The sequence below is a fragment of the Castor canadensis genome, chromosome 9 (genome assembly GCF_047511655.1).
Source record: "Castor canadensis chromosome 9, mCasCan1.hap1v2, whole genome shotgun sequence".
Classification (NCBI taxonomy): Eukaryota; Metazoa; Chordata; class Mammalia; order Rodentia; family Castoridae; genus Castor; species Castor canadensis.
In genome coordinates, this window is record NC_133394.1 from 53862567 (window position 1) to 53934655 (window position 72089).

Here is a 72089-nt window from a genome sequence, read left to right on the forward strand (position 1 = left end):
AGAAACTGGTTGCAGGCAGAGGTTTTTGAAATAGCCACATACACTACTAAAAGACTATCTAAAGCAATCATCAACACTTAAAAAAAAAACTTTAAAAAACAATAAAACAAAGTGTGAAATGGCCCACAAAGCTTCACGCTTTGGGTCAGACGGGCTGTCATCAGCTGCAATGGCTCTGTCTCGCCTCGGAAAAGACACCCGCGCACTGCTGGGTCGGAGCAGTGGAATTCGGCCCCGGCTCCCGCGCCCACCGGGATGGAGACAGGAGACCCCAAGTCGCGAGTCTTCCACAGCTTCCCACTCCCTTCCGGTTGAGTGAGGATCCCGCGCTCCCTGAGGCCCTCGGGGCAGCAACGCCGGCTCCAGGTCCAACGCAGCTGCCCCGAGCTCCACCCAGGCCAGTGGGACCCGCGGGGCCTCTGCGCAGCGGCGAGGCGGCCGTGGAGGGGCCACGCCCACGCAGGCGCACCGAGACCGGGACCCGGGCGGCGGCGCTCAGCGGGGACAGGGGCCGGGCGGGGACGGGGGCTGGGCGGGGACAGGGGCCGGGGCGGGGCCGCGGGCATTTCCGTTGCTTGGAAAGCAGCTGCCAGGTCCTCGCGTCCGTGTCTCGGCTCGCTCTTCCCGCCGCCGCCCCGCGCCGCACTTGGGTCCCCCCGTCTGGGTGAGTGGCCAACTGGCCTGGGAGAGGGCCGCGGCCTGGGCTCGTGCGACGCTCGGCCAGGAGCTGCCCCCGAGCGGCGGAAAGGGCGGGGGTCGATGGGGGCGCCGCGGTGCGACGGCGAGGGGCTCTCCTGACCGGCCCTGTCTCTCCTCTCTCGTAGTCCTGCATCACCTGCGCCTGACCCGACACGGCGCCATGGCCCAGGTAAGGCAGTGCGTGCCGGCGCGGCGCTCAGATTTAGCCGCCACTTTGGAAGCTGGGACAGAGGAGTTCTAGCATTGATCTGAACGCCGAAAGACTTCAGGAGTAAACTCAGTGTGCCTTCAGGAATTACCTCTCACCCCTCATTCCTCCGCTGTGCACCCCCCCTCTCCGCTTCTTCCCGGGGAGCGGACCCCGGAACCTGCCCCGCCGCTCCCGGGCCCGGACCGCGCGCACCCGGTGACGTGGCTCCAGTTTGATGTGCTCGGTTTCCTGGAGTGAATGAATAAAACCCGCCTTCCCCAAATCCAAAGAGTCGCTAAAATTAACCAGACCCGGAGCGGCTCTTCGTGGTCATGTGAGGCACACGCCATTTTTTTTTCTTGGCTCTTTCTTTTTTTTTGCGAAGTTTTCTGTATTTTAATACTGTGGATGGGCATTGACTTTTTCCACTAGAGCTTCGGCTTTTCTAGTTGCCCAGACCAGTTTCACTAAAAGGAACCAACTGTTCGTTGTCAGCATTGATTTTTTTTGTTTGTTTTTCATGTTGAAGATTAAGCAGAAGAACTATTTTTCTAACGTAGTGAACTCGTGGAACGAGTTCTGATTTGAATTTGCCTTGGGACTGTTTCAGAAGTTGATTACTTCATGCAGGCATTTTTTTTTCCGTCTTTTACTAATAATTTTTCAAAACGTAGGGAAGAAGAAATAGTTAATTTGTATAGTAGTCTTTAAAGTCATAAGATATTTACAATCTGTTACAGATTTCTCTTTTGGGAAAAAGAGCAGTTCTTGCAGATTGCACCCCAAACTAATTTTACACACGTCTTGTCAATCTAACAGGCTTGTCAGAGTCCAGATAACTTTTTAAACAAGCGCTTCAACTGCTCAAACAATGGTCTCTCTCATTTGTCGCTCACTTTTTTTTTTTTTAAATCAGATTGACTTATCAAACTAGAATAAGATTTCATGGTCCTTTTCAAGAAAAAACAGGAGGATTAAGATGAACCAGTAAATTTATTAAATTTATACAGTTCTCCCATTCTTCCTTCCTCTTTTGCACTTAAATATTATAATAAACTAATTCTCCAGTTATTTTAAATGGAAAGTTTGGTTTTCTTCCCCTTAGAAAGGATGCTTTTGAGTGGGTTAACTTTCCATTTCTATCTTGATATGCTAGTGTGGTAATGTGTATCATGATTTAGTATGCATCAAAGATTAATTCCCTTTATCCTTGTTCATTTGACTGTTTCTTGAATCTCTTCAGTGACCGCTGAAGTTTTTCAGTCAGCTCATTTTCATTATTTAGACTCTTTATCCAAGATAGAAAAATTGAACACATTTTCCAGTTGTGGACATTACTCTTAATACCTTCAAAGAATAATAATGCAGTGATCCTATCTATGTATGCAAAACCAGGGAGAATGGTACATGATCTCTATCACAGTTTACCACCAGAATTGTTTTCTATCAAAACCAGTTTTTAGTTATAAAAGTTACAGGTAGTGTTTTTAAAAGATACAGTGTTGAATTTTGCTCTTGCTTCCTTACTGTTTATCCTTTGAAAACATGGACATAGAACATTTTCAATAAAATATTTAAAATTAAGATGGAGTTTTACTGTCCTTATAGTCCCCCATTATGTAATTGTGTTTTTACTGTCTAAAATTTGCTTTGGACTCCAGGGTAATTGTAGGACAGTTGGAGCGTCAGTTTTAGGTTTCAAACCGTTTCTATGGCAGTATGATTGGTTGACATGTAGGGATAAGATTCCGAGGCTTCTACTCCATGGAAATCTGGAGAATAATGGAATGGGAACCTGAGTCTTAGAGGTGCATGTTGAAAATGTGTTATTTAAATATTAATGTCTCTAATTTATTGAAAAATTTAAAATGCATTTTTCCACCACACAAGTTCTTTATGTTTATGGACTATATTTTCCATATCAACAATTTCTTCCTTTTACTTATTTTGGGACCATCCTGCTTATAACAGTGGACAAAAGTCCAGAAACCAGCTGGATATGGTGGTACAAGCCTGTAATCCCAGCACTCTGGAGGTGGAGGAAGGAGGTTAATGAGTTTGAGGCCAGCCTGGGCTACATAGGGGGACCCTATCTGAAAATACGAAACAGATAAACAAAAGTACAGAAACAAGTTGCATAGTCAGACCATGGAAATGACCCTATTGCTAAGAATTTAAGAGGAAAGGCTTGATCTCTGATAGATACCTTGGTGTTTCTTCTCTCTTTCCTCCTCCTCCTCCTCTTCCTTCTCTTCCTCCTCCTCTCTTTCCTTTTCCTTTTTTTTTTTGTGAGACATGATCTTAACTCTGTATCCAGGATGACTTCAAACTCAGTCCTCCCACGTCTGCCTCTTGAGTGCTGGAGTTAGAGGCATGCACCATCACACCCTTCTTCTTCTTATAGATAAATAATAAAAAGTATTACATGAAATGTTTTATAGTCCATGAATATTTATATTAATATTTGTTAGTGTTTGAAAAGTACGTTCTTATTGATGTAATTTTTTTCAGTTAAATTTTATCTTAGTCATAACATAGGGGAATAAAGTAGTGGCAAAAAAACATTCCTGGAAACTACATAATTTATATTATGTTATGTGAATACATTCAGATCTGGAAGCATTAATGGGTTAACAACCATGCGACCTATTCCTTTTTCTGTACTGAATCCTAGTACGTCAGCATTAAAATATATAGGGTACCAATAGACTATTATAATAGAACGTAGTCTAATGATAGGTTTTTCAGTCTTTCTCAAAGAAAACACGCAAATTAACTTTTCTATGATATGCAAGAAAAATTTAAGTTACAAATGTAGTTGCATATAAACAATTCCTGATAAGTTTTTTTTTTCTTTTTGTCTTGTCTTTTTCTTTTCATGTTGGGATCAAACCAAGCTAGACTACCACTGAGCTACAGTCCACCCATAGTACCTGGTTTTTAAAAATATATTTGAGAGCATTCATCTGAATAACTTTATATAGCTTGAAACCATGATGTCGATGTTATTTTAGCATAAACTCTGCTAAATGAGTGACAAATTATTACGATTTTTAGATCATTTTCTACTGAAAATGTTACAGGAGATATACCAAGATACCGATCAAAGATCAATTAATCCTTTTTAGTTAAATTCTTAGCAAGACTCTTATACCCATGACCTGCCTATACAATGGAATTTGTACCCAAATTGGAGACAAGCTACTTCAAGTTATTTACTAAGAATAGACAGCTGTTAAAAGTTCCCTGGATTATCTATGTACAGTAAAATATTTTTGAATCCTTTTATTTTTTGCTTTCTACACTCAGCTTCTTATTATATAAATGTGAAAATTTCCTTGGGTCTTAGAAATATTTCCTGTCAAACTTAGCCATATTTTGGGATGGATTTTTAAAACTGAATTCTGGACTTTTTTTTTTTCATTTTTCTTTTATTATTCATATGTGCATACAAGGCTTGGTTCATTTCTCCCCCCTGCCCCCACCCCCTCCCTTACCACCCACTCCGCCCCCTCCCTCTCCCCCCCCAATACCCAGCAGAAACTATTTTGCCCTTATTTCTAATTTTGTTGTAGAGAGAGTATAAGCAATAATAGGAAGGAACAAGGGTTTTTGCTGGTTGAGATAAGGATAGCTATACAGGGCATTGACTCACATTGATTTCCTGTGCGTGGGTGTTACCTTCTAGGTTAATTCTTTTTTTTTTTTTTTAATCTAAATTTTAAAAAAATTTCTTACCTTATGTTAGTTTTTCACTTCTAAGTTTAAATCTCTGTAGCTAATTTTGGGATATTAGGTCAAGGTTACCTTCTTAGATTAAAGTTACCTGTTTATCCATGGCCTGTGCTGCTCTGGGTTAGTTTCTATCAGCTCCTGATCCCTTTTACTCTTGTCTTCATTTCGGATTCTGAGAAAGAAATAGATCCCAATGGCTTGGCTGCTTTGCAAGCCACTGAACAATTCATTGGCATTCAGCAAACCCTGGTTCACTTACTTAGTATCCAGTGCTGCATGGAAGATTTACACAGGTGATTGAGTTAGAGATGGGAAGGCTGTAGGTTTCTTCTTTTAATGACTTCAGTGTTCAAAACAGTAGAAATATATTTTTATATCATAGATCCGTTTCTGAAAAATGTTTTATTCATGTAGCTGTTATACTCTTTTCTAAAACCTCACAGATTCATCAGTTGATTCTTTTTACAATTAGAGCTCTAAAGGCCTTTGATTTAAATGTGCTTTCCAACTAGCCTTTTAGTTTAGTAGTTTACATAATATGTAAACATATAATCAGTTGATTAATTGGAGTGAAGGTATATTCTAGATGGTTTCATTTCTTCAGACACTAGTTCTTAACTGTTTTCTTTACTTTGCATTCCTGAACGTATAAAGCTTTTGCATTTCCACTGTATGCCAGGTTTTGCTAGACATGGAAAGTAAAATAAGAGATGGAGCTAAGATTTATTGATATAATAGATGCCTTACCAAATTCTTTGTATGCATTATTTAGTGCCCATAATACATTTTGGAGGTACGTATTTCTATGCCTGTTTTGTAGAAGAGGAAATTGAGGTTGCTTAGCTGGCATTAGTTGTATGGAACAAAGGAGGGAAGGCATGTGTAGAGACAACAACGAATGAGAATCCTTAGGGAGTACAGAAGAGTGTCATGACAGGGAACTGCAGGTAGTGTAACCCTGCAGAAGTGAGACTGTATTAAGCTGGGTAAGTGGAACCTTGTCTTGGAAAGGAAGGCCATATAATAGCTTGACAGAGAGAACTAAATAATATGAAGTATTTTGTAGGTCATGGAGAGCTATCAGAATTGTTAGTTTGAGTGCGCCATGGTCAGATTTGTATTTAACCAAGATCATACTGGTGTCAGTGTGATGGTTGCATTTCTAACAGCTGCTGGGAGTTATAATGGTATTGGGATTGGGAGAGGAAAAAGAGGGGAGCTGGGTTTTGGAAGACCACTTATAAGTTGGTTGTGGAAATCTCATGATGCTTAAACTAGGTAGTGGCTGGGACATTAGATAGGAGCGGCCTGCACATTCCGTGCATGCATGAGTGGAGTGGGGGTTACTGGTAAAGGGTCGGATGAAGTTCAAGATGACTGACTTGCTTAAAAAGGATGCAGTTTTGAGGCAGAGACAGAAGTAGATTTGTTGAATTTTAATTCCTTATAAAACATTTAGGTGGCACTCCCTAGTATACAACAGGGTGTATATGATCTCTAAATTCTCTTTTATTTCTACAGATCCATTTGTTTATGTATTACTTATCTCTTCCTACAGCCACAAAAGATTTGATGCTCATTTCCAACCTTAGCATAGGATCAGTTACATTTATTAGATTTGTGCTTCTTGTTAGACACATAAGGAAATAAAGTTGCAAATCAGTATATTTTTCTCTATAAACTTGTTTTCTGAAGACTGGTACAAATGAATTGGTTAGTGACAAAGCTTTTTAAGTGCTGTTTACAGAATGCCCAACTGAACAATTAGGTAAAATAGATTCTCCTTGGACTTCAAATGTGAGTCAAGGGAGGCTAATGCCACTTGCTCATGTCAACAGACTCTAGGGCAACTTCTAACCGCACATAATTTAACTTCCATTTTACTGGTATTTGCCAAGGGAAGACATTATTACACTGGGCAGGGAAGTTTAAAAAAATTAAAGAAATACGCAGCAAATATGTAAATCATATTCATTAATCTTTATTTTGTTTTCTACCACTGTACAAATAACTTAAATAACTTACCTGACAGTAATGCTTTTTTCTCCTAATCTCAAGAAGGAGGGCAAAGGCAGTAGGACAGACTAAATGGAAAGAAGCAAAATCAAGTATGAAGGAACATGAAGGGGAAGGAAGTCATGTGAAAGCAAGCCATAGGCCAAGTCAAGTTTAAGGATTTGAACCCAGTGTTCACCTTTTTTGATAGAAAAAGGTATTTATTTCACTTTATAGCTAATACAAAGTCAAGTCAGACTGTTTTCTCTCTTTTTTTGCTCATATAGTTTCTTTCTTAATATAATGATCAAAATTTTTATTTCTCATTAATGGGACCTATTGTCATAGGAAATACTAGTGGGCCATGTTGAAGGGAAGCACAACCCTGCTGCCCCTTTAGTCTTTGCATCTTTCTGTTCTTGCAGTGGCTGTGGAAACCTGAGTCTCTGAAGAACCTTACTTAAAAATCACCAGACAGCTGCTTAGCAGTTGCTTGACTATGATGTTTTGTTTCATGATTCCTGGCTCCTTGTTAGTGTCATGTGGAATGTTGGGTGGTGTTGGATTAAGGGTGATTATATAGACCAGGAAGACAAGCTTGAAGGGAGTTTAGTCCTCTTCTGTGCTGTAGGAAAGCGTTACTTAAAATGTTACAGGCAGGCAAGCATTTTCTTATATTTAGATTTGGAATATTATTTGTGTATTATTTTCCTTTGTCTTTAAATTCTGTGTCTAGAAAAACAGCCCTTCACTAGTTTTATGGTTATTCATTTTATTTCGGCATACCTGGTCTTTGAGGGTAAAAGAAGTTTTTAATTAAGAGGAGGAAAAAAGCCAGCGTAATTACAGAGATGAAGAATGGATACTTTTGCAGATGAGAGTTAAAAAGTGAATTACATGTTCTGGCCATGTGTTGTCTAAGCATATATAATAATTCTCTTGGTATGACATTGGTAGGGGATAAAGGGAGTTGAGGAAAAATTGAGGATTGGTGGAAGGAACAGAACCTAGAGATGGAGTTAACTCCAGGAAAAAGGGGAAACCTTGAATGAGTCATTGAAGGTCACTTGGAGACAGTTTTGTTTGGGCAGTGATGGGGGTTAGGGAGGACATTCAAACAGGGTTCTGACTTTATGACTCATGTCTGTGATTCACATGTGTCCCCTTAGTACAGCTGTGTGGCCTTGCTAGCTTTGGCGGTGATGCTGATTCTGTGGAATGTAACAAAAGTGTTTCACAATTTCTAGAAAGCTCTTAAATATATGGCCAGTAGTAGTTACTCCTTCTTCATAGCTAGTAGCTGGGATTTTAGGACCTTTTTCTTCTTTTCATCTTTCACTGAAGTTTCTTTGGTCTCTAGAATAAGATGTCTTTTTCTTTGAGACAAATATGTCTGGTCTCTTCTCTTTTTAACCCCCCTCCTTCTTATTTTTAACTTCCTATCTATTAGTCTCTTCAGAGCCTACAAACCAGATCAAGTTTTCTTTCTTATTTTTAAAGTGTATTTTAAAAAGCTTGTTTTATCTTGTTTGTGAGATGATGTTTCACTGAGATAATTTGCCTCTCAATCCACTCTTGACTGTCCTGTAGCCAGGCTTTTACTACTTTTAAGAGTCCTGCTTACCAAACCCAGTGGACCCTTTGGTCTTCCTCCCACTGGACTTCCCTGCAGTATCGGCCACCCCCTCTTCTTCCTTTCCTCTGGCTGCCATGCCATCAGCCTCTGGCTTTTCTTCCTGAATTGGGAAGCAATTCAGCCTCATGGTCAAGAGCCCAGGAGTAACAGCTCCATCACTTGCCTCCAGTGCTAGCTCTGCTACTTGCTTGCTTAATGGTGGCTTGGATGACTTATCAACCCATTCTAAGCTGCTAGGTCTCTCATCATTTGTAATGTGAGGTTTCACTGAAATAATCCACGTGAAGCTCTCAGCAGTGTCTGTTTTATTGCCACATGTAGCAGACATTAGCTGCCATTCTGATCATAGCTCACCTTCCCTTCCCTTCTCATTTGGCTCTTCAACCTCATTAATATTGCCTTGTGTGGCAGCCCCCTCACAAAGCCTGGCTACTACCTATCTGGGCCCATCACCCACAAGCCTTTCTTTCTTCCCACATTCCTGCCAGGGACAAACTTGAAATCAGCCACACTAGTCTTCATCTCAAACCAGTATAATCTTAAATAGTTCCCTTCTGCTCTGGCTCCTGTTCCACTTTGTCTCTTCCTTTCTATTCTCACTGCTGCTGCCTTTGGTCAGCTCTTTCATACCTTCTTTGTGTTGGTTTTTGGGTGATCTTACTGGTTCCATTCTTGCACAGTCCCTTCCATTGTTCTCAGGGTTGCCAGTGCCATATCACTGTGAGGAGCTGATATTGTTCTTCTCACCTGAATATCTTCTGGTGGCTTCCTGTTGCTACAGGATGAAGTTTACATACTTTGTATGGCTTTTGTATCCTCCTTCTCCCCTCACCATGACTTTCCCCTGTTGGTTTTCTATTTAACCTGACTGCTTGTTTCAGTCTATTGAAATACTTAACCCTTTACCCAAGTACCAGATCATTTTGTTCTTCCATACTTTTATACATGCTAAAAAATTACTCCCACACTTGTCTACGTTTCTGATCTTTGCTGGCAAATTTACAGGTAACTTTCAGGACATTTTTGGGAAGTTTTTTCCCGTTTTTCTTCTTGCCATCCTTGCAGTTTTTATCCCCCAATCCAATCTCTGTTGTATATACTCTATTGCAGTTGATTTTTTTTTAATTTTAATTTTTTGGAGGTGTTGGGGCTTGAATTTAGAGCCTTACATTTGATAGGTAAACACTGTACCACTTGAGCCACAGACCTAGCCCTCTCTTTTTGCTTGTTATTTCTCAGGTTGGGGTCTTAAATGTTTGCCTGAGACTGGTGCCAGGCTGTGATCCTTCTACCTTCAACTTTGTGTGGCTGGATCCACAAGCATGCACCATTATGCCCAGCTTGTTGGTCGAGATGGGGTCTTGTGAAGGTTTTGCCCAGGCTGGCCTCTAACTATACACAGGCCTCCTGATTCTACCTTCTGAGTAGCTAGGATTACAGGCATGAGCCACTGTGCCCTGCTTTTCATTTGATATTGTTCCAATTGTCATTTTGTAGTTGACTTTAGAGATCATGTCTTTTTCCTAGTAATTATTAAAAGGTATATAGGGCTGGTGGAGTGGCTCAAGTAGTAAGAGTGCCTGCCTAGCAAGTGTGAGGCCCTGAGTTCAAATCTCAGTGCTGCCAAAAGATATATGTGTGTGTGAAAGTCTGTATATGTACAGACACATACATATGTATATATACACATATATATACTTAAATAATGTGTAACAGGAGCCTTACAAAGAATGTCTTCCAATATATTCTTATGGCACACGAGCTACCAAATATTTTTTCAGGACTTGCTGAGTTATTTTAAAATTCCTAAGCATGTATATAGAAATAGGACTCAGGATGCAAAGCATATGGAAAAAGAACCTTATTTAGAATTGAGTGCTCAGGGTAGGGTAAGTCATCCTAAGTGGGATGACTTAACAGGAAAGAAGCCTGCAGGGAGGTGCCCTCCGTGGACTAGGTGTTGGTGGGGGATGATCAAGGGGTGGGGCCCAAAGGAAGAGGAAGCCAGCCTTTCTACTAACGGTGTCATTTGCTGAACTGGTTCTGCTAATCTTATTTCAAGAGAAGTCATAAATCTTATCAAATGATGAATTTATTTAGAGGCTGAAAGTGATAAACAGCAAGCAGTGATTTATGTTATTTGCTTTGCCACATTAATTATGATATGAGTAACACCTCTGTGCTCCTATCTTAGGTTCTCAGAGGCACCGTGACTGACTTCCCTGGATTTGATGATCGGGGTGATGCAGAAACTCTCCGGAATGCCATGAAAGGCCTGGGTAAATTCAATGTCTTTTAATTCTTGTTTTAAAAATTGATATTTGTTTTTCCAAACAAAAAGTCATTAACTGCAGTAAGATTAATTTTAGAATATTTTGATCTGAAATTTATAGGAGAAAAGATACCTATGATAACAAAACAATACTACAGACCATCCCTAATATTCAGTCTCTAGCACTGACCAGGGAAATAAATCAGCCTTTGTGCTTTGGCAGCTGTCGGCGTCCCCTGTACAGTAGCCGACTCAGCCATCCCTGAGACTGAGTGGCTGGGCAGCTCTGTGCCCTTGCCCGGTCAGCTATCCAGTCCTCATGCTGTGGGGCTCTTAGAGTCTCTCTTCTCTTTCTCCAGCCACTTTCCTGGCCATGTAGGAACCTATTCTCTCTAGGGTTTCTATGTGTAATTGGTCTCTGAGCTGAGGCTCTTTCTGTACAGGTGTTCTTCGCTTTTTGTTTTGCAGGGTCTCCTGTAGACTACCCAGCCTACCTTTCACACTCATTTTCCATTACTGTTTGCCGTGGTCACTGATCCAGTGCAACCCTTGCATTTCCTATCACTGAACTTTTCCCTTATACTAAGAGCCTGTCCTTCTTTCTTAAATCATTGTCTTTCACAATCCTTTCATTTTTCAGGACAGTTTTGAGTGTTACCTTCCCCATGAAGCTTCTCCAAAACTTCTTTATGCCTCTCTTCAGCCAGGAAACTGTCCTTTGCACCCCAGTTTAACCCCTGGACCTTTGCTGAGGCACTTGCCATTCTGTTTTAGCTCATGGTTACATATTTTCCACCTAAATTGTCTATAAATTTGAAGTCAGTCTGTCTTTCTTTTTTCTATTCCCTATAACACCCAGCACACTGTGCCTTGTAGCTGTTATTTGAGTAACTATCTGTTGCATGAGAAACCATGCGCATTCAGTTTTTAAAAAGTTAGAAGTATTTTTTCCATTTATTTCAAAATATGTTGGGAATGGGGGGTAGTATGTATTAGAAATACAGCAGTTTGCATATTGTCAATTTATGTTTTTAATAAATTAGTTAATAAAACATAACTGCACTTTATATTCTCATAAACAGATGTGAGGAAATAAAGTGATGGGGGAACTAGTTAAAAAGGTTGTTGAGAGCCTGGGCATGTGGGAGCCAAGTTGTGATTGTTATCCACCATTTGCAGGCACCGATGAGGAGAGCATACTGACTCTGTTGACATCGCGAAGCAATGCTCAGCGCCAGGAAATTGCTGAGGCTTTTAAAACTCTATTTGGCAGGGTAAGACCATATTTCATCCCGAGGTAGAATGTGAGAGCAGCTGTGAGTTTTAAGAAAATTTGATATATACAATAATCTCCTGATATCTCTGGAAGGGTAGTTCCAGGATCCCTGAGGATCTGCAAATTCTCAGATGGCTCAAGTCCCTTATATTCTATGTAACATAGACATAGTGTTTTTATATAACCTATTCCCATCTTCCCATATACTTTAGATCATTTTAGATGACTTATAGTACCTGAAAATTTATATTTATCATTTCATTGAGAAACAAATGCAGAACAAAACAGTGAAAAAGTAAGCTTTTTTTTTTTTTTTTTTCTTTTCTAAAAATCAAACCCATGGCTTTGTGTATGGTAGACAATGCTCTACCAAATATCACATCTTGAAGCTTGGTTTGCTGAAACTGAAAAGATAGGAAATAACTGTTTTTCTTTTCACAATTATGTTCCCAATTTCCCCCATTAATGTGTATTTCAGTAGTCAGAAGCATAATAATGAGAGAAAAGAAAAAATTATTTAGGATGATAGGCTAAATTTTATTCTTTTAAGATAATGCACTTATGATTTTGGGGGGAATTTTTTATTTTTTGGCAGTACTAGGGTTTGAACTCAGGGTCTCACATTTGCTAGGCAGGTGCTCTACCACGTGAGCCACTCTGCCTACCCATTGGGCGAATTTTTAAAGATAAATATGTATCTCAGAATAATATTTTAAAAATAAATTACTTTTAGCCTACTTTTATAAGATATTTATTTTATTTTAACTCTTGAAGTTAAGAAAAGGGTATTTTAATTTTTTTTCTTCCTTATATTGAGGTTTGAACTCAGGGCCTCATACTTGCTAGGCAGGCACTCTACCATTTGAATTACACCCCCAGCCCATCTTTTAAAAAATAAATACCTTGATGCATGAGTGGCTTTGCTTAAGGTTTAGGCCAGCTTGTCAAAAGTACATTCATTAGCTCATGCCAGATTCTACTTGGAGATAACAATATAGAGAATTCATTAGAGCAAGGGGCTGCCTTTCATGTTTGAGAAGACTGTCCTTAACATATTCTGGTTAGTAAGTGTGTTTTCTGTGAGTTAGGACCTTCTGGATGACCTGAAATCAGAACTGACTGGAAAGTTTGAAAAATTAATCGTGGCTCTGATGAAACCCTCTCGACTTTATGATGCCTATGAACTGAAGCATGCTCTTAAGGTAAAAGGCTGTGTGAAAAGAGTTATATATAGTGTTATTTTATTGTGGTAATTACTCCATCTTACCTGGCACATCTTAAACATTTTATTTGGCTTATTTCAGTGAGGGCTGCTTGGAAGACAAAACTGTGGGAAGCAATATGAAGTAGTGTGTTATTTAGTCAGTAATATTGTCTGGCTTTTAAAATTTTATTTCATACCTGTCTTCCAGAAGACTGACTTGTTTTTAAAATGTTACAGATTAAGTATTTTGACTTTCTACATAGAAAGTTACCTGATGAACTTGTTATAATTTCAGTTGTAGCAAAAGCTAAGTTTGATGTTTGAAATATCATATAAGAATGACGTATGGGATAGGAAATAGTCCAATGATTAGCAGGTTAATTTTGAGTGGGCAAATTGAAAATCAACCACAAAGACATAAAAATGTAGCTTAGGATTCTTTTCTTTTAGGAGGGAGGTAAAGATTTATCCAGTTGGGAGCGTGTTGGTGCTGATTCTCTTCATTTTTTTACAGTGATTCTTTCAGAGTAAACAAAATCTTATGTTTTTGAGGAAAGGGCTTTTTTATAGAGTGATTTTTAGAATGTCAGCATTAGTTGAAATTCTGTCAGAGGATGAACTTAGGCTTTGTAGTGCTTGATTTTTGGTAAAGAAACCAAATTAGCAGAGTAATAAGTCTTGAATATGCTATTTTAATCTTTAAAAAAAAATTTGTGGTGCTGGGGATTGAACCCAGGGCCTTGTTCATGTTAAGTAGGCACTCTACCACTGAGCTACATCCCCAGCCCAAATATGCTGTCTTTAAAATAATTAAGCTTATAGCTTCTAATTTAGCAGTATAGGTATGACTTACAAGCAAGAAAAGGAAAGTCAACTAAAATTATTTTTCAGAAACCCAGAAAGCAAATTCTAGTTAAGTTTATACTGATACAGCTTCTAAAAACTAAGCAATGCTATATTCATTGCTCTCTGTGTTAGTTATCTTTCTATTACTATAACAGATACTGAGATAGTCATCTTGTAAGGAGTGAAGGTGAATTTGGTTTATGGGTTTAGAGGCTCCAGTCCATGATTGGTTGGCCCTGTTGCTTTGGGCCAATGGCCAGGCAGCAAATCGTGATGGAAGTATGTGTCACAACAAAACTCACCTTGTGGTCAGGAAGTAAAAGAGAGGAAGGAGGACTGTGGTTCCACAATCTCCTTCAAGGGCATATTGTCATCGACCTAAAGATCTCCCACTAGTCCCCACCTCTTAAAACTTGCATCATCTCTCAAAAGCACCACTTGGGACCAAACCTTTAATACGTGAGCTTTTGGAGGGACATGAATCCAAACTATAGCTGGGTGCTGGTGGCTCACACCTGTAATCTTAGCAACTCAGGAGGCAGAGATCAGGAGAATCGAGGTTCAGAGCCAGCCTGGGCAAATAGTTTGAGAAACCCTATCTCAAAAAACCCAACAAAAAAAGGGCTGGTGGAGTGGCTCAAGGTATAGGGCCTGAGTTCAAACCCCAGTACTTCAAAAAAAAAAAAAAAAAAAGATCCAAACTATACCATTACTGTTGATACAGAATTTTCCTGCAGCTCTATAGGAAACTTAAGATCAAGGGTTTGTTTTTTGGGGTAGATTGCTTATGTACCAGTAATCTTCCATGTAAATTTATGCGAAGTTTTCATTTTTACTATTCTTGCCTTTTGTTATTTAATTAAAATGACTTACTTATAAAAAATTAATTGATCAAATTATAAATGGCAAATTAGTTTAACCTGTTATATATATATATGTACACATATATACATGCATACACACAGAACAATAAACACATTTTCATTAGACAAAACAGAATTGTCCTTGGAGAGAAAATTAGTTTGAAATTTCTTATCTCTGTAACAGTAGAACTTGTCTACAAAGTTGTTTATGGTATATTGGATAATATTCATGTAATTATGCAATTTGGGTAACGTCTAGAGAAACTGTTTTTCTAACCTTATTTACATGTTTTTTCTTGATTATAAACAAATCTTCAAGCAGGGAGCTGGGACAAATGAAAAAGTATTGACAGAAATTATTGCTTCAAGGACGCCTGAACAGCTAAGAGCCATAAAACAAGTATATGAAGAAGGTAAATGGTTTCACCTATCTCCACTTCTTTCTTTTCTCTAATGTGAATGCAGTCCTTCATAGATTTAGGTTTCAGGCAATACATGATTGTTGAGTGAATGAATTAAAGAATTCAAGCTATTTTTCTCCTTCAATTTAAAAAAAAACTCAAAAAACAAAATCGCTGCCTGCTTACGTATAACTATATTAGTAGTTTGTAAGAAGCCACTGCAGAGGATGAAGTTTACTTATATAGGATTTACAACTTTATAGGGATATATAGTTTGTTTGTTTTTTTACGTTAATTTAAGGTATAAGTGGTTTTTCTTCAAATAAATTCAGGTTTTTTTGTTAGTAGAAAAGAGTTATCTAGAGGGAATTTTAGGAACCTGGGAAAAGAAACCTAAACCCTTTTTCAGATCAGAGTTGATAAAAACGTTTTAGTAAATGAATGTGGTTTTAGCTAATAGCAATGCTTGAATAAAATACCCCACAATTTAACTTTTCTTCTTAGTGGGCCTTACTTTTTTGTGAAAAAGGTCTATGTTTCAATGTAGAGAGTATCCTGTGAATAGAATATCAAGCACATGAAATAAAGTGAAGCTAGAGAGTTCTTTTCTTGTCAGATTTCTTATGACAGACTCCTTCCTTTCCCTGACCTAGGAGGGCCAGACCTTCCAGGTTGTCCACTCAGTCACCAGGCTCTAAGCCTAGAGCCTTTAGCTAGGAAGGTGTGTCTCTGTCATGGTATTAGTTTGTTGATCTTTGAGATGATTTTGTTAACCCACCAAGTCCAACACTGTGAAATTTACACAACTAAATAATTACCTTGCCAGAGTGCTGCGTCACTGTTTTCCTGCTTCTCTTTTTTGTAGTCAGGTAGGTCCCAGCCACTGAGGCAGAGGTGACATGTGTATCTGAACTTGAACCTTTATTTGATGTAATACTGAAAGGTCTTTTCCTGGGGGTGTTGACATTGATGACTGAGCCTCTGTGCTGCTGGACAACAAATGAGATGCTGGAAGGGGACGACAAGCTTGTGGTCCATCCTGTTCAGCTGTGCTATGGAGCACTGGCTATATGTCTGGTGGTGTCTGTCATGGAGGACACAAAAGGCACATGGAGTAGCTCTTTTCCTCAAAGAGATTGCATGCAACCTCGAGTCTTGGTATAACATGACTTAGCACAACTGCAGTGGTTAAAGAATAGTAAAATTCAAAAGTCAGAGGGGAGAAGTCATCATACCTTTGAATATTAAGAGTGACTTCATGGTACAAGTGAGGCACTCAGCAGAATTTTATGAGTAGGTGGGTTTACTAAGTATCATTGACAAAGAAATAGATAAAATAGGGTGTGTATGCACACACACACAGAGGAACATCATTAAGTCTTAAAAGAGGAACTCCTGTCATTTGCAACAGCACAGATGAACTTAGAAGGCATTGTTAAGTGGAATAAGCCAGTGCACGATCTCACGTATATGCATAATCTAAAAACATCAGATTCATAGAAACTGAGAGTAGAGTGTTAATTGTCAGGAGTTGGTTGGGAGGCAGGGGGAGGAAAGGGGTGAAAGGGAGATGTTGGTTAAATTTAGTTCAGTGTTTCAGTTAGGTTGGACAAAAAGTTCTGAAGAATACTATATAGCATATTGACTGTATTAATAGTACTGTATTGTTTACTTGAAATTTTCTAAGAAAGTAGATCTTAAATGATTTTCACCACACACACACAAAAACTATGTGAAATGATAGATCTGATAATTAGTTTGATTGTAGCAGTCATTTCACAATGTATATGTGTATCAAAACATCATGTTGTAATACTTAAATATAATTTTTAGTTGTCTCATTAAAGCTGGGAGGAAAGATGAGTGGGTCTGAGTAGGTAAGAAGGTGTTTCTGGTGCAGGTATCCATGATCTTCAATGGCATGGACACTGAACTGAGGAGAGTAGATCCAGGGCATGGACCAAAGCCTGACTGCAGTGAAGAATGTGTGTGTCCTTTATGGAGACAGGTGAACAAGTGAGTCAGGCTGGGTAATAGATGGCTTTGTGTGCCTGCCTTGTGAATTTGGGCTTGATGCAAAGGTATTGTTAAGTTCCTAAGTGGGCAAAGGGACAATTGAAGGAGGAAGGAGGGTTGAATCAAGAGGCTTAGGTAGATAGGAGTTTGGGGAGGTAAGCTAGGTGCTTAGTATTTATGGCCATACTTAGGTTGCTGGGAAGTATGAGGAATATAAATTAGAGAAAATATTTTATGGGATTTGATGGTGATTGTGATGCTGGAACAGAGGAAGGAACCAAATATACCTGAGAGGTTTTGTGTTTGGTAACTGATAGTAAGACACATAATACTTTTTTGGACCTTTCATTTATTTTTATTTGTTATTTTTTTGGTGGTACTGGGGCTTGAACTCAGGACCTTGTGCTTGCTAATCAAGTTGGCTACCACTTGAGCCACACTTCCAGCCCTCTTGCTTTAGTTATTTTTTGGCTAGTGTCTCATGTTTTGTTTTGGGTCTGGGCCAGTCTCAGAATTCAATCCTCCTACCTATACCCTGCTCATTTGTTGAGATGAGGTCTTGCTGGGGATATCCTCTAACAGGAATCCTCCTGATCTCTGCCTCCTGAGTAATTGAGATTATAGGTGTGAGCCACCATGCTTGGCCCTTTTTTTTTTCCTTTTTTTAAGACAGGGTCTTGCTTTGTAGCTCATACTGGCCTCAAATTCTTGATCCTCCTGCCTCTGCCTAACAAGTGCTGGGGTCACAGGCATGCATCACCACATCTGGCGCTCTTTTTGGGCCTTTTAAAATAGAATTTTCAGATAATTATCTGCTTTCAGATAATGACTAAATCAATCCTTCTTTCCTTCCTTCCTTTTTTTTGAACTCAGGGCATCAGGCTTGTTAGGCAAGTGCTCTACCACTTGAGCCACTTTACCAGCCCTTTTTTGCGTTGGGTATTTTTGAAATATGTTCTCACTTTTGTTGCCATGGCTAGCTTTAAACCTCAATCTCTGCCTCCCAAGTAGCTAGGATTACAGGTCTGAGCCACCAGCATCTGGCTTACCTCTTTTCTTTTAATTGCAGCTGTTTGAGAATTAGTGAAAGTGGCTTATAGACTCTGTAGCTCTCTGTTCTCCCCTTTCCTATGACCTTATGTTGAAGACTTGGAAATAGAGGTAGGAGAGGTCATACTTTAAAATGTCATTGCTGCTTCTTAGAGTTAACTTGATTTGCTGCAGAAATAAAAATCTCATTAGTGGGAACAAAGAAAGGAAATTCAGAGGATGGAAGACCTTTAAATGCTAATCTTATAAAACATTTAAAAGGAAGCAAAGTTTAAACAGGACTGATTATGTTTAAAAGACTTTTTATGGTACTGTCATGTATTTACAAATCAGTAACTATACTGAGTGAAATCGTTTTGAAATGGTTGAGTCATGATTTAGGCTTGAATTAGTGCTTTTGGGAGACTCAAAGAAAAAAGCCACTCATTTAAAGCATTTACCTTTCATTTTTATATTACTGAGAGATGGACCAGAGAGAGAACTTAACTTACTCAAATGCAATGTTTCTTCACATCTTCTTCATTTAATTAATAAGGCAGGCTATCATTTTTTAATTGAAGCAGCTGTAAGTAAGTGTGAAATAATTCTGTTTCAGAGTATGGCTCAAGCCTGGAAGATGACGTGGTAGGGGATACCTCGGGATACTACCAGAGGATGTTGGTGGTTCTCCTTCAGGTATTGGGTGGAGACAGATCATAGTTTGATTAAAAAGTCTAAAGGCAGACTGGCCTGACTCTTAAGTAAGGCCACTTAAAATTCTTTTTAATAATTTCTAGTACTTGCAGATTCCTCTGCATATGGGAATCTGTGTGTTGCTGGTGCTTGTTTATGTTTCAGAAATCTGACCAAAACTCTTGATAACTAACTCATTCATTTGTTTTTATGGCAATATGTATCCTCTTCTTTAATAGAATTTAAAATCAGGAGGGTCATTACTGGTTTTGGACAGCACTGTGTGATAACTGTGAAATATTATAGAATGATATGCTCTGAACACAAACATATGGTTCCTAAGAGAAAAAGGTTTATGTGCAAAACCATTGGGTACAACCATTTTTCTGTTTGAATGAAAATACAACAATTCAGTAATGTGACCTATTCTCTCTTATAGGCAAATAGAGACCCTGATGCTGCAATTGATGAAGCTCAAGTTGAACAAGATGCTCAGGTGAGTGAGGTCTACTCTATGATATCTTTTCATGACTTGGAAATGGAAAAAGAATTTATGGTAGTGACAAACTACAATGTATGTTGTAAGAGCCTTTGGAAATAATCTAGTTTATGGGTCCCTTATAAATCATAAGAACCACAGAAGTAAATTTTTATTATTCGCATCTGGCCAGCAAAAAAGTTTTATCTCAAAACTTAAAGATATAAAAGAAATTATTTATCAAGTGCCACCTAGACATGTTATTATTTTTGTGAGTGTGGAACATTCACAAAATAGAGAATTTCACCAAAAAACCTAGTGTTATTGATTCTACTACCAGTGGTCTCCTACCAGGAGAGAATAAGGAAGAAAGAGTAAGGTACTTCATGGTAAGTGGTATTTAATTATAGAAGATATGATTAGTTATTTTATCATTAGAAAGTTTCTCTGTATTTCATTTGATAGAATTCTAAATAGTGTTGGTCTTTTGTCAGCTGTTTTTTAATGATTCCCAAGTGAAAATTTGCACTTAGGAATTTTAAATCCCAGTATAGTGTCAGTATGGTTCATAAAACAATCAAATGTAGGAAATAAATGTTAGGAAATTTGGAACATAAGAATTAAAGCTTAGAGATAGGTAATAAAGGAATTACTTGTGCTCTTAGAGTTACCTAGAGCAGCCTTGTCTCTGGACATGTGTTTTAATTAATAAGGTACAACATTGGTCCTTAGTCATACTCCAGTGAAAAAGGAAAAACCATGCACACTCTTCCAATGACTGTTCTGTATGTAACACCCACTGCTATGTGATCTGGCTTTGCTGGTAGGAAAGAAGAGAAAATCATATTATTTTGGATGGGTTAATTTCATAATGACTTCAGAATGCTGCCATCACTGGCTAACCAGGGAAAAAAGGAAATAGACATTTACTGAGGGCTCTTTATGCAGTGTTTGACTTTTGCCCTTTTCTCCCTTATAAAATGCAAGCTTGTGCATGTTGCTGTGTAAAATCTTAAAACCCACAAGCTGTTGAATATTAGGGGAGCATTGTGATAGAGAATGAGTAAGTATCAGAGGAGAGGAGATTTATTTGATAAAAACAGGGTATATACAGACCTGAAGTACCAAGGCAAAACCCCCTTGGACTATCAATATACACTTAATTTAAAAAAAGAGAAACATATATACAGAAACAAGCATGGTCATATACAAACTCAGTTGTAGAGCATGTTTGTAACCGTGTAAACTTGGGGAAAGAGAGAAAGGAAAAGGGAATGATAGAGCATCAGTAATATTGCATAACATAAGATGTGAAGGTAGAGGACAGGTTCTGCCCTGCTAGAGGGGGAGGTGGCCCGAACAATGTCATGTGAGTAAATGTAAAAATGATAAAGTAAAAAAGAATAATAATTTTTTAAAAAGAGTGAATTGAAAGATGTTGAAAAACTGGGGTGGAAGGTAAAGGAGAAAGGGAGAGTATTTGAAGGGATTGAATAGACCAAAGTAAAGCACACCCACAGAGGGCATACATTGAGACACCCCTCTGAATGTCAACTCAAATATTAATTATGAAAACTAGGACTGCAAAATAGGCACAGAGTATGTGGGGTGGGGGGGAACTCATGGGGGGGTAGAGGGTGAAGGAAGGAGATTAAGGTGATGGTTTATGGTAGATGGACTTCATATACCTGTATGAAACAAAACTAAAAACCTTGCAATTGCTTTAATTGAGGGAGAGAGACCATGGGAGCCAATGTAACTAATGTACAATATAAGTCTAATTGGAATTGTCACTATGAACCCCCCCCATATCATGAATATATCCTAATAAAAATTTATTTAAAAATGAGGGCGAGGAGGGAAAAATAAATTCCAGTGGGGGCTGGCACAAGGAACAGGGGAATGAGGGTGAATATGCTGAATGTATTTTATATCCATGAATGAAAATAGAAAAATGAAACCTGTTGAAATTGTTCTAGGAGAGTGGAGAGGGGAAGAGGGAGAATAATGGGAAGGGTGTAAATCCAAGTAAGATATACTTTAAAGATATATCCCCCTGTACAATTGTTATGCACTAATAAACATAAACAGATCTTAAAACCCTCCTGGGTTGCATTGTCTTTAGGAGAAGTCCAGGCCTCTTCATGTGGTTTATAAGCTATTTTGTGATCTGTGTCTAACTTATGCCTCCAGCCTCTCTCTTAATGTGCTCTTTCCTTCTTCTATTTCCCCCATTCTCCTGACTCGCTCCGCTTCAAAGGTCAGTCCTCAGATGCTTTTCAGGTAGTCCTGTCTGACCCTTGAAGTGTAAGTCAAGTGTCCTTTCCAGGGAAAACTAATATCCCAGGGTTCCTGTCATTGTACTCACCACCTCACACTGAAGCTGCCTGTTTGTCAGCTGTTACTTAACTCCTAGCATGCACTTAATACATAACTGATTCATAAATTAGTGCTGAACCCAAGTAGAGAGAGAGTAAACCCATGGCCCCTACTAAATAGTAGATCTAGGATTTCCAGATAGGCCTGTCTGACCCCAAAGCCTTTTCTGTTTCATGGAGCAACAGTCTCCATATTCTCAGTGTTAGTTCCTCCCTCTGATTTCCTCTAATATAAAGGGCTTATTAGAGTTAGATTGGAAGCACAGATCAGTGTAATTTCAAGAGCAACTTTCCAAAGTCACTCTCCCATTTCTTGGCTTTATTCACTTCTGAGATGACTTTACTGCTTTCCAACCAGTAATTCTTTGTGGGTTGTTAGTAGAAGATAATGCTGTTTCTCACATTCTTCTGCTCAGGAGTAGGAGTTCTGGAAGCTTCTCAAGTCCTGGTGTAGGAAGCCAGCTGCAGCAGTCTCAGATGACTGTGGTGAGCCCTCCATTAATGAACAGCGGGCAGATTTCCCAGCATAGGGGTGATGTCATGAGAGCATTGCTGCAGTCAAGACTGAGGGTGAAGTCGGGGAAGGGAGCTAATTTAACCTGGTTCTCAGTCATTTCTCTCAGAGCATTCACTGCAGAGTGCTGCTTCTTATACTGTCCTGGGCCTGTGAACTACCTGGGGATCTTGTAAAACTGGGTTCTGATTCTGCAGGTCTGTGTGGGGCCTGAGTGTCTGGCAACTCTCAGGGCACACAAACGCTGCATCTTGAAACCATGTTATGAGTACCCAGGCTGTATAGATGTCACTTACCTGTCATGCAGCAGACATGTTGAAACTCTGTATGTGTGAAAGCTGCCTTATGGAATGACTTTAAAGTATCTCTCCATGGAATCTGGGCTTTTCTCCCCTTCCAGTTAATAGGAACAGCAGAAAACAAGCTACACGGATGATACATTTTTTATTCTTTAAAACATATTATTGTTATTAAGTCAACCTTTTGGGAACAATTATTCTTTCAGCATTATTAAAACGAACACATCCATTTATATCTTCTTGCTGGGGAAGCTGGACTGTTAGCACTAATGAGGATTTAAGACCCTTAATTTAGGGTAAGCTGAAAAAAAGGTCCTTTACCAGCTTTTGAATTTTTTCTCTATGGATACCTGGTGCTAAAAAGATTCTTTTTATTTCAGGGCTCTGATGAACCACAGTGAGTCATTCACTTGGGAACTGAGCATTTTGTAGATAACATGACTTTTTAACATTTTAATGTGTTAAACTGACTCAACACTTTTAAAGTGTTAAAACTGATTTTTCTCTTCTTCCCTGCCAAATCTTTGTTTTATGCTTTCTATAGAAGGGGGAAAGAAGGTGAAAGAGAAGGGAATCAGTGTTTATTGAGCACCTGCTATTGATTATCTGATATTGTTTAAAGCATTTTAAAAGTTATATAATCGTATTAATTACCCTATGGAACTACTATTTTTACTCTGTAGGTAAGGGCATCGAGGCTTAAGAAAAGAGTAAGGTCAGTGCTGTTGGCTCATGCCTGTAATCTCAGTTACCTAGGAAGCTGAGATGGGGAGGATCATGGTTCAAGACCACCTGGGGCAGTAGTCCATATGAGACCTCATCTCCAAAATAACCAGAGCAAAAATGGACTGGAGGTGTGACTTAAGTGGTAGGGTACCTGCTTTGCACACATGAAACCCTGATTTCAAATCCCAGTCCCAACCCACTCCTCTCCCACCAAAAAAAGAAGAGAGTAAGTTGTTCATTTGAGATCTCATAGATAAGAACAAAGACCGTGTCTTTTTAACTTCCAAGTCTCTGTCCTTTGCCCTGAACCAGGAGTTATCATACTGTACTCGGGCTGAACTGTGTGAAAAGGGGAGGATGAGGAGGTGTGAAGGTCCCTCAACCAGAGCAGCTCTGTGAATATCAGACATCCATTCACTTACTGATTGATTGCAGTGCTGCAGAGCTCACCCAGGACCTTGTGCATGTCAGTTGTGCATACTACCACTGAACTATGCCCCCAGCCCTGGGAATCTTTTTTTAAGCAAGCACTCTACCACTTGAGCCATACTCCACTGCTTGGAATCCTTAGTTAGAAGAAAGGATACTTAGATCAAAACAAAACCTTTAACTGTCATTGTTTTGTATGAAGACACTTCATTATTATTGCATATGACTTACTTAATAGTTTTAGAATAAATACTGATCCGAGACCTAATTCTTCTAAGAAAATTGTGGTTACAGCAAACAAACAAACAAAACAACAGCTGAAATGTCACCAATTATTCCCATATGACAAGCTTAACTGCTCTACCTACTAGAGTAAAGTTGTAGAACTACAGAATAATTGGTAAGAAGTGCCTGCATCAGCAATGCCACAACATTGTACAGGACAAGCCTCCCTGTTGTAAGGGATTAATATATGTCTTTACATGTAGAAAACATACTAGAAATAGTTACCAACATCTGGTAATTTAAATTTTCTTAATTGTGTCTTTTTTCTGCTTACAGATTTTTCAAAGAATGTATTTTTTTTAAAGAACATGTATGGTTTTCATAATTAGAATTTTTGAAAGTTAATTTTAGAAAGTTCTATATAGTTCTAAAATTTAAATACATGTGTGACTTCATAGTATCTATTTTTTTTCAGTTTTGAAGAGCGTGCTAAGGTGGCCAGAATTAATATTGATTATTTTATTATTAACATAAATTAACCTCAAAACTGAATATGACAAGTATAAGTCTCATTTTTAAAAATAATTACCTGGAAATATAAAAATTGAGACCACCATAATCTACATTCTTAAACATACTGTGATCAAAACTTTTACATCCAAACACGATTTGCTTCTTCTCTCCTATTGATCTCTCCTATGGGCATGAGGCCAGCTCTCAGCAACCTCAAAGGACTGTATTCATCTTGGGTTAACAGGAGTACTTGAAACGAATCACTAAAATGGTAGTGTACTATAAAGACTTACTCTGGGTTTCAATAAACTATCCACATCTCATTAAGTGGTCTCAGATTTAACGATAATGTTTGGTTTAGGAATTTTTAAAATCACTTTTCTTTTTTCCATATCAGAAAGTAAATATGGGCACTCAAGTGATTGAACAAGTATTTATTAACTGCCTGATATGTGCCAACTACTGTTATACACCACAGCCTTTTAAAAAATTTAATGTGGTCTTTGGATAAATGAAAATATTTTATTGCTGGCTTTGGTTAAACCTCAATTGTGAAGAGAAAATACAGAATTTACTTTTTGTCATATGCATTGAACAGCTATAGAGCAAGTAAAACAGAAAATACAGATAACTTAGCTTCCAGTTAAATTATTTTCCAGTCTATAAATGGATGTTCAGCAATGAAATAATCAGAATGTTTCTCCAACCCTTTGTTCCTGAAAATTACAGTAGACATCTTGTGAAGACTTATTCTTGCACCATTGCTATGCTTTTCACTTTGACCTGTTAATGTGCTATTGTAGAGTTCTGTATAAGCTCCCAAGAAGTTCCAACTTCAGAGGGCTGAGTTTCATAGTAGGAAACTTTACACATGAAGAATAAGTTGTGAATCAGGTAATTTACTATTCAGGGACTAAAAAACAAGGATTATTAAGAACCTAAGAATGAGATAGAAAAATTTATTAATTGAAGTTGAAATTTTTTGCAGGCTTTGTTTCAGGCTGGAGAGCTTAAATGGGGGACAGATGAAGAAAAGTTTATCACCATCTTTGGAACACGAAGTGTGTCTCATTTGAGAAGGGGTGAGTGAAAAAGATCTGTATGAGACAAATATTTTGGTAAATTTTATATATGAGCCAGTATGACAGAATACCTACTACACAGCAGGCACTTACTGAATGAATCAGTTTTTTCTCCTTTTTAAAATCAGCGTATGTTAATTGCACATAGAGTGCGGTTTCATTATATTTCCATACCTGCAATACAAGGTACTTTCATTATTTGTACTCTTCCATTGCTGTTTCTTACTTCTCTCTCTCTCCTCTATTTTTTGTGAGCTTGATTTTGTTCTTGTTTTTGTTTTTTGGCCCCCTGATTTCCACAAATAAGAGAAAACGTGGTACATATTTTTGTGGGACTGGCTTCATGAATCCATTTTTGTACTTTTCCTTTTCTGGTGACCTAGAGAAATCTCATAATGCTTTTCGCTGCTACTATAACCTTTACAAGACAAGAGTACCTTAGTCTACCCCGCACCATCAGATGGTAGAGGGGGACATTAGGGCTCTACCTTGTTACTCTCAAAAGTCATAGGTCACCAAGGAGTGGCTTATTCCTAAACATTGGTACCTAAGACCTTGTCTCCAGATACTCAGTTCTTGTGATATCACTGAGAATGAATTCAGTGGCAAGTGACAAAAAAAACCCTAGTAATGACTAGAAATCGGGCTTTATTTCCATGGTTGATTTGGTAGAATCTTGGATCTTTCTGTTTTTCTGCTCGTTAGTGTCTTGGTTTTCTTTCTTAGGCTTGTTAGTTAATCAGCATGAGATGGTTGCTGTAGGTCCAAACATAACCATTTTCACAGCAGAAAGAAAAGGGTAAAGTAGTCATATGTGTTGACTACTTTTTTAAAGGAAGAAGAAAGGCTTCTCAGAATCCCCTACAACATGTTTACCTTTAAGTCTCATTGAGTATGAGTAGTGAGGGGCCTGGGAAGTCAGTGAATAAAGAATGCTTATTTAACACATTAAGGCTCTGGACAAAGGTTCTGTCAGCAAGGAAAGAGAAAGTTGTGTTCCATAGGATAATGCCTGGTCGCAATAAATATCTTCTTTCTGAAAAGAGTAATTCTAACATGATTAAGAAATCGTTTTCGTTTTCTCTAGTGTTTGATAAATACATGACTATATCAGGATTTCAAATTGAGGAAACCATTGACCGGGAGACTTCTGGTAATTTGGAGCAACTACTCCTTGCTGTTGGTAGGTAATTTTATAATGCACATAATACTTATGGTGATAAGAGCTGAGGTATTTTATTCAGTTGAGGTTAAATCTGAAAATAATTACATATTTCTTTATGAAACAAGAAGCACTGGATGAAGAAAATTCCTAAATTTCAAGTTGAGAAGTCTGCTTTGATGTTGGAAATATGTGATTGCCTGTTTAATTTATTGAATTAATGAAATACTAATAGGATTTAAAAAAAAAATCAATTCAGAGTTTTATTAAGATGTTAGTATTTCATTGTGAATCTAAAATGTTGTGGATATTTTTGCAGAGGCTTGTAAATGTTATTTCTAACACCTATGGAATTTTAGAGTGCTTTGGAATACTGTCCTCACAGCTTTAAGGTTGATTGAGAAATTATCATCTGGTTAGAAACAGAGCATCTGTGATGTAATAGAAGATGTGATAATGGTTGCTTTCAGGTGAAACAGTTTGGAGTTTTATTTTAATTAAATATTCAGAATGATTTGGAAAAATTGAAGAAATGAGTTTGTGCAAGTGATTGTAGTTTTATATACTCTCCAAATCCAGAGAGAATCTTGTTTTGAGTTTCCATGGGTTCTAGTTTTCATGAGTCTGAAGGGAGCCTCTGTCTAGTGTTGGTTCTGAATATTTGACATATTTTGTTTGTTTGTTTTCTGAAGACTAAGCTAAAGGTATGTATGAACCAACATTAAAAGTAGGCTTCCAGGGCTCAAGTGTTAGTGTCTGCCTGGGAAGACCCTGAGTTCAAATTCCAATACAGGGTACAGGAAAAAAAAAAAAAAAGAGTAGCCCCCCATTTGGATATGCAGTTTACATATTTGTACTAGAAAACCTTTAGACAGTTCTTTAGTAATTAGAATACACATAAAAATTAAGACCTTTTTAGTTACTGGTGGCTTTTTTTCTTAAGCATTAGAAAAGGGAGAATTGAAAGATTTTTTTTTTATCTTTGTATAGTAAGGAATATTTATATGATAGGTTTCTTGAAGCTGAGAAGACTGAGGTGTGAGCAACTTAGACCTACACCAGATATGCACATTTTCAGAGAAGATAAACTTTTCTAATGTCAACTTCTCTAAGCGTTTGTACCGAAATGGATAAATCCATGCTGCTTATGTGAATCATGGATTTTAAAGAATATGAAGATAATATAGAAAGATGGTCCAAGATTTTCCAAAGATTAGTGTAGTAATCTTGTATCATTAGCTTGACTATCTTGGAATGGAAACTTGCATGCTGCTCGTGTAATTTATTGGTGATGAAAAAGGTTGTGGCATGATAAACACCCAGTCTGCCAAAACTGCAATATCCAAAAGTGCTCATAGAACAAAGGGGCTCTGAAAAAAACTTTTGCCCCTTGTTCTAAATGCCTTCTTATGCAGAACTCAAACCTTTACGGAAATCTAAGCCAGTATCCACAAAAATACTTGGTGAGTGAGAATCTGGTCACTTGCAGATAAGCAGCATTTTGGCCTGCTACTTTTGTGCTTCTGTAGAATGAGAGCTATTAAGGAGGCAGCATTTGAATTTTAATGACTTCATCCTTTTCACATAAGAATAGCCTCTGACCACCGTTGCTTATTTATTTTCTTAGTGAAATCAATTCGAAGCATACCTGCCTACCTTGCAGAGACCCTTTACTATGCTATGAAGGTAAGTAGATCTTTTAAAAAATTGATCTTTCTAGTTATTATCTCCATCCATCTCTGATTATGTTTATGTTCTTAAAACATGTAGCCCACTTCTACTAAATTGATTGACTTATTGATTTAGTCCAATTTAGGGCTTTTGATGCTATATTTGAAGTATTTAAACAATGTGTCTCTCTTTTTCTTTTTTTAAAGGGAGCTGGGACCGATGATCACACCCTCATCAGAGTCATGGTGTCCAGGAGTGAGATTGATCTGTTTAACATTAGGAAGGAGTTCAGGAAGAATTTCGCCACATCTCTTTATTCCATGATTAAGGTAGTAGATCTTTTCTGTAAGTTATCTTTAGATATCCAAGTCAGACTAATACAGAGTATGCAAAGCACGGGTGCATGAATCCAATTCTTTTGCTGAATTAAAATTTTGTTGTGGTCTAATTGGAGATAGGAGTTCTGAAGCTCAGCAGGATGTTTTCTGTAGTAGGGATGGAGTGATAGCTTGGGTACTGGTGTGGCCAAAGCTCTTAATGAACTTAGGAACATTATTTAGTAGTGGTGACAGATGACTCAACAAACCCAAGCTCTTGTCCATGATAACAATATGTTCTTTCTGTCTTTTATCAGTTCCAGCTATCTTCATGAGTTCCTCTTTTCTTACATATCAGTTGTTCCTTTCTTTATTGTCTCTGGTGTTGGTTCTAAGTTCAGACACCAGGTCCTCAGTGGAGTAAATAAGGAGCCAAGGAAATGCTATCATTTTGATTTAAGAGCCAGTCACTCTGTAGCCTCTATTTAAATTTGTCTGAAGTTCTTTTGACTGCCACGCCCTTCCCACCCCCAGCGCCTTTTGGATAAAGGTTAATGTGGGCCATGCGTGGAGCAGGATTTCAGTTGAGCTAAAGCTTTTAATTTAATGTGTGTGGAATGGATGGACTGGAGGGCACTAGAGAGTTTGCTCATGCACTCATGTCCTTAAGCCCGAACAGTGCATGCATGCTTTCACGGGGGAAAGCATGTTCTGCCTTTCTGTCTTAGAGCCAAAGCCCTAATATCCAGGTGGCCCCAGCATTGTCCCTCTATAGCCAGATATGTACTATGTGATAGAAAGCTGGAGTCTGTTTGGAAAGCTTGATTTTATTGTAGTTATAAAGGTTTCTCTGTTCTCTCTGTCACTGGATAGAAGAACATACTTCATTGTGTTTAATAAACTGTGCCTTTAAAGGATAAAATTAGAAAGTTAAACTACCTTGGTAGGAATGACCCCGTGTAATATTCCTGATGTGAAAGTCATACACAGAGAAGTTACCCACTTGGGAGAAAAGTCACATGAATAAAATGTCTTGCCAGATATTTCTGAGTGTTTTATTTCCTGTGACTTCTGTGAGTCATGGAAGTTAATGGAGTTCATTTGGGTTTCAGGGCGACACATCTGGGGACTATAAGAAAACCCTGCTGCTGCTCTGCGGAGGAGAAGACGACTGATGTGTCACCTGGAGAGCTCTGTCTGCCTCCGCTCCCGCCTTCCTTCTGCACACCTAGCTGTACTTTTTGTATCCAGTGCCTGACACGATGCCTTATTCATACTAGCATGCTAATGACCAAAACATGTTGTAGAAGAAAATAGCGGTGCTTTTTTCTGATCTCCTGTGAGATCGTTCTGTTTCTTTGTAGTACTGAATTATACTTACATTACTAAACTCTGAGTGATTAATATCTTCCTTTTAGAAGTCAGATTGCTTTTATCCTTTTTTGAAAAAAACTTTCATTTATATTAAATCGATAACTGTATTACCTTAGTCGGAACCTTAGCCTTAAAATTGTGAAGTCCTGCAAGTGTTATTAATCGAGTTTATGACTAAATGTAACCCTGCAGAAATTATGGTGGTTATATTCAAAAGGTTAATGACAAATAAACATTTCCTTTCTCCTCAAATATGTGTGAGTGTATTTTTAGCAAGTTTATTTATTTAGCAATGATATACCCTTTTCAAGCCAGACAGTGGTATTAGCTGAGAAGTGAATTTACAGTGGTCTTTTGGATAGAAATGCAGCACCAAGACTGAATTTCCTCCAGTATGGAGTGAGGGAGGAGTGGAAGGGCCTGGTTCACTTGCAGCGTGTTTATTTGGGCAGCAGCCAAGGCAGTCTTGTGTTGTTTTTTGTTTAGTAGGGAAACTGATTTTAAAACCTAACCTAAAAACTCAGAGTACTAGCTTTTCTGTTATTATAAACTTATTTTTCCTATTTACCATCTGCTACCTTTGACATAAAAATACATTTTTTAGAAGAGAGCAGTTTTAGCTTTTTCTATTAGTTATCCTTCACATTTTCTGCTTTCAGACTGCCTCTTGAGTTGGTGCCATTTGCAGAGTAAGTACAAATTTTTCCATTTATGCTTATACCCTTATGTCTTATTAGAGCAAAGTGATTGTCATTAATAAGACATTTTTAAGTAAAGTAGATATACTCCCTTTGAGAACTTTTAAATAATAAAGATCTTTTTAAAACCTTTAGTGCTCCTCAGAATAACCAAGGGAATCAAGAAAATTGTATACATGTACATGTAATTCCGGATTCCCTCTCAAGAAACTTCATAGGCAGTTTTGATACAGAACCAAGTTCAGTTACTTACACTTCTCTTATGAAAGCTGCTATGTTAAGAGTTCTGTTTTACTTTTTTAATAGCTCACTGACTGTAAATATGTCTTGGATTTTTTTATTTATGTTTCAAAAGAAATTATCTTGACATATATGCATATATATGTATATATGGAGTTCCTTTTTGCTATAAACGGTGTAAAGATAAGGTTAGATTCATACCTCACAGATCAGGCAAGTCTCAAAATGGTTCAAAGATTTAAAAATTTAATCATGAACAGAACAAAATGTGGGGAATTTCTTCATACTGGTACCTATTAGCTTCTCTGGGAAGGAGATTCTGAGAAGGAGTTAGGGATGCAGAAGGTTTACTGAGTAGAAATGGTAGGAAGCAGGACTGGGCAAGGGTGGTATAACACTGCTTTGCAGGCCTGACCAAGACTTTACCAGTGTGATGTGGAGCTGTAGGGCAGAAATTCCTATGAGAGGAGCCTTGTGCTACACAGAAATACCTGGACCATGTACCACACCCTTGCACAGTTACTGGCTAGTGTCTGCTTGGGAAGAGCTTGGCTCAGGCTCTAAAGCTGAGGCAGGCCTAAAGGAGGTATAGCAGTTAGGGGCTGTCAGCAACCCATACACAGCTTGGGAGTCAGTCTCCTATCTTTACTTCTCTCTTCCCCTTCCCTCCCACTCCTCTTTTTTTTTTTTTGAGACAGGGTCTCACCTCTATGTAGCCCAGAATGACTTTGAACTCGAGGTCCTTCTGTCTGTGCCACCATACTCAGCTTGAGTCATTTCTCCCTCTCCTCCTCCTCCTCTTCCTCCTTTTTGGCAGTACTGGGGTTTTAAGTCAGTAGGGCCTCATTCATGCTAGGTGGGTGCTCTACCACTTGAGCCAAGTTTCTAGCCTTTTTGCTTTAGTTATTTTTCTTGCATTTTTGCCTGGATCAGCCTGACCACAATCCTCCTATTTATATATCCTGAATAGCTGGCATGAACCCTATGCTTGGGTTATGTAATCTTTTTTTAAAAGCATGTCTGCTTAGTGCAGCTCCATATCTTCCAAAATAATCTTGAAGTAGGAGGCCTTTCACCCCAAATCCAAAAGCCATAAAAGAAAAATGCTTATTATTCACTACCTGAAACCAAAAATTTCTTCATGATCAAAGTAAGAAGGGAGAGAGAAAAGAGGGAGGAAAGGTAGAATCACCATCAAACATAAGACAATTTAAAGGACAAATGAAAAACTGGGAAAATATTTGCAGTTCATATAACAGTTAATCTCTTTAATATATAAATAATATCTAGAAAGTTAAAAAAACCCAAACAGTATTATAGTAAAAAAAAATAGTTCTCAGAATATGAAATACAAATGGTCCTTAAGCATATAAAAGATCCTTATTGTTGTTCCTGATAATTGGAATGCAAATTCAAATTACCTTAAAATTCCTTTTTTCCCTATCAGATTATCGAAAGTCCAAAAGTCGGGCAATACACTGTTGGTAAACTGATGAATGAGGACCTCTCACATAGAGCCAATAGAGATGAGAAGTAGTCCGACCCTTCTGGAGGGTACTTGGGTAATATTTTCAAAACCATAAATACATTTACCTTCTGACCTAGCACAGCATGCTATGCATTTATTCTACCCATAACCTACACATTTATGAAATGCCATGTGCACAAGGTTATTACCATGACATTGTTTTAGCAAAAGCTTGGAAATAACCCGAATGCCCATAAGTAGAGGACTGGTTAAATAAACTGCAGTAGATGCAAATAGTGGAATGCTATACAGCATAAATGCAGCTTTTTAGATACTTTATGGCAGGCTCTCCAAAATAGATCTCCCTTTAGTGAAAAAAGCGAGGTATATGACAGTGTCTATGTATTCCTACATTTTGTATGGACAGTTGGAGGTGAGGGTGGGGGAGGAGAATAAGAATGTATACTTATACGAGCTTGTTTCTACATGAAGACATGCTGAAAGATACTTAGGACATTAATAAAAGTGGTTGCCTATAGATTAGGAGATCATCTATCCCTGTTTTCCAAGATGGAACCTCTTCACGACTGTTGACCTAAATAATTATGAGTAGTACCACTCTCCTTATGAGTGTATGTGCTCTGTTTTAGTGATGATAATATGGTGAGGATATAATTCTTAATGTATACAATTAGTGAATTGATGTTTAAAGTGTGATTTGCCACAACAGGCAAACTTAGGAAAATCACCTACAGGAAAATATTTGCCACTCATAGGTATAATTTCCCTAATATGTGCAGAGGGTCTTCATATTGAAAGTAAATGACCAATAGCTAATGAAGGCAACTTTGAAAGGACATTAGCAACTTATTTGTAGTGTAGGAAATATAAATTATTGTGAAATGTTTGGAAAGATGTAAAATCTTGCTCATAATGAAAGTAATACAAAACAAAATTATAGCAAGGTCTACTTTTTCATTTAGCAATTTGGCAAAGATTAAAACTTTATTGATAATGGTCTTAAGAAATTCTGTCATAGAGCTGGAGGCTGGCTCAAATGGTAGAGTATCTGCCTATCAAGCCCAAAACCCTGAGTTCAAACCCCAGTACTGGCAAAAAAGTATTTTAACAAAGTAATAATCTTGTACCTGGATGATGCCAATGTCAGTTGTTCTATTCTCTTTGGAGGGTATTTGATGTTTCAGATCATATTTACAAATACATATACTCTGATTCAAAGGATGTAGTTCTAGGAAATGCTTGCACATACTTAAAGCATATGTGAAATAACATAGGGTTAAGGGTATTCATTGTAGCATTGCTTCTAATAATAAAATATTGAAACACACTAAAAGTCTGTCAGTGGGGGCTGATATGCAAAGTAACCATGTACATTTGTACAATGGATACAATGGCTGTAACACAGCTACAAAGAGCAATGCATTAGCTTTTTATCACTGTGAAAAATACCCAAGATAATCAACTTTTAAAGGAGGAACTTTTAAACGAGGAAAGGTTCACTTTGGCTCAGATTTGGAAATTTCAGTCTACATTTGGTTGGCCTGTTGTTTTGGGATCCTCAGCAGCATAGTATTTCATGGTGTGAGTGAATGGCAGAGAAAGCTTGCTTACCTCATGGCAGCCAGGAAGCAAAAAGGGAAAGGAAGGGGCCAAGGTATGCCTTCTACTTGTCCCTACCTCCTGAAAGGTTCCACTACCTCCCAGTTGTGCCACAGGTTAGAGACCAAATCTGTGGGGGGGTGGGGGGGGGCATTTCAGATCCAAAACAAGTAAAAACATTCCATATGTATTGATGTGGAAAAATACTGAGGAATATTGTTAGATGAATACATTGGGATGCATAATAATGCTGATAATATGGCTACCATTTGTGTGTAAAAAAGGAAAAATAATTCCTGAATGCTTATATTTGCAAGAATACAGTATTTTGGGGGAAACATAGACACTAGTAACAACGATTGTTGGGGGAGGAAGAAAACTGAGTGGATGAGGGACAGGAAAAAGCAAGATATTTCACTGCATACTTTTTTAGTCTTGATTTTTTAGACAATACAGGGGTTTGAACTCAGGGCCTCATGTTTGCTAGGTAAGCACTGACCATTTGAGCCACTCTGCCAGCCCTTTTTTGTGATGGGTTTTTTCAAGAAAGGGTCTGGTGAACTATTTGCCTGGGCTGGCTTTGAACTACAGTCCTCCTGATCTCTGCCTCCTGAATAGCTAGCATTATCGGTGTAAACCACCAGTGCCCAGCAGTCTTGATTTTTGAATCAAGTAAATATATTCTTTTAAAACATACACACATTATCCCAAATTAAACACAATCTTTGATTGTATATAATGGAAAAATATGAAGAACAATACATTGAATGTTTTAAAACACTCAGTATAAATTTATCAATGTGAGAGCTTTATTATTGTCAGTGCAACCTTGCCTTGGTTTAGGAGTGCTCAATTCTGCAGAGTTCAGGAATTGTGAATTCAGGGAAATTTGAAAGAGAATCAGAGAGTCTAGATTCAAGTTAAGTCAAATTTCATGTTGTTTTTTTTTAATCTCATTTTAGTTTTTTTTTTAGAGTTAGGTATATTGAGGTTGCGTTTACATAGAGTAAGTGTCTTTTTTTTTTTTTTTTTGTGGTAGTGGGGCTTAAACTCGGGGCCATGCACTTGCTAGGTAGACTCTACCACTTGAACCAGTCCACTAACCCAAAATTCATTCCTTTTAGGTATAAATCTTGACAAATATACAAACTTACGACAATTATCATTACAATTAAGACATGGAATATTTATTTTCATTCCCTACCAGAAAGTTTTCTCAAGCCCTTAGGCAGTCGATCGTTTTCTGCCCACTCCAACGCTAGACAACTACTAATCTGGTTTCTGTTCCTGTAGTTTTTCTTTTTCACAATGTAATATGAATGGACTCATACAATGGATAGCTTTTTCAGTCTGGTTTCTTTCAGGTAACATAATCCATTTGAGGTACCATCATCTTGTAGCATGATTCGGTAGTTAGTTCTCTTTCTCTGTAGCCTTGCATTGGATGAATATAACAATGTGTTTGTTCACTCACTGGTTGATGGATGTTAAGGTTATTTCCATATTTGAGTTATTGTGAAAAAATCTAAACAATTTCATGTGGACTTATTCTACTTTTTTCAATAAATAATAATAGGATTGGTGGATTATGTGTTAAATCTATGTTTTATAAAAAACTGCTAAACTATTACCCAAAATGATATAATCATTTTACTTGCTAGAGCAATGTGTATATACTTGTAATTTATATAAATATAAAATATGTACCACAAATTTGGTATTTAAAATAACACAAATGATTATCTTGTAGTTTCAGAAGTCCAAAATTAGTCCTACCTGGGTTAAAATTAAGGTGTTGGCAGGGCTGTACTCCTATCTACGGGCTTTGGGGGAGAATCTGTTTTCTTCCTGCATTCCTTGCCTGTATTCCCATCTGCCACCTTAAAAGCCTTCCACTGAGTGACTCTGCCCTCTGTGTTCTATCATCACTTCTCTTTCTCAGACTCTCACCTCCTGCCTCCCTTTTCCATTTAGGACCCTTGTGACACATTTGACCTACTTGGATAAGTCAGGATAATCTCCCCATCTCAAAACCACATTTGCCAAAGCTGTCTTGTCATACAAGGCTCCATATTCTTAGGTTTGGGGAATTAAGACATGAACATTTTGTTTGGGGGTGGGGTAGGGTTTCTTTTTTTACTGGCCACAGATGATTTCAAACAATATGATTTTGTGCTATGCACACCACTTTCTCTTTGTTAGGGTACAGCGATGCTCTTTCTAACATTCTACATCATAGTTGGAAATGGAATCTCCAAATAATATACCTTCAGGTAATTTATCTGACATTAATGGGAAAACATTTCATTATTTGATTTTGAATTTAAGCCTATTTTTAATTTTCAAATACCTCTGGGACCAAGCTTTTTCTTTCTTCCATTTGTGTCAGTGTGGGGTGTGTGTGTGTGTTTGTGTGTGTGCGTCTGTGCATGTTTTATTAGCATGGTCTGTGTTCTGTACTATACTGACAAAGCTGGGCAATCTATTTTCTTCCCAGTGGGTGGCACTTTTGGCATATTCCTATAAAATCTTCACTACCAACACTCAATAGATGTGCAATTTAATCCCCACTTGGTTACTCATTTGCCAGTTGGTGGAGTGGAGCCACTCTGTTTTTCTAGTTGAGACATTTAGTTTCCTTTTGGAAACTGCTGGCTGTCCTGTCTTCTGTGGTATTCCCTAGCCAGATCCTGGTCTCTGTCACCAGTCATTCAGTGGAGTGCAATATAGATCTCTCTCCTTTATAAACTCATTTGGCATTTCAATAGATGATGTACATTTGTCTCCATTTTTGTATCTAATGATGATTAGGTACACAACCAGAGGTACACATAAGAAAGAGGATCCCCTCTACACAATCCAGTTGCTGTTTAGATTTTGATATCTGAAATGAAGGAATATGAAAAATATTTACATTCACTTATTTCTACTATTGTCTTCTCATACACAAATGATTCAAACTTTGCTCAATATGCTTTTCCCAATCCCTAGTTTTTGGTAGTGGCTTTAAAATCCTTCTAGTCATTCAGACCTCAAACTCAGGGAATATCTTTTGTATCCTCTTTCTTTGTCCTTCCTGCTAAATTAATGATCAAGTTCAGACAATCTTCCTCCATTACGTCTATCACATCTGCCCTCTCCTTTCCATTCGTACTGTGATAAAACTTCTGAAACCAATTACTGCATTTGGACTTCATGAAAGAAGTCTTTTTTTTTAAAGAATAAACTCTTTATTTTTATCAAAGCAATAAGTACACATGTTAAAAAAAAAAGTGAATTACTACAGAAGGCTCATCAGGAAAAGAAGTCCTATTTTCACTTGATGCCTCTTTTCTGTGTGTTTTTGGTTAAGCCTTTATTAGTCACCACTTCTTCAGCTTTCCATTTCCCAGAAATGTGATGACATCTCTCTGTGCTGATGGGTCCATCTCCTTCCTTTGATATGAGTACCTTACTGCCTATTCTTGATTTAATGGATCCAGGTTCATTGCTTAGACTGCTATCTTGAACAGAATGTTTAGAAATGACTTCAAGTGCCCAGGAAGCTTATAGCCTCCTTAGCCGCTGTGTCAGCCCATCCTAATTTTCTTGGCCTTTGTCCCCCTTTACATCCTTTTGTATAACCAGTGTGTCTCCTTTCTTGAGGACTCAGCCCTACTCCTATTTCCAAGCCAATTCAGCTCTACCTAAAGAAGGGTGTATTTAAAATGTGTTAATTACAGAGGATGGTCAACAGGTGTCCTGCAGAACTGTGGGCAGGTCCTGGTGCCCATCTCTGGTCCTAGATCAATACTCAAGTCATAGCTTCTCCTTCCCCACATGCCCTGGGTTCCCAGGATTCTACCTCTGCTTCTTCCTGTGTCTAGAAATCTTATCTGTGTGAGCCTCTTTGCCCACTGGGGTTCTGTGGACCAGTCATAGTGCAGCACTCCCACAATAACCACTGTCTCAGAGTCTTTGTGATTGCATGCTATCTGCCTCCTCTGGGCCTCCCAATCTTCTCCTGAAAAACCAGGTGCAACTGCTACCTGTCTCCCCTGAGGTTGTTGCTTGTTTAGCACATTTCCTTGTTCTCAAGGTGATTTTCTTTCTTTCTTTTTAAAAATTTTTTTTATTGTTGTGCTGGGGGTACATGTGGCATTTACAAAAGCTCAACATAAGTACAATATAGCAAATATATCACACTTGAATTCACCCCCTGCATCATTCTTCTTTATTTCTCCTTCCCCCTATTTCTGGAATAGTTTCAACAGGTCTCATTTTCCCATTTACATTTATGTGTACACAGTATTTGCACCATATTCACCCTCCTACACTCTTTCTCCACATCTCCAGGTGATTTTCTGGCCATTATTAGCTCAGCCTCTACCCAAACTATGCTCTCACTGAACATATTTTCTCATTGGACCCCTCTGTGTTTGCTTGGGCTGCTATGAGAAATATAGGATTAGTTTATATTCCCATCTGTTGATACATTGTCCTCTGCTAAGGTCTGAATGTTTATGCTCCCTGAAATTCACATGTTGAAATCCTAACTCCCAAGGTGGTGGTATTAGGAGGTGGGACCTTTTGGGATTGGGTCCTCACAAATGGGATATAAAATAGGCCCAACTTCTGTTGTTTATAAGCTATTTAGTTTTTGCTATCTTGTTTTAGCAGTTGGAACAGACTAAGACACCCTCCAGTTCTATACATCTTCAGGCTATACATTCTCAGTGGGGGCAATATTACCCCTAAAAGGGAGAAAGCAGTTCTTGGGGGGGCTGAAAAAAAGAAGCTGACTTTTTTTTTAGTATAAAGCATGCATATATAAACATAGTCCACAAAAAATACTTTATTTGTGGTATTAAAATTTGAGGGAGGGATGACAACTAGGAGAAATTTCTATGAAAGTTTTTTGGGGGACTAGTAATGAAAAAATGGTAAAAAAAATATTGTTACAATCTTTACTAGTCTACTTTCCATGTTCCATTTTCATCATATCTCCACTTAGCCAGAAACACTCAGTGAGTCCTGGGTCAATCCCTCATTTCTTTGTTCTGTAGTTTAGAGCTGTGTTTTTGTTCTCACCCATCTCTCCAGTGATGGTTCCCACTTCCCTTCCCATAGACATAACCCAGAGTATTTGCATGGCTATTCAGAGGATCCAACCACAGCCTCTGCTTCCCTACTTTGCTCACCAGTTTGTTAGTAAACACCTTCCCTCATCTCTTTCCCTATGAAAACTCACTCAGTTTTTAAGGTCCAGTATAGTCACAATTCTTTATTGAAACATTCTCAATCATAACAGGTAAAAGATATTTCTCATTTTTCTGTGCATATAGATCATACTTATATCCTGCAGTGAGTGGACATTTGTTACTCTGCACTCTTAGTCATCCTGTTTAGAGCTTTGTCCAACAGAACATAAGCCCTTAAATAACATTTCTGAGACTTATGCTGTTCTCTACTTAGAATGGTTATTGTACCATGGAACTGGTATGTTTTGGTAGTTGATCTAATTATTTCTAATTTTGATCAACACCAAACCAAAGACTATATACTAGACAGAGATACAGTGGGAAAACTTTTGTTGAAGGGGAAATGGAATAGATTCATGTGATCTTTTAGAAATATAATTCTTTATATTTCTAATTAAGATAGCATATTTATCATCAAGCAGAACACATTATTTTGCAGACATAAACCAAAAACTCTACAGAAGCCATAAAATCTTGGCAGTCTCATTTCTCCTTGTTAAAAAAATTATAATAACTAAATGGTAGTTGTTGGGAAGACCCAAGTAGGATTTTATTTTTTTTTATTTTATCTTTTTTTAGGATCTCAGAGCAATTTATTAAGATTTTAGATATTCATAAAATGTGTCTAGTCATGCTTCCTCAGGTTTGAATTCTACTGAGAAAAGCTACTCAAAATCAGGTTTCCCATCAATCCCCACATTTTCCAACTTCAAGTGACGCACGAGCCCAGTTGGAGCCTTGTTCCTTACAGGCGTGCTGTAAAACCAGCAGTGAGTAGTAGACAGAAACTTTCATTTCCAGGACACATGTGGATAAGCAACAAGTCAAATTTTAACACACTGTTTGGAAGAGGAAAGGAAGGAAAGAAAAATGTATTAACGTATCATTGAACAAGTACAAATTTCTAGAATAAGGCACAAGTTGGGTGCAGTAGAGATGACCTTTAACAGTATTTTGTTACATTGAGCTGCATCTTGCCAGACATCTTGCAGGGCAAAATTTCTTAGGTAGAGTAGAACCTAATCTGTACCACATAGTTAAAAAATGGCCAAATCTTAAGCTCATTAACTCATTTTAGAGACGAGGAAACAGGGTCACACAAGTTAAGTGACATTAATTATGGAAAACAGGAATCAATGCTTTAATATTCTAAACCCCAGGCTGAAGTACTTTCCACTTTACCACTTTTTTACTCCAGGACCTTATCTTCCTTATGGAAAAAAGATCATGTCACACAGTCCCTTGTTCTAACCAAAAAGTTAGTCTATAATGTTGACTAGTTGCTGCCTTGTCTTCTGTGAGAATAGAAGACGCTTAGGGTTTCATTTTAAGGCCCCTCACACACTTGAAGTGGAGTGTTAAGTCAACCACAGGCCAATTCTTGAATGATTCCTCCGCTGGCATTACTTCGCAAACCTCTGGCAGCTCTTCCCTGGACAGGTACAGGCCCCTGCCCTCCATATCCCTTTAGGCTGTGGAGCCCAAGCATGGTAAGTGTCTACTCCCACAGGTATGTTCAGGGGAAACATAAGCAACTGCTGCTTTGTGATAGTGACATGATGTTCGAAAGGTTTGAAAAGCAGCATGGGAATATCAAACCTACTTAAATTGCTCAGGTTAAAATATTCAAGTTCAGAGTAACACGGGGAGACAGGAAAGGAAAAACGTGTGCAATAATGGTTTAATTCACCTGCACGAGTCAATCATATTTGGTAAGTGGGTGGAACTAGGAGAGAGGAAGAGAGCTGAAGACTGAGGGGAGGAAAACAACAATCAAAGAGCAAGGGTCCACACAAAGTTCAGATGAACTGAAGTGCCTCAATTTGAACTCCTACAAAATAATTTACACAGTGATCTGCCAAGTGTCATGCTTAATATGCCATGTTGCCTCTGGTATCCTTATGAGGAAGTAGTGAAGTGCCCAACATTTCAGTGTTTTTCAGTGGTAATTTCAAGCTCTGTGGCTCCAGCTCTTAGACAGTAGCACTCTGCTTCTACTGAGTCTTGTCCTTCTTTTGAACTTTTTCCACTTTTCCCCGATTTTGGTGGTTCTTTCTCCTTCTTGTTTTTATTCGGCATGGCTGGTGTGGGCCGCCGTCACCCGGGGACTGAGTCGCTCGCTCGCTCTCGCTTCCCCTTTTCCAGGCTCCCAGAGGCTGCGGCAGCGGCGGCGGCCCCCAAGTAGGATTTTAGACATCAAGAGAACTTCAGGAAGTTTCTGCAGGGCCTTTGATGGGGCAACTGATGGAAGATGGTAGGGGCTGAAAAGTGAGGGTGTTCTGGTGCTACCCTTCAAGTGAATCACACAAGCTTGAATCTTCTAGAAGAACGAGTGTTTCCTAGTCTTTAAAAACATTTAAAAAAAGTTGTAATTCCTGCCAGTTTCTTGTGTGATATCAACAGTTCAAAAAACATCATGAGGTTTGAAATCCTTAATAGCATGGAAGATAGGGAATTTAGACTCAGATTTAATATAATTTAAGAAAAAGAATTCTATAGTGTGAAATTTCAGCAATTTATTGTTGTGGGGCAAATTTGAAGCACTTACAGGATTCAGTTCAGTTGCTAATTAGCTGAAGCTAGACATAAAAGAAAGATTTAAAATCCGTTTTTGATGATAGCTATTGCTCTGAAAATTTGTGGTTTTAAGAGATTATTTAACAGATTATTTTCTCCTTGGGAAATAAGGTGCTATATTTGTGTAAGGTATTATTAAGGCTCACAGGTAGCATAGATCAAGGCATGCGATTTGAATAGCCTGCTGTAGTGATCTGCAGGGCAGATGGTTCAAAGGCGGCAGCTCAAGAACATTCCCCATCCCCTAATGGCTCCTCCCATCAGCTGCTGCATCAAAGACCTGGCCATATTTCAGGTTACCTCATGGGAGCTGAAGGGGGTGCAGCCCAAGCCCATCCAAAGGCTCCTCTCTGTCCTGACCTTCTCTGGCCCCATCTCACTTTTCTTCACTCAAAACATGGAAATATACAGTGCACATATTTAAAATATAAAAACATAATTTAGGAAAAGAAAGGAAGAGGGGTGAAGAGGATGGGAGCACACTATATACACAAGTGTGAAGACAGCATAATGAAACCCACCAAACATTGCTTTTAAAAAATGCGGAGGGGAGGGAATGGGAATATAATGGAGGGAGTAAACTTGTTCAAAGTTTACTGTATGTATGTGTGGAATTATCACAATGAAACCACTTATATTATTAATGTATGCCAATTCAAAAATTTTTTAAATACAATTTAGTGTTAAGTTAGCTGCATATAAACATTGAGTAATTTTCCTTTGTGTGTGTGTGTGTTTACAAGAGAGATGTAATTTAGAGAGGCTGATGTATACATCTGGCCCACAGCAGACACTCAACGACTGCATGTCAAGTGAGCTACAATATCAATGTATTTTCTACAGTCTTGTAGCTATTGTAGTGCTTGCAAGAAGGAGGTGGCATGGGTTAGATCTATGAGCATGGCCTTTTGACATCAGAAGAGTGCAGATTTGTATGTAGATTCCAGCATTTACTCTTCAATCTTGGGCAAATTACATCTTCAAGATGTATTAATATTAACTACCTGGAATTTGTATGAGGATTAAATAAGAAAATATAGCTAACACGTTGTAACAGGGTACCTAGAATATAGTAACAATGAGGAAATATTTTGTGAATAATCCCAGCTGATGTAACCTATAAGCCCAGAATTCTCAGATATTTAAGCTTATAAAATCAATTCCTCACTCCTTTTAAACTATTTCTGCCTGGGTGGCATTTCATGTGAGCAATTGGGAACTAAGTTTTTCACTTCATGGATCCAGCTTCTTCTGTGTCTTTAGGATTCTCTCCATTTGGTCAGTGGAGATGGAGAAAGAGAAGGCAGGAAGATGTGCAGGAAGTGTCACTGGCATGCTTCACGTCTGCCCAGATGCTGTTGGCTGGAACTCTATTTTGGACACAGCTGTGAGGTGAGTTAATGTATAACATGTTCTCGGTATGTGCTCAGGGAGGAAATGCGCTTGCTGGTCATCTAATCAATCTCTGTTGTGGTTTTTATTCTCCTTCTTCTTCTTCTATCTTTATCACTTAAAATCCATGGGTATTTTTATTAGGTGCTGTCAAGTCTAATGCTGTTTAGGTATTTCTTGTGCATATCAAGCCTTTTTTTTTTTTTAGTACTTGACCAAATAGTGATCAAAGATTGCATCAAAACCACTGAAGAATGGTGAGGCAAGGGTGAGGTGAAACAGTCACTCTTATTCATTCCCGACCAAATAACAAATTAGTACCACTCTTCAGCAGAGAAATGTGATTTAAAATATTCATACTGTTTGTTTGACATGGTAATTCTATATTTTTAGAAGTGGGCTAAAGACATACTTTGAAATACAGAGAAAATTCCTGATGTATAAAATGTTCACCATAACATTATTTATAGAAGTAAGTCATTGGAAACAATTAAAGTGAAAACTCTACAGGAATGGTTAAATTATTATACATATGCATAATGAAATGTTGCATAGTAAATTAGATATAATATTTTGAAATAATTTCTGTAACATGAAAAAATACTTATGCTAAAATGCTAACCAATAAAAGTAGAATATAAAATTTTAGACACATTATAATTCCAGTATGGAAAGAAAGTAATGAAGAAAAATAGTGGATATAACTCATGTCTATTTATAGTAAAATTAAATTATTATATATCATACTGTAGGATATTATACAGCAATGAAAATAAATGAACTCCGGGTACATCAAATAATGCATGGTGGATCATGCCTGTAATCACATCTACTTGGGTGACATAGGTAGGAGGATTGTGATCTGAGGAAAGCAAGATCCTATCTGAAAAATAAAGCAAATAAGGCTTGAAGGTGTGGCTCAAGTGGTAGAACATCTGCTTAGAAAGCATGAAGTTCTGAGTTTAAATCATGTTTTTAGTAACACATACTAAGGTTGATAAAATTATAGTGAATAGCAAAGTAAAGTTGGTAGTTACTTATGGGAAAGGAAGAAAGTTACAACTGGGGAGAGATCTATAGAGGCTTCCGAGATGATGGTAATTTTATATTTATTTACCTTAGTGATGGTTACATGGGGATTTGCTTTAGAGTACTGATTAAACCCCATACATATATTACATGTGTGTATATGTATACACACAAAGGTTTTATATTTTACAATAAAACACTGGAAAAATACTAGAAAGAAGATAAGCCAGCTCATAAAAGCAATTATGATGATGGTAAAGTTGTTGTTGCCTTTTCTTCTTTTTTATATTTTACTCTTTTCCAAATTTCTACAAAGTACTCACTTTCCTTTAATCGTCAGAGAACCAGTCAAGTAAAGCCAATTAAAACTGTTAAAGTTACTTCCCTATCCCTTGGCAGCTGAGAGTAACCAGCAAAAATTTAAGAAAGTCTAAGAACTCCATTGGGGTTTTAGAAAATACTCAAGGAGGGAAATATGAGAAAAAGAGAGTTTCTGGCTTGGCAAGCAGGTATGGGCACTAGGCAGAGCGTTAGTGTTTGGAATATTACCATGGTTAATCTTGGTTGTCAGTTTTACTGGGTTAAGAGTCACCTAGACAACTGGTAAAACATTTCTGAGTGTGTCTGTGAGAATATGCCACAGATGATTGGGGAAATGAGTAGGAAAGACCTGCCTTGAGCATAAAAGGCACCATCCAGTAGGCTGGGGGCCCAGATAGAACAAAAACACAAGAATGGGAGGCTTACACAAGCAACTCTTCCTGAGCGGGTGCGTTTTCTGCTACTGTTGCCAGTACCTGCAGATACCAGACTCTAGATTCTTTGGCCTTTGAATGTGGATTCCTACCAGTGACTCTCTGGGAGGACTTCCGGTCTTTGGCCTTGGACTGCGGCTTAGTATGTGTTCTCTGATGATAAAGGACTTTTATGTTTATACAAACACTTATCCTTTTCTCTAGGCAGTAAGCTTGGTTCAGAGATGGACATGAGACTCAAGCAGCATGGAGCCCAGGGAAATACAGGTTCTGTATCTTTTTTCTGAGTGTGAATGCTGAAAGAACCACCTCAACCTGCATCATTGCTACGGCTGTCCTTAGTATTGCATGCAGAAAACTCTGCACGAGAATGAAGCCAATATAGGAAGAGAAGAGTGAAGAGGTGGAAAAAGAGAAAAGGTCCTGATGAAGTTCTTTGAGCAAGGTGATCCATCCCCCTCTGAAGCTGCATAGACCCTATTTAATCTAGTTTCTTTCACAGTATTCTTGAGTTCTGACCAACATACGTCTTGTTTTCACTCTACATCAGTGTCAAAGGAAAAAAAGTATGAAGCAGATGTGATGTCAAGATATGCACAAAAGCTTCAATAAGAAAGCAGTTTTATTTTCTCTGTAATCTGTTCTATTAAGGGAATAGTATTACATACTTTTGCTAATGTAAATTTAATCGAGAGAGAGAAAGAAATGTGCTTAAGACTTCTTTACCAATAGTGGGAGACACTGGGGAGATTTGCTCCTTCCCGCCTCTGACAGTCTGAGCAACTTAACCACAATTATTCTAATGTCTAATCATGCATACTTACCATGAAGCAGGGGCTCACATGAAGAAATAGCAATTTGTTCCAAGGCTCAGAAATACTGACTACTTGAAAGAACTTAATTAAGCCTTGACATCAAGTGCTCCAACAAATGCTGAACTGAATAAACAAGTTAGATAAAGATGTTTTGGTTAGAAAATTGAACCACAGAGACTCAATTGATGACACACATTTCGCAAAAGGTTTCCTGTGAGAGAGTTGAACAGGAATTTAAAGGCAACCAAGGTTAGCATAAAGGTTTTAAAATCGGAGCATGTTTGAAGGTGGAGCAGATTTTAAAAACTTTTGGACAATTATTTAAAAATATACTTGATTTTACTGTATATGTTATGCATTTCTATGAAACACTTTATAACTCAATTATCTAGTTATAGCAATGATATCCTTTTTCTTAGAAAGATTGTTATTTAATAGATTTTGAGTCTTGTAATTTATGCCCTATTTGTTGACTTCAGAACTTAACCCAAGAATAATGCAACTTTACTGGATTGATCTTATATACAGATAACTCTCCTAATGAGTTCATTACACAAGGATTATCTGTAGCTCCTTTATGATTTTGAAGATATTAAGAACTGTTGCACATTGAATTTTCAACTAATTACTACACACTTTTTTTAAAGTAATAGGTTCATACTTTGTAAAATTGAAGATGTAGAGAAAGGAAGATAATATAACACTACCAAGTAGTGTTTCTTAGTCCTTCCTGTTCTTTTGTGGGTCTCTGAGGGGATTGCAATACACAGAAACCCTCTTAGCCACTTGGTTCTGATCAAGTTAATAAATTAAAACAAATATAAAGCAAAAGAGGTCCAAAATTATCTTCATTGCTGGAATAGCAGCCTTTGGTTTTCCACATGGATTGGCTAACATTGACCCCCTGAATTACATTTACTAATGGTAGTGGATGGAGTGGACCTCTCCTTCAAGGGTCAGAGCCCCAGGAACATCAGAGGAACATGAGTTCCTTTGAGCTATGTTTACTTAGTTATTCTCCCCAAATTCAGCAATCAGTTAACTGACTCCATCTCTCATGATCAGTGTAGATAAAGGAATGAGGGAAAATTCAGAGGGGAACTTTGAGAAAAGTCCTTTCCATAAAAAATGAAACTGGAATGTACTTTCTTATAATTTTTCTGAAATCGTGGAACATATTGGGCATGGTGGTACACACTGGTAATCCAAGCCTTGTAGGAGGCATGGGTAGGAGGGTTGTGAGCCAAGGCTGAACTCAGGCACAAAGTGAGACACTATCTGAAAAACAGGGTTGGCATCTAAGCACTTGGCTTTTCTCATCATGGGCAGAACTGATAAGAGCTGCTCACTGTGTCTAAACTGTACAAAAATATGCTTTCCCTCTGAAAGTCTGGAATTCTCACATGTGTCAGGCTGGGAATGCTTGCATGAACAGCCCCTAAAAAAAACATGGGAAGTGAATCTCTAAGGAGTCTCTACTTATCAGGAGTTATTAACTATGTCCTGTAGGACTCCATCGGGAAAGGACTCTCAGAAGCTTGTGCATGGTTTCCTCTCTTTCCTTTGCTGATTTTTCTTTGTGTCTTTTTGTTGTGGTAACTTGTATGAGTGACTATTTGCTGAAATCTGTGTCTTTCTAAAGAATCATTGAACTGGAAAGGTCTTGGGAATCTCTGAAGCAATTGGCTAGTGGCTTCTATCATCCTTCCAGTTCTCAGCCATTCCCTATATAAAAAAAGTGAAAGGAGTCTTGTTGCCTGAAGACAGACAGTGAAGCTTATCAGACGTAGAAAAAAGATAGCATGGAGGTCATATGTCATTGGTCTGTGAATTGTGTTAGGTTAACTTAGCTAAGATAATATTGGGTTTTTGGAAAAAAAAACTTGGTTGGTTGTAAAGTTTGTTTTGTTCAAAAGCTGTAGGTGGTCTTTTTTATTTAGCTATAGAAGGAAAAAACCGAGGATGATGTATGTAACTTTTCCCTCTTCCTATACCTCCATCAGCCCAGACGTTTATAAGATTCCATTTGCTTTATTATTATAATTTTTAAAAATTAACAGGGTATAATTACAGATTTCTTTTAGTTTATTTTCTCTAGAATGAAATTAATTGTTCTAATCTAATTTTTAAAATTAGATAATACTTTGCCAGTGCTGGTGGCTCATGCCTTTAATTAATCCTAGCTACTTGGCAGACTGAAATAGGAGGATCATGGTTCAAAGCCAGCCCAGGCAAATAGTTCAAGAGACTCCATTTCCAAAATAACCAGAGCAAAATGGACTGGAGGTGTAGCTCAAGTGGGAGAGCGCCTACTTTACAAGCACAAAATCTTGTGTTCAAACCTCAGTTCCACCAAAAAAATTATGTGTTTGAATTTGTCCAATATGTTGGTCTCTTCCTTGGGGGAAAATATAATTCTTAAATTGCTCATCTTCTCTCTGTCCTCATTGGTTTTTTTTTTTCCTTTGGTGTGACTGGGATTTAAACTCAGGGCTTTGTGCTTATAAAACAGGTGCTCTACCTCTAGAGCTACAACTCTAGTACATTTGCTCTGGTTATTTTGGAGATGGGGTTTCACAAACTATTTGCTCAGACTGACCTTGAATTTCGATCTTCTGGAGCTCAACCTCCCAGATAGCAAGGATTACAGGCATGTGCCCAACTTGGTTTCATTTTCTAATCATTTTTTCTGTGTCTCTTGAAACTATGTCTCAAGTTTGCTTTCCTGCCTCATGTTCTCAAGTATTTGTAATGTTAATTCTGATCTTTTCTTCTTCTAGGGTGAATTTTAAGTATTACTGAATATTTCTCTATAGTCTTATCCTACTTGTTTCTCCTCTTGACATTTTATTTCAGGATGTTATTTCTTTATATCACTTAACCTTTTTCATGGAAGACATGATTTCTGATTCCTTAGCGAGAATGTCTAAAAGATTCATCACATTTTTATTTTGTTTTACTATGGTTATTATTTTCAGAAGGCTTTTTTTTGAAATTAGATCCAATTTTATTTATTTATGTATTTATTTTTTATTTATTTATTCACATGTGCATACATTGTTTGGGTCATTTCTCCCTCCTGCCCTGCCCCCACCCTCTCTCCCCCCTCCCCCTTCCATTCCAGGCAGAACGTGTTCTGCACTTTTCTACAGTTCCGTTGAAGATTAGAAATAAGCAATAATAAGAAAGACATAGCATTTTTGCTAGTTGAGATAAGGACAGCTATACAAAGAGATTCCTAGCATTGCTTTCATGTACAAATGTGTTAAAACCCAAGTTGATTCATCTCTAACTGATCTTTACTCTGGTTCCTGGTCCCCTTCTCACATTGACCTCAGTTGCTTTAAGGTTTCTGTATTAATTTCTCTGGAATGGGGACATCAAGTGCTTTCATGTTTTGGGTTTTCTATCTAACCCCCATACCTCCCATATATGTTCTCCCCTTGTAATGTAACCCAAGTCCCACAACATTGCTGTATTTACTGTAGATCTAAAGACTGCATATGAGGGAGAACATATAAGGCAGAACATACAATTTTTGGTCTTGTGAGTCTGGCTAACCTCGCTCAGAATGATGTTCTCCAGTTCCATCCATTTACCTGCAAATGATAAGATTTCATTTGCCTCATGGCTAAGTAAAATTCCATTGTGTATAAATTATCACACTTTCTTGATTCATTCGTCAGCAGTGGGGCATCTTGGTTGTTTCCATAACTTGGCTATTATGAATAGCGCTGCAATAAACATGGCTGTGTAGGTGACTTTGGAGTAACCTGTGTCGCATTCCTTTGGGTATGTCCCCAGGAGTGGGATTGCTGGATCATATGGTAGAACTATCTTTAGATTTTTAAGAAGCCTCCAAATTTTTTTCTAGAGTGGTTGCACCAGCTTGCATTCCCACCAGCAGTGTGTGAGAATTCTTTTTTCCCCACATCCTTGCCAACTCATGTTGTTGGTGGTGTTTTTGATGATGGCTATTCTAACAGGGGTGAGGTGGAATCTAAGTGTGGTTTTGATTTGCATTTCCTTAATGGCCAGAGATGGTGAGCATTTTTTCATGTGTTTTTTGGCCATTTGAATTTCTTCTTTTGACAAAGTTCTATTTAGTTCAGTTGCCCATTTCTTAATTGGTTCATTAATTTTGGGAAAATTTAGTTTTTTAAGTTCCCTATATATTCTGGTTATCAGTCCTTTGTCTGATGTGTAGTTGGCAAGCATTTTCTCCCACTCTGTGGGTGTTCTCTTCAGTTTAGAGACCATTTCTTTTTTTGAGCAGAAGCTTTTTAATTTTATGAAGTCCCATTTGTCCATCCTTTCTCTTAGTTGCTGGGCTGCTGGGGTTCTATTGAGGAAGTCCTTGCTTATATCTATTAGTTCCAGAGTGTTTCCTGCTCCTTCCTGTATTAACTTCAGAGTTTCTGGTCTGATATTAAGGTCCTTGATCCATTTTGAGTTGATACTAGTACAGGGTGATAGACATGGATGTAGTTTTAGTTTCTTGCAGATGGATAACCACTTTTCCCAGCAGCATTTGTTGAAGAGGCCATCTTTTCTCCATTGTATATTTTTGGCTCCTTTGTCAAAAATAAGGTGAGTATAGTTGTGTGGATTCATATCTGGGTCCTCTATTCTGTTCCACTGGTCTTCATGTCTGTTTTTGTGCCAGTACTATGATGTTTTTATTGCTATTGCTTTGTAATATAGTTTGAAGTTGGGTATTGTGATACCTCCAGCATTGCTCTTTTTGCTGAGTATCGCCTTGGCTATTTGCAGTCTCTTGTGTTTCCAAATGAACTTTAGGGTAGATTTTTCAATCTCTGTGATGAATGTCATTGGGATTTTGATGGGAATTCCATTAAACATATAGATTGCTTTTGGAAGTATAGCCATTTTTACTATGTTGATTCTTTCAATCAATGAGCATGGGAAATCTTTCCACCTCCTGTAGTCTTCCTTGATCTCTTTCTTCAGGGGTTTGTAGCTCTCATTGTAGAGGTCATTCGCATCTTTTGTTAAGTTTATTCCTAGGTATTTGATTTTTTTTTTGAGGCTATTGTAAATTGAATTGTTTCCATGTATTCCTTCTTAGTTTGTTCACTGTCGGTATATAGAAAAGCCAATGATTTCATAAGTTGATTTTGTATCCTGCCACCTTGTTATACCTGTTTATTTTGTCTAAGAGTTTTTGGGTAGAGTTTTTTGGGTCTTGAAGGTATAGGATCATATCGTCTGCAAATAAGGATATTTTGACAGTTTCTTTACCTATTTGTATTCCTTTTATTTCTTCTTCTTGCCTAATTGCTCTGGGTAGAAATTCCAGTACTATGTTGAAAAGGAGTGGGAGTAATGAGTACCCTTGTCTTGTTCCTGATTTTAGGGGAAATGGTTTCAGTTTTTTTCCATTAATTATGATGTTGGCTGTAGGTTTGTCATATATAGCCTTCACAATGTTGAGGTATATTCCTTCTATTACTAGTTTTCTTAGAGTTTTTATCATGAAGTGGTGTTGGATCTTGTCAAAGGCTTTTTCTGCATCTATTGAGATGATCAAGTGGTTTTTGTCTTTGCTTCTGTTAATGTGCTGTATTATATTTATAGATTTGCATATGTTGAACCACCCCTGCATCCCTGGGATGAAGCTGACTTGGTCGTGGTGTATGATCTTTCTGATGTGTTGTTGGATTTCATTTGCCATTATTTTATTGAGGATTTTTGCATTGATACTCATTAAAGAAACTGGCTTGTAATTCTCCTTTTTGGAGGTGTGTTTGTCTGGTTTTGGGATGAGAGTAATGTTGGCTTCATTAAATGAGTTAGGCAGTGTTCCTTCCCTTTCTATTTCATGGAACAGTTTAAGGAGAGTTGGTATTAGTTCTTCTTTAAACATCAGATTGAATTCAGCAGTGAATCCATCAGGTCCTGGACTTTTCTTTTTTGGGAGACTTAATTGCTGCTTCAATTTTGTGTTATAGATCTATTCAGGTGAGTAATGTCCTCTTGGTTCAAAATTTTCAAATTTATTAGAGTACAGCTTCTCAGAGTAGTGTCTGATGATTTCCAGGATTTCCATGGTGTTTGTTGTTATCTCCCCATTTGCATTTCTGATTTTACTGATTTGAGTTTTTTCTTTCCTCATTTTAGTCAGATTTGCCAAGGCCTTTCAATCTTACTTATTTTTTCAGAGAACTGGCTTTTTGTTTCATTAATTCTTTGTATTTTTTTTGTTGTTGTTTCCATTTCATTGAGTTTAGCCCTTATTTTAATTATTTCTCTCCTTCTGCTTGTTTTGGGACTTGCTTGTTCTTGTTTTTCTAGAAGTTTGAGCTGTAGTATTAGATCATTGATTTGAGCTCTTTCTGACCTTTTAATATATGCACTCATGGCTATAAACTTTCCTCTTAGGACAGCCTTTGCTGTGTCCCATAGGTTCCAGTAGGTTGTGTTTTCATTTTCATTAACTTCCAAGAACATTTTAATTTCCTCTTTTATTTCATCAATGACCCATTGATCATTGAGCAATGTGTTGTTCAGCTTCCAGTTGCTTGCATGTTTTTTACAGCTGTTTTTGTTGTTGATTTCCAGTTTTAATGCATTGTGGTCAGATAGAATGCATGGGATTATTTCTATTTTCTTATATTTGCTGAGGCTTGCTTTGTGCCCTAAGGTATGATCATTTTTGGAGAAGGTTCCATGGGCTGCTGAGAAGAATGTATATTGTGTAGAAGTTGGATGAAATATTCTGTAGACATTGGCTAAGTTCATTTGATCTATGGTTGATTTACATCTAGGATTTCTTTATTGATTTTTTTGTTTGGATGACCTATCTATTGGTGATAGAGTGGTTTTAAAATCTCCCACTACCACTGTGTTGGAGCTTTTATATGTTTTTAAGTCCTTCAGAGTATGTTTGATGAAATTGGGTGCATATAGATTGATAATTGTTATTTCCTTTTGGTGTATTTCCCCTTCTATTAGTATGGAAAGTCCTTCTTTATCTTGTTTGATCAATGCAGGTTTGAAGTCTACTTTGTCCGAGATGAGTATTGCTACTCCTGCCTGTTTTCAGGGGCCACTGGCTTGGTAAATCTTCTTCCAGTCTTTCACCCTAAGCCAGTGCTTATTACTTTCAATGAAATGGGTCTTCTGTAGGCAACAGATTATTGGATCTTCCTTTTTTAATCCAGTTTGCCAAATGGTGTCTTTTGTTGGGGGAAATAAGTCCCTTAACAATCAGTGTTAATATTGATAGGTGTGTGGTGATTCCTGTCATTTAGTTGGTTTTGTTGTTTAAGGGTTTGGTTGTGTGCAGCTGAATCAATGTTACTATCTGATTCCTTGTTTTTTCTTCTCCTGTGGTTTGGTACTACCTGTCCTTTCATGGTGTTGTTTGCTTTCATTTTCTGTGTGCAGAATTCTTTGAAGAATCTTTTGTAGTGGTTGCTTGGTGGTAATATATTGTTTTAGTTTCTGCTTATCATGGAAGACTTTTATTGCTCCATCTATTTTGAATGATAGTTTTGCAGAGTAGAGTACCCTAGGGTTGAAGTTATTTTCATTCAGTGCCCGGAAGAGCTCACTTCATGCTCTTCTTGCTTTCTGTTGAGAAATCTGCTGTGATTTTGATGGGTTTACCTTTGTATGTTATTTGTTTATTCTCTCTTACAGCCTTCAATATTCTTTCTCTATTCTCTGTGCTTGTTGTTTTAATAATAATATGTTGTGGGGTAGTTCTATTTTTGTTAAGTCTGTTTGGTGTTCTGGAGGCTTCCTGTACCTGGATGGGCATAGTTTTCTCTAGATTTGGGAAATTTTCTGTTATTATTTTTTTGAATATATTATGCATTCCTTTTGCTTGCACCTCTTCTCCTTCTTCAATGCTCATGATTCTCAGGTTTGGTCTTTTAATGGAGTCGATGAGTTCTTGTATATTCCTTTCACAGTTCTTGAGTTGTTTGACTAGTAGTTCTTCAGTTTTTCCCTTAATTACCATTTCATCTTCATGTTCTCAGATTCTGTCTTCTGTTTGTTCTATTCTGCTGGAATGGCCTTCCACTTTGTTTTGTATTTCTGTTTCATCCTTTTCTCTGACGTTTTCCATGTCATAGGTTACTTCCTCTTTAATGTTGTTGATTTTCATCCTTAATTCATTTATCTCTGTATTTTCTGTTTCATTTTGGTTTTTATTTAAGGCTCCATGATTTCATTTATTTGTTTTTGTGTTTTCTGATATTCTTTATTTTTGTCCTCTTGGAATTTCTTGAGTGCCTCTTGTATGTTTTGGTTAACCATGTCTAGTAACACCTCCATGATATTCTCAGTGGTTACTTGCAGGATTTCTTCTTTCAGAGTGTTTGTGTGGGTTTCCTTGGGTTCTTTGGCATAGTTTATCTTTGTTTTGCTTGAGTCTAGATCTGGGTATCAGTTTTCTTCATTACCCTCTGAATCCTCTACAAATTTATTTTCTGGGGGAGAATGGTTTTCATTACTTGTTCATCTTCCCATATTTCCACTGGTACCATTTCTGTCCCTGGACTATGTGTAATTTAGTGTTAGCTGAGTTACAATAGTGAAACCAACAAAATCAAGAAAGAAGGAGAATATAGAGAAAGAAGAGAAGTAGAATGAAAAAAAAGAGAAAAAATTTAAAAAGAGAGTACCAACAAAAACACCAGGGAGAGATTGTGGACGTTCAAAGAGTAAACCAGACAGCCAAACCTTTAAAGGACGGCAAAAAAAAAAAAAAAAAAATCACCAGTTCAGGAACAGTGGAATTTCAGTCTTAGTAGTTCTGCTGTCACTCCTTTAGCATCTAGACCTGTCTGTGTCTCCTAGGCAGGTTTGGAACACTCCTGTGGTGGGTGGCAGGTGGGTGGGGACCCAGAGGCCTGCGGGGGGAGGCCTGTCATTGAGGCATTCTAGCAGGCTTTTGGAGCATGGGCCTGGCGGGCCCAGCAGAGTAGAGATTGTGCATGCCTGTGGATTGCTGGCTGGGCAGACCTTAGGTGCATGGTCCTGGCAGAGGTCATGTGTGCCTGTGGATGGCTGGCTTAGCCAGCATTAGGGGTGCAGTACTGGTGGAGATCATGTGTGCCTGTGCAGGCCTGAGGGGCCCAGCCTGGCAGAGATTGTGAATGTCTGTGGATCGCTAGCCTGGCAGGCCTTAGGGGCACGCACGGCTCTGTTGAGCAGAGATTGTGCAGGCCTGTGTAGGCCTCAGGGGCGCAGCCCTGCGGAGCGAATATCATGTGGGCCTGTGCAGGCCTTAGAGGTGGGGCCCGGCAGAGCAGAGTTCGTGTGTGCCTGTGGATCCCAACTTGGCAGGCCTTAGGGGCCCAGGCCTGGTGGAGATCGTGAATTCCTGTGGATTGCCAGCTTGGCAGGCCTTAGGGGAGTGTCCGGCAGAGATCGTGCAGGTCTGAGGGGTGGAAGTTTGGGGAGCATGGCCCTGGCAGGGCTGAGAAGTGGGCCCAAGGTTCAGAGATCCCACAGCCTGCCAAGCAGAAGCTCCGCGGGCCTATGGGGTGGGGCTTGGCGTGCATAGCCAGCTATTCTTTTAGTAAATCATGGTGTGGAGAAGCCTTCCATGAGCTAGGGTTTCAGAGGGCTGATGTTTCAGCTCTCCCTGGTGCCTTACCTCAGTCAAGTGTGTCTTCAGCATCTCAGCAAAGTCCCTGGTTCATGGAGCTCACACAGTCTGCAGCTGTGTCCCAGTCACCATCTAAGAAGGCTTGTTAAATCTTATTCCGGCTAACATCTGAAAGTTCTCTCAAGACGAAATTAAGAAAAACAAACGATAGGTCCATAAAAAATGTTTCCTTGCTGGCACTAATCCTGTTGCCGCTGAAACACTTTGAATAAGGATTTGTGAAATGTTTTGTAGGGGGGGTCATAGACTATATATATGATGTGTATGTTTCATTAGAGCTTAATTCTAAAAATATTTGTTGTAGGAGAGAAGAACAGGACATCTATGTTTTTTTGTAGGTATTTTTAATCTTGACAATGTTGAAGTCAAGTTCTAGAACTTGAGAAGAGGGCTATCCTCTGGAATAGTGTGAGTGTGTGGAGTTCTCCAAAACATCTGGATGGGGTGGGGGAAACCCAATCATAATTCAAGGACAGGGAACTGAAGTTTCTTTTTTGTTTTAATTTTTTAAAAAAAATTTTATTATTCATTTATTCACATGTGCGTACATTGTACTCTCTGCCCCTGAACTTTCTTTAATAGCCTGAGAGTTGGGGGATTGAAGAACTCTGAATAAATATGTGCAATATTGACAGATTGCATATGAGGTTAAGAACTGGGGAAGTTTTGGGAAGCTGGGTGTTCTATTTAACTTAAGAAGGTCAAAGACTAGGCAGTCAAACACCACTTATACAAAGTGACTTTTGGTAAGATTATATTGGGGTGACAGCCTGAAACTTAAAAACGTCTTGAGGTCTTTGTTATTTCTTTCAACAAATATATTATTTTTATTCTGTGCGGACACTTGGTGAGAACACATTGTCCAAAATGTGGTCTTTGCAGTTGAGTAATTTACAATCTAGCTGCATTTAGAGTAGAGGCTTCTATTCTAAGCCATTAGTGGTGGCTGACTGAGTCCTTTTGTAGTAAAAAGGCAGTTTGTAGAGCCTATTGTTCTGGGCTACTCGTTTTTCCAGCATTTCCAAAATCCCACTACATAATAACATGATGATATCAATAGCTTTTCTTTGTCTCCTTTTAAAACACATTTTAAGGGTGGAATAGTTTGAAGAACAGGAAAATAAAGAGAAGTAAATCAAAGTAAGAAAGCTTACTCAAAATTATATCAATTGAAGCAACCACTGTTGATATTTTTCTTTTAAAGTAACCATTTACCACATTTTTCAAAGTGAAGTTTTGCAAACTATGCCATACATTCAGGCTTCTTCTTGTTCTTCTGAATATGTGAGCCTTCAATTTTGAAGTTAACTAAATTATAAAAGAAGATGTGACTAAAACTGAGGACACAAACTATTATTTACAAAGGATACATAAATGTTATCATTTGATGTTTTGTAAATAGTTTAAAATATTAACACATAATTACTATATGTAGAAATATTAGAAAATATGAGTATAAAAACAGACAAAATAATTTGTAATCTCAATGATAGCTGTTATTATCATTTTGGTGTTATGTTCAAAGAATATGACTTTTCTGTATTTTAAATATGCATGCACATATTTAAAATGCATGTTCAAGATGGGAACAAATATGCATATGCATATTTAAAATGGGATAACACTTTATAAAATATTTCATAGCTTTATTTTTTCACCATTCTATTTCCTTATATGTCAATAGACATATTTCAAATATATCACTTTCAACAAGTGCATGCTATTTCATCATATGAATATCTCATAATTTAAATCTATGGGATATTTAAATTGTTTACAGTATTTAGTAAAAATTGCTAAAAAGAATATTCTGTAATATACTTGTCAATTATCTTTATTTCCTTTATAACATAGTATGTTTTTAAAATGAAGGAATACACTTATTAGGATACAGAAAGAATCTGCTTCTTTGATGGTTATATGTCAAATGTTATTACTCACTATGTCTTGAAAATGGGACTCATTGTAAGGCTGATTTGATCCTGAACGACAGAGTCCAGCTTGTTCCAGAATGCCAAGGTTTGTTGCACACTTAAAGAAGGAAAGGGAAGAGTCAGCAATAGGAGCCAAAGGATTCCAACTAGAGGGAAAGAGTTCTTCCAATTAGAGATAGGAAATCTACTCTGAAAATGTGAGGCATCTGCCATTAGTGATGTACCTATGACAGCATCAGTGTCATAGGTCACGCATTGTCACCTGCCATCAGATGACAGACCTATCCTCTTAGATAGCAGCACATGGCTGCCTTTTCCATCTAATGGTTTCCTCAGTCAGCTGATTCTTGAGGAAATACATAATGTTGAAATGATACTTAAAGACTCTGCAAGGGAGGATTTACTTCCCCATTTATAATGCAAGTATAAGGGAGGTAGGGAGGAGGCAATTCTGTTTACTGATATTTTGCGTTCCTTGTCAGCATTATGACAGTCTCATTTCTTCAATTCAACAGAGGGACTCTATTCTTACAGAAGCAATTGAATCTAGTTTACAGATTTTCCAGCCTCTGCAGACCAATCTCATTGTGCTCCTCAGCAGCCACCAAATCAGTATCTTCTGCTAAGGAATCTGAACCCCTGCCCCATGGGATCTTCCTCCATGCTGCGAAACCTCGTCCTCCAGCTGAGGGATGGCCTCTTTTTTAGTGGTCTGAATATTAGCCAATGGGACACGTTTTTGTTAAAATCATTTATGTGGTTTTCGACTCCTAAAAAGGATGTATATACATGTGTGTTTTACTATAGTCACTGATTCTGAGGGTAGACTTAAAAACATACACCTCAATCCATCAGTCTTTGTGAATTCATATTATTCATAAATCACTTGTTATTATTAGCACATTCATCTTCCCATTGGTAGCTCTTTGCAGATATCTTCTACCATTTTCATCTGGTTTCTCAGCAAAAAAGAATTTTAATTGATACGGTCAATTTGAGTTTTTTTCCTATTCAACCTTTCTGATTTTCCAAGTGGGATCATTAAAAATGAACTGAATTAGAGCTGGGCATATGGTGACTTAGATCAAGCAAGAAGCACAGTAGATCTCATGCATTGTTGGACTCTGTTTTCATTTTTGTACTTCTGGAAAAATAGAATAATATAATGTGCAAGTTGCTTTTGCAAAGTCATCCTAACGGAGCACTGCTTTTTGAAGCTCAGAAACAAGCAATTATTAATAAAAGAAAACCAAACCATACTTGGTTTTAGATACACAGGATGATGTAAGTCAGGGGAGCCCATGACTTTGGTTTTCTTAGTTTACTTTATTTATAAACTATGTTAGTAAGATCATCCAGTCTGAAAGTCCTTGAGGATCCTGGGATGAAGCTGGCAACACTGTGATTTTGAGTTTGGGTAGACGGTTTCAGAGACCTCCTCTGTAAGATATAGGACAGACAAGAGCTGATCCTTGGCAAGGTGTAAACTAACAGAGAGTTAGAATCTCTCAAGCCCCTGTTTGAAGAGTTGCTGCATTGGATAACTTTTTAAGGAACCACCATACTTTATTCCACAATGGCTATGCCATTTTTATTACAAAAGTGCAGAAGCAATGAAGAAGCATTTCACTTCCCCACATCCTCACAAACCATGTCCTCGACAACATTTGTAGTTGGTGGTGTTCTTGATGATAGCCATTCTAACAGGGGTGAGGTGGAATCTTAGTGTGGTTTTGATTTGCATTTACTTTATGGCTAGGGATGGTGAGCATTTTTTCATGTGTTTTTGGCCATTTGGATGTCTTCCTTTGAAAAAGTTCTGTTTAGTTCAGTTGCCAACTTCTTTATTGGCTCATTGATTTTGGGGGAGTTTAGTTTTTTGAGCTCTGTTTGCTCTGTGGGGGGTCTCTTCAATTTAGAGACCATTTCTTTTGTTGTGCAGAAGTTTTTAATTTCATGTAGTCCCATTTGTCCTTCCTTTCTCTTAGTTGCTGGGCTTCTGGAATTCTACTGAGGAAGTCCTTGCCTATACCTATTGTTTCCAAGGTATTCCCTGCTCTTTTGTGTACTAACTGCAACGTTTCGGGTCTGATATTAAGCTCCTTAATTGACTTTGAGTTGATACTAGTAGAGAGTGACAGGCATGGATCTAGTTTCAGCTTTCTGCATCAGGTAGCCACTTCTCTCAGCAACATTTTTGAAGAGGCTGTCTTTTCTCTGTTGTAGGTTTTTGGCAGCTTTTTCAAAAATAAGGTGGGCATAGATGTGTAGATTCATATCTGGGTCCTCTATTCTGTTTCACTGGTCATCATATCTGTTTTTGTGCCAGTACCATGCTGTTTTTATTGCTATGGCTCTGTAGTATAGTTTGAAGTCAGATATTGTGTGATATCTCCAGCGTTGTTCTTTTTGCTGAGTATTGCCTTGGCTATTCGTAGTCTTGTGTTTCCAAATGAACTTTAGGACAGATTTTTCAATCTCTGTGATGAATGTCATTGGCATTTTGATGGGAGTTGCATTGAACATGTAGATTGCTTCTGGTAGTATAGCCATTTTTACTATGTTGATTCCGCTAATCCATGAGCATGGAAGATCTTTCTTTGATCTCTTTCTTTAGTGGTTTGTAGTTCTCCTTGTGGAGGTCATTTACATCCTTCACTAAGTTTACTCCTAGGTATTTGATTTTTTTTTGAGGCTATTGTAAGTAGAATTGTTTTCTTAGATTCCTTCTCAATTTGTTCATTGCTGGTGTAGAGATATACTACTGATTTTTGTAAGTTGATTTTGTATCCTGCTACATTGCTGAAGCTGTGGTATCTAGAAGTTTTTAGGTGGAGTCTTTTTGGTGTTTGAGGTACAGAATCATGTCATCTGCAAATAGGGATATATTGACTATGTCTTTACCTATTTGTATTCCTTTTATTTCTTCTTCTTGCCTAGGAATTCCAGGATGATGTGGAATAGGAGTGGGGAGAGTGGGCATCCTTGTCTCTTTCCTGAGTTTAGGGGAAATGACTTCAGTTTTTCCCCATTAGGTATGATGTTGGCTGTAGGTTTGTCATATTATAGCCTTTATAATGTTAAAGTACATTCCTCTATTCCTAGTTTTCTTAGAGCTTTTATCATGAAATGGTGCTGGATTTTACTGAAGGCTTTTTCTCCATCTATTGAGATGATCATGTGGTTTTTGTCTTCGCTTCTATTAATGTGCTGTATTACATTTATTGATTTGCATATGTTGAACCACTCCTGTATCCCTGAGATGAAACTGACTTGGCCATGGTGAATGATCTTTCTAATATGTTGTTGGATTTGGTTTGCCATTATTTTATTGATGATTTTTGCATCGATATTCATTAAGGAGATTGGCCTGTAGTTCTCCTTTTTTGGATGTGTCTTTGTCTGGTTTTGGGATGAGTGTAATACTGGCTTTATAAAATATGGTAGGCAGTGTTCTTTCCCTTTCCATTCCATGGAAAAGTTTAAGGAGTGTTGGTATTAGCTCTTCTTTGAAGGTCTGGTAGAATTCAGCAGAGAATCTGTCAGGTCTTGGACTTTTCTTTTTTTGGGAGACTGTTTATTGCTGCTTTTTCATTTTGTGTTATAAATCTGTTTAGGTTGTTAATATCCTCTTGGTTCAGTTTTGGATGGTCATAAGTATCTAGAAATTTGTCCATTTCTTTAAGATTGTCCAATTTATTGGCATATAGGTTCTCAAAGTAGTATCTGATGATTCCCTGGATTTCTGTTGTGTTTGTTTTATCTTCCCTTTTTTGTTTCTAATTTTACTGATTTTTGTTTTTCTCCTCCTCATTTTAATCAGATTTGCCAGGGGCTTGTTGATCTTGTTTACTTTTTCAAAGAACCAGCTTTTTGTTTCATTGATTCTTTGTGTGGTTTTTTTTTTGTTTGTTTGTTTCTATTTCATTAATTTCAGCCCTTATTTTTATTATTTCTCTTCTTCTGCTTGTTTTGGATTCTGCTTGTTCTTGTTTTTCTAGGAGTTTGAAATGTAGCATTAGGTCATTTATTTGATATATTCCTGTCCTTTTAATATATGCAGTCATGACTATAAACTTTCTTCTTAGGATTGCCTTTGCTGTGTCCCGTAGGTTCTGGTAGGTTGTGTTTTCACTTTCATGAGCTTCCAGGAAACTTTTAATTTCTTCTTTTATTTCATCAATGTCCCACTGATCATTGAGCAATGTGTTTTTCAGCCTCCAATTATTTGTGTGTTTTCTGCTGTTGTTTTTGTTGTTGAGTTCTAGTTTTAGTGCATTGTGATCAGATAGAATGCAAGGGGTTATTTCTATTTTCTTACATTTGCTGAGCCTTGCTTTGTGCCTTAAGATATGACCTATTTTGGAGAAAATTCCATGGACAGATGAGAAGAATGTATATTGTGCTGTTGTTGGATGAAATAGTCTGTAGCCATCAGTTATGTCCATTTGTTTTGTGTTGTCATTTAGTTCTAGGATTTCTTTGTTGATTTTTTTGTTTGGATGACCTATCTATTGGTAATAGAGGGGTTTTGAAGTCTCCCACTACCACTGTGTTGGAGTCTATATGTGCTTTTAAGTCCTTTAGTATATGTTTGATGAAATTGGGGGCATATAGGTTGATAATTGTTATGTCCTTTTGATGTATTGCCCCTTTTATTTGTTTGAAGTGTCCTTCTTTATCTTGCTTGACCAGTATAGGTTGGAAGTCTACTTTGTCTGATATTCCTGCCTATTTTCAGGGGCCATTGGCTTGGTAAATCTTCTTCCAGCCTTTCACCCTAAGTGAGTTTCTATTTCTGTCAGTAAGTAGGGTCTTCTGTAAACAACAGATTGTTTGATCTTCCTTTTAATACAGTTTGCCAAATGATGTCTTTTGATGGGGGAGTTAAGTCCATTAACATTCAGTGTTATTATTGATAGGTATGTGGTGATTCATGCCATTTAGTTGTTTTGTTGTTTAAGGATTTGATTGTGTGGAACCGGATCAATGCTACTCTCTGATTCCTTGTCTTTTATTCTCCTGTGGTTTGATACTTTCCATCCTCTTGTGGTTTTGTTTGCTTTCATCTTCTGTGTGCAGAGTTTCTTGTAGAAGCTTCTTTAGTGTTGGCTTGGTGGCCACATATTGTTTTAGATTCTGTTTTTCATGGAAGGTTTTTATTGCTATGTCAATTTTGAATGATAGCTTTGCTTCGTAGAGTATCCTAGGGCTGAAGTTATTTTCATTCCATGAAATACCTCACTCCATGTCCTTCTTGCTTTTAAGGTTTCATTTGATAAATCTGCTGTTATTTTGATAATCTTACTTTTATATGTTATTTTTTTTTTCTTACAGATTTCAATATTCTTTCTCTGTGCTTATTGTTTTAATGATAGTATGTCATGAGGAGGTTCTATTTTGGTCAAGTCTGCTTATTTTCCTGGGGGCTTTCTGTACCTGAATGGGCAAAACTTTCTCAAGATTTGGAAAATTTTTTGTTATTATTTTATTGAATATGATACTTATCCTTTTGACTTGCACCTTTTTTCCTTCTTCAATGCCCATGATTCTCAGGTTTGTTCTTTTGATGAAGTATCTGAGTTCTTACATATTCCTTTCATATCTCTTGAGTTGTTTGACTAAGAGTTCTTCTATTTTTTTCTTTACTTTCTATTTTATCTTCTAGCTCTGAGATTCTGTCTTCCACTTTTTCTAGTCTGCTGGAGTGGGCTTCCACTGTGTTTTTTGTTATTTTCATTTTGTTTTCAGATGTAACTTTACCTGGGACTACATAAAAGAGGATAAAAGCAAAACTGAATTTTTGTAAGCTTTCTTATTTTTGTTTCTTTTTTAGATTATTCTTTACTCTCATTTTTAAAAAGTATCTTTTTTTTCTGGTATGTTTTAATTATCCCAGTAAGCAGGCTGTAATAGTGGTAAGATCTTTGGTAGTACCTGCTCATTCTTCACTTCTGTCTTTCTGATTTTTGCTTGTCTTCATCCTGAAAGGACTTCTTCCACAGTTCCTAGATATCAAACCTGGCCCTGTAATGACTCAAATACATTCTTACCTGGCTTGTATTTGCTGAGCATCTCCCTCATAGGTACCCAGTCTATCATTGATGGTCCTCAGGAACAGTGGATTTGCTTTGCTGCCTACTTTCCAGGCAGAACAACAGATGTCAAGCTTGTGAATGATTTTGCTCTGCTGCTCCAGGGGACACTTGGAAATGCCTAGAAGTATTTTTGGTTGTTGCAACTATAGAGAACACACTATTGGGTAGAGACCAATGATGCTGGTCAATTTCCTACAATGCATAGGCCATCCCCCCACAATTATAAGTAACTAGCTGGCCAAAATGTTGACACTAATGAAATTGAGGAACCTTGACATGGCAAATGATTTAGGGCTGTATTTGGGGCTTCCCCACATTCTGCTCCCAGTGCCCAGTGCATAGAAGGTGCCTAGGGGATATTCCTCTTTTACTATTGGCCACTGCTGCTGTGGAGGCATCATGTCCGTCACTCTCCTGTGACTCTCCAAGTCTTCAGAAGATGGAAGAAGGTGTTTCTAAATTGTGGCATGGATCAAAGTCACTTCTTTTAAACATTGAGAAGGCTGATTGCTGAGAGATCAGTGGGAAAGTGGGAACCTGCTGTTCTTCACTTGTACTTTTTTGCTTTTTTTGAGGCAATAGCTGGCCTCATTTGAACCACTATCTGTGTAAATAGCACTACAAATTTTTGACTTTCAGGCTCTTTTTAAATGTCCTAAGTTTATTTATTAGGGAGTGGAACAATGGGATTTTCTTTCTGCAGTGATATTCCCATTAGGTTGTGTTTCTTGGTGGAGCAGCCTATGCTCAGAATGGACTTACTGCCCCAACCTAACCTTTGGGGAAGCAGTACTTTGTTTGGCAGTGACAGTGCTGGGTTATCTCTGCTTCTAGGCTAGATTGCCCAGTATGTGTGGAGGATGTGAGCAAGAGCTCTGCCCTTTCATCTTGGGTGAAGATGTGGTTGATGGCTGCCCCTGAAGAGAAAGTTTGGAGCCTCTCTTCATGTGTCCAAGTCCTTACTGACCAACCATGAGAGAGTTCACATATGTTGCTATCACTTGGACTCTGGGTTGAGCTCTCTATTATTTTAAATTAGCTAATGATCAAATGTTCAATGCAGTGAAGAGACAACCTACAGAATAGGAGAAAATATTTGTAATTCATACATCTGACAAGGAGTTGATAACCAGAATATATAAGGAACTCCAAAAAACCCTAAATAAACTGATTAGAAATGAGCTGTTGTAGGATGGCTCAGACAGACAGACTGGGCAACAAAGCTTTTGGGAAGCAAATTTATTAAGCAAGCTGGTAGTGACTCAGTGGACTCAGTGGACTCTTGTCCAAAGGCTGAGCCCTGAGAACAAAGGGGGCTTTCCTTATATACCATTTAGAGCAGGTTACAGAAATGGGGGGTACAGCTTTTCCCATACATGATCACATGCTATTGCATTGGACACTTTAACCTCTGTAGCTAGGTGATCTTTCTCTGGTCTCACCTCAGGTGACATTCCCCAAATACGGTTTTTCTTTGTTTCACTGTAGCACTCATTATTTCTCACTACCTCCCTTCCCCCTCCCTGCCTTCTTGCCATAGAGCAATGAATCTAAATAGATATTTCCAAAAGGAAGATATAGTAGAGGCCAACAGGAATGTGAAAGAAATGCTTATGATCACTAATCATCAGGGAAATGAAAATCAACACTATAATGAGATATCACTTCACCCCAGGAGGAAGGCTAATGTCAAAAAGACTAAAGATAATAAGATCTGTGAAGATTTGGAGAAAATGAAGCCCTTTCAAACTCTGGTGGGGATGTAAATTAGTACAGTCATTATGGAAAACATTATGGCAATTCCTTGAAAAATGGAAAATGGAGCTACCATATGATCCAGCAATCCCACAACTAGATATATATCCAAAGGAAGTGAAATCAGTATGAGACATCTACATCCCATGTTTACTGCAGTATTACTCATGACAGCCAAGAAATGGAAACAATCTAAGTGTCCACCAACTGATGAGCAGATAAAGAAAATGTGGTCCATAAAAACAATAGAATTGTATTCAACAATTCAAAACCTTGTCATTTATGACAACATAGGTGGAATTGGAGATCATTATGTTAAGTGAAATAAGTCAGGCACAATAAATATCTCCACATATTTTTATCTGTATTTACTTATTGGACTCTCCTCCCCAAAACCCTAATGTAATTAGTTTTTTGTGGTATTAGGGTTTGAATTCAGGGCCTGGCACTTGCTAAGCAGGTATGCTACCACTTGAGTCACTCCACCAGCCCTTTTTGAATTGGTCACTTTTGAGAATGGGTCTTACGTTATGCCCAGGCCTGCCTGGGTGATGATCCTCCTATTGTGCTCCCCAGCATAGCTGGATTGTCAGACATATACCAGGTTGGTTGAGATGGGGTCTCAAGAAATATTTGCCCACACATACATTTTTGGCTTCAAACCACACACAATAGGAATTTTTCTGCTTTCATATCTAGTGTCTTAATCAGTTCATGCTACAATATAAAAAATGCCATAGATGGGGTTGCTTAAACAATAGAAATCTATTACTTACAGTTCTGGAGGTTATGAGGTTCAAGATTAAGTGCTGGCACATCCAGTGTTTATAAGACCCATTTCTTAGCTTACAAATGATATCTTCTCATGGTGTCCTTATGTGGTGGAGGAGAGACGTGCATGTGAGAGAGAGAGAGAGAGAAACAGAGAGAGTAAGTGAGAAAGAGAGAGCTGTTTTGTCTTTTCATAAGGGCCTTAATTCCATTGACAAGGAAATGAAGTTTTAGAAGCTTTATCTCTTCATTTTCTTTAAAGATACAACATACTATCAAATCTACTTATTCCTTACCCTCTCTCCTTAATTAGTCTGTAAGCTTCTTATAGGAAAAGACAATGACTTGCTCATCTCTGAATTTCTAGCACCTAACACAGTGCCTGCCAGTAATAGATAGTTAATAAAAATTTGAATGAATGATTATCAGCAAGGTTGAATACAGTATATAGAATATTTTTTAATTGTGAATAAATAATATTTAAAATTTTGAATAAATGAACATTATTGATACCTATCACTTTCTTTTTTATATCTGTTTTGGAAAACTTTACTCAGGAGGTCAAAGGGCAGAAAACAAGTTACAACTGTATCTTTCTCTACTGAGTTCTTTATAGGTGCTTTCTATTATATTTCCCCCTTTATGAATAATTAATTAATTCAATACATTGAATGACAGTAAGAAAATTTTATTATGTGCTAGAGTCCAACTGTAATTTACTGACAAGTTTTTTTTTTAAATAGCAGTATTTAAATTGTATTTTCTTCATGGTGAAACAAAGTAGGTAAATACATATACTCCCAAATTGCAGGTATTACAGATGGCTATTTATTAGTGAGAATCCTAAGGAGAAATAACTGATTTCATATTACAAATACCAAGCTAAAGACAAGCCACTATGTGAGTAGAAAAGTAGCTGAAGTATGAAATGAGGATTTTTTTTTTTGACAGTACTGTGGTTTGAACTCAGAGCCTTGTGATTGTAAGGCAAATGCTCTAGTACTAGAGTCATGTCCCCAGGTCCTAAATGAGGATTTAAAGAGAAGTAATTTGTTTTGAACAAAACAATTCCTTCAACTTATTTTTTGTGGGTAAGCAAATGGAGTTAGGAGATAAGCAATGACCAGGCATTCAGCTAAGAATCTGAAGTAATCATGGATAAATTTAGTACCTTCTGTAATTGGGAACTTCTCATAGTTTGTTATATTGCCACCTCCATATATAATTAGAGACAGAAAATATTTTAAAGTCTAAAGGAAAGTTACTGATTACTAGCAATGTATAATCTACGAAAAGTAAACCAGGAAAAGCAAAAAGCCAGTCAGGGCAAGAAAATTGTGGAACACAAGAGAGTTGGAAACTAACTTTAAGTGAAAAGTGGAATATTGAATATGTTACATGCTGCAGTTTGGATTTGGCTCATGTATTAACGGCTTGGTCCCCACCTTAGTGTTGTTGGGAAGTAAAACTTTAGCACAATAAAGCCTAGTTGGGAGGGTCTTCAGGGGCCTACCCCTGAAAGAGACTGTGGGACCTTCACCCTTCTCCTTTCTCTCTTTTTCATACTGGCCATGAGGTGAGTGGCTTTGCCTAACACAACTCCCTGCCATGATGTGCTGCCTTGCCATAGGCCAAAAAGAAATGGGACCAATTTATAAGAAGACCTGGTATCTTGACAAAATAAAGGGTTCAGGACTGGAGATGTGCCTCAGTGGTAGAGTGCCTGCCTCACAAGCTTGAAGCCCAGCATTTTAAACCTCAGTATCACTAGACAAAAATAAAGAATAAATAGGGATATGTTTTTCTTATTCTCTCTCATCCCCATGGAGAGCTAGGAGACTTGGCATTCTTATTTGTCTACATGTTAAACAGCAGATGAATCCAAGGAAGGTTCTTACAGAAAACAGCATCAGAGAAATTTAAAAAGAAAGAAAAGAGAGACTTGAGTTGAATAATAAGTACGAGTTGAAATTATAATCAAAACACCTCAAATCCAGATATCAGTACAGATGGTGTCTATTGGTTTTTTAAGGAAGAACAATTCCTTTGTTATTTAGGTTATTTTGGAAAATAAAAAGAGCTAAGTTGATCACCTTTTGAGGCTAGTGAAATCATGATTTCTAAATCAAATCAGAGAAATGCCAAGAAAAGTACAAACTCATTTCACTCATGATGATAGAAGTGAAAATCTTAAATAAAATGTCATTGTCAGTTGTGTAAGCTAAAGAACATCATGCTCAAGCACTTCAGAAATGCAAAGATGATTTCACATCTGAAAATCTAGCAGTGTAATGAACCACATTAAGATATTAATGGAGAAAAATAACTTATTTACCTAAACGGACACAGAAAATGCACTTTATATAATATAACATTTATTTGAAATAATTTTTTCAGTAATTTAGGAACAGAAGGGAACTTCCTTACTATGGTGAAAGTAGGCACCAAAACTCTACAGCAAATATGTGCAGTGGGGATGCCTTTGGCATTAAGGATAAGACAAAGCTGCCTGTTCTCATTGTTACAGTTTGACATAACGTGACAGGTCCTGGCAAATATTAATATATGTAAATATTGGCAGTGATAAAAATCTTATTTGCAAATAATAAGGCTATGTAGAAAAAGCACCAGAATCAACAAGTAGTAACTAATAACAGCATTCAGCTGATTTACCAGATATAAGGTCAAACTAAAAAAAGTCAGTAAATAACTGCATCTCCATGGGAATGAACAAAAATCAAAACACTCTCACCTAAACCTTACACCTTATACAAAAATTAACTTATAATGTATCATGGAGTTAAAATGTAGACAAAATATCTAGGGGAAAATCTTTAGTATTTAGAACAAGCCTAAAATAGTCAGATTTTCATCACGTTAACAAACTACCTAAGACAATCCACTCATAATAGATTCATTCGGGCTCACCGGTTTTGGATGTCTCAGTACATGATAGGTTGTCAAATTTGCTTTTGGACCTGTGGCAAGGCAGCACTCATGACAGGAACACATGGTGGAGCAAAACTGCAAATCTCATGTCCAGGAAGCAAAAGAGGAAAACAAAGGAGCTACGGTGAGGGGGGAGGTTTCCACAATTCCTTTGAAGGGTGTGTCTCTAATGACCTAAGGACTTCCTAAGGGGGCCCCACCTCATAGAGTCTCTACTAACTGCTAGTAGAGTAGCATCACCCTAGTGACCAAGCCGTTAACACATGGACTTTTGAGAGAATTTCAAGATGCAATCTATAGTCTAGGCAAAGAGATTTTAGACTTGATACTGCAAGCATCATAATAGAAGGAAAAATTGACAAATTGCACATATAATCATTAAAAGTTTTTGCTCTGTGAATAACCTTATTAAAAAGAAAAATGCACAAGTTACAGACTGGGAGGAAACAATTCCAAGTCAGATATCTGACAAATGATTTACACCTAGAATGTATTAAGTTCTTAAAACCCAACATTAAGAAATCAATTAGAAAACAGACAAAAGATATAGACAAATCATTTCACCAAAGGGGATATACAGATATCAAATAAACAAGAAGAAAATATGTTTAAAATCATTAGTCATTGGAAAAATGAAAACAAACTTTATTGAGATACTGGTATACAATTAGCAGAATGGCTAAAATGAAAAATAGTAATAGCAGCAAACACTGGCAAAGATACAGAGAAACTGCATCAACTCACATTAGTGAAGAGAATGCAAAATGCTACAGACAATCATTTTCAAAAGTAAGCATGGATTTATCATACAACCCAGCAATTGCACTCTTGGTAAAATTATTCCAGAGACTTATTTTCATGCAGGAACTTGTACACAATTTTTTGTAGCAGCTTTATTTATAAGAACTCAAAACTAGAAACTACTCATACATCCTTCAAAGAGTAAATTCTTAAACTATTTTGTTTTCAGACCATAGAATACTACTCATCAATGTAAAAGAATATACTATTAATACATATACCAATTTGCATGGCTGTAAAGGACATTATGGTGAGTGAAAAATTGCTTTTTAAAAGATCACATTCTAGATAATGAATTTAATATAACCCTGACAAAATTGGAGAGATGTAAACCACATAGTGACAGGGTAGGGGTTAAGTATGGTAAAAAGAGTCAAACATATGAAATAAAATACCTGGTGCCACATATATAGAGGGATCTCAAGGGAATGATTCTGATTTTGGTGGGCAATGCAAGGTTGTCTTGTGATTGTACAATTGGATGTGTTGATTGTGGAGGTGGTTATGTAAGGCTATGCATGTGATATAATTCAATAGAGCTACTCTGACCTCCTTCCCAACACAAGTGCACACATAACTGGAGAAATATGAATAAGTTCTGGGGATTGTACCAATGTCAGTTTATTAGTATTGACATTATAGTACAGCTGTGTAAGACGGTAACCTTGAAAGAGGCTAGGGAAAGGCTGTGTTGGACTGGCTGCAACCTCTTGTCAAAGTAGAATTATTTCAAAATAAAAAGGAAAGCACACACATGCAAAGCAAGTAGAATTTCTCTATACTACCATCAACTAAATAAAATACAATAAAGCTAAGATACCATTCATAAGCAATAAGGATTTTAAAATATTTAGGAATTTATTTAGCTACAAATACATAAATCTCTAGGTAAAATGTTAACAAACTAATAAAGGACATAAAATATGATCTGACCAAATACAATGATGCAATATTTTTAAAGGGATAGATCAATAGCATAAGGATTCATTCTTTCCAATCAAAATTCTAGCAGGTTTTGATTCTGACAAGCTATTGGGACTAAAATCTTTCAAAGCTAGCATAATAAAATCAGTTCAGAATCAAAGTATTTAATACCAGTGATACAGATAAAAATCTCACAAAATACATGTAATCTCAACCAGCAAAAACCCTTGCTCCTTCCTATTATGGCTTATACTCTCTCTACAACAAAATTAGAAATAAGGGCAAAATAGTTTCTGCTGGGTATTGAGGGGTGGGGGGGAGAGGGAGGGGGCGGAGTGGGTGGTAAGGGAGGGGGTGGGGGCAGGGGGGAGAAATGACTCAAGCCTTGTATGCACATATGAATAATAAAAAAAGAAAAAAAGAAAAAAGATACCTTATGTACAGAGAACCAAAGATAAAACTGACTTCAGGGTATTGGTTTGAGGGCATTTTTTTTTTTTTGGCAGCACTGGTGTTTGAACTCAGGATTCATACTTGCTTAGGCAGGCACTCTACTACTTGAGCCACTTCACGAGCCAGGTATTGGCTTAAAAATAAACAGACTGACCTACAGATCAAAATAGTTCTCAAATATCCGTGTGTGTGCGTGTGTGTGTGTGTGTGTGTGTGTCTGTGTGTGTGAGTATGATAATTGATATGTAAAAACACAGCATCACAAATAAACAGGAGAAATGACAAATACATCAAATTAAATGGTACAAGAAAAATGTGTTAATTATATAAAATAAAATACCCAAAGCCACATATAAAGATGGACTATTAGAGACCTTTATGTGAAGGTCAAGTTATAGTTAAGGATTTGTTACTTTATTTTTTTTTTTTTTTTTTTTTTTTTGGATAAGTTAAAAAGAAACTGAAAGATGATTGATTTAAGCCCTAAAGTGTTGATAATCAGTTGAAATACAAATGGTTTAAACACCCCGATTAAAGGCAGAGTTTGTCAGACTGGGAAAAAGAAGTAAGACCTAGCCCTATGTTCTCTGGAACTCACTTTAAACAGACAGACACAAAAGGACTTAAAGTAAAAGGATGAAAAAGATAAACCTTGCTAAAAGTAATACAAAGAAAAGATTTCAGAACAAAACTACTACCAAGGAGAAACAAGGCCTTCTCTTATGGATAAAGATGTCAGTTAATCAATAAGTTGTAACGATTCTAAGTATTTATGCCTCTGATAATACAGCTTCAACATACATGAAGGCAAAAATTGGCAGAAATGTAAGGAGGACTAGGAAAAATAATAATGGTTGCCAAATCTCAACACTCTTCACATGATAGAACAAATGGAAAAGCA

At 37.6% G+C, this 72089-nt stretch overlaps 1 protein-coding gene and 1 long non-coding RNA gene across 3 annotated transcripts in view; one reads left to right on the forward strand and one right to left on the reverse strand.

Moving 5' to 3' along the window:
- Positions 1-495: 495 nt before the first annotated feature.
- Positions 496-30275, forward strand: Anxa5 (annexin A5). 2 transcript variants are annotated; one of them, XM_074041651.1, is made up of 13 exons: positions 496-664; positions 825-868; positions 10450-10534; positions 11707-11801; positions 12892-13005; positions 15036-15129; positions 18779-18858; positions 19295-19351; positions 25406-25499; positions 26587-26682; positions 28289-28347; positions 28539-28661; positions 29762-30275. In XM_074041651.1, the coding sequence occupies exons 2-13, from the start codon at positions 860-862 to the stop codon at positions 29822-29824; spliced, it is 969 nt and encodes a 322-aa protein (XP_073897752.1). In that variant the 5' UTR covers positions 496-664; positions 825-859; the 3' UTR covers positions 29825-30275. The 2 variants fall into 2 exon arrangements, with proteins under 2 accessions (XP_073897752.1, XP_020039354.2); XM_020183765.2 differs by having other exon boundaries at positions 523-664; positions 15039-15129.
- Positions 30276-66084: 35809 nt separating this feature from the next.
- Positions 66085-72089, reverse strand: part of LOC141410741 (uncharacterized) — a 64339-nt gene continuing 58334 nt past the window's right edge. Inside the window, exon 3 of the long non-coding RNA XR_012435529.1 lies at positions 66085-66163. This is a non-coding gene — a long non-coding RNA (uncharacterized lncRNA). The remainder of the gene's footprint in view (positions 66164-72089) is intronic.

Bases quoted from the DNA above. Each gene is read 5' to 3' on its own strand.
- Anxa5 (XM_074041651.1), top strand. The intron at 10,535-11,706 runs GTAAATTCAATG...CACCATTTGCAG, and splicing joins GAATGCCATGAAAGGCCTGG to GCACCGATGAGGAGAGCATA. The intron at 13,006-15,035 runs GTAAAAGGCTGT...CAAATCTTCAAG, and splicing joins AACTGAAGCATGCTCTTAAG to CAGGGAGCTGGGACAAATGA.